The 67,034-nt window shown below is 37.6% G+C and overlaps 3 protein-coding genes, 1 long non-coding RNA gene and 1 pseudogene across 5 annotated transcripts; 4 read left to right on the top strand and 1 right to left on the bottom strand.

Moving 5' to 3' along the window:
* Nucleotides 1-23,885: 23,885 nt before the first annotated feature.
* LOC137715945 (homeobox-leucine zipper protein HAT22) lies at nucleotides 23,886-25,602 on the top strand. The gene is made up of 3 exons (XM_068455315.2): nucleotides 23,886-24,635; nucleotides 24,897-24,976; nucleotides 25,096-25,602. The coding sequence occupies exons 1-3, from the start codon at nucleotides 24,129-24,131 to the stop codon at nucleotides 25,376-25,378; spliced, it is 870 nt and encodes a 289-aa protein (XP_068311416.1). The 5' UTR covers nucleotides 23,886-24,128; the 3' UTR covers nucleotides 25,379-25,602.
* A 19,118-nt stretch (nucleotides 25,603-44,720) lies between these two features.
* LOC137724439 (uncharacterized) lies at nucleotides 44,721-47,676 on the top strand (annotated as a pseudogene). Its single transcript, XR_015956490.1, has 6 exons — nucleotides 44,721-45,962; nucleotides 46,038-46,095; nucleotides 46,181-46,252; nucleotides 46,613-46,734; nucleotides 46,806-46,927; nucleotides 47,277-47,676. The product of XR_015956490.1 is annotated as an uncharacterized LOC137724439 (transcript).
* A 1,339-nt stretch (nucleotides 47,677-49,015) lies between these two features.
* LOC148690667 (uncharacterized) lies at nucleotides 49,016-50,584 on the top strand. Its single transcript, XM_088684981.1, has 2 exons — nucleotides 49,016-49,581; nucleotides 49,877-50,584. Exons 1-2 carry the CDS (start codon nucleotides 49,300-49,302, stop codon nucleotides 50,582-50,584), a joined length of 990 nt encoding a protein of 329 aa, XP_088541107.1. The 5' UTR covers nucleotides 49,016-49,299.
* Nucleotides 50,585-60,164: 9,580 nt separating this feature from the next.
* Nucleotides 60,165-62,064, bottom strand: LOC137733267 (putative xyloglucan endotransglucosylase/hydrolase protein 6). Its single transcript, XM_068472415.2, has 4 exons — nucleotides 61,739-62,064; nucleotides 61,462-61,562; nucleotides 61,173-61,369; nucleotides 60,165-60,843 (listed from the first exon to the last, which is right to left on the bottom strand). The coding sequence occupies exons 1-4, from the start codon at nucleotides 61,932-61,934 to the stop codon at nucleotides 60,453-60,455; spliced, it is 885 nt and encodes a 294-aa protein (XP_068328516.2). The 5' UTR covers nucleotides 61,935-62,064; the 3' UTR covers nucleotides 60,165-60,452.
* Nucleotides 62,065-65,336: 3,272 nt separating this feature from the next.
* Nucleotides 65,337-66,639, top strand: LOC137718837 (uncharacterized). Its single transcript, XR_011065937.2, has 2 exons — nucleotides 65,337-65,864; nucleotides 65,961-66,639. It is a non-coding gene; the product is annotated as an uncharacterized LOC137718837 (long non-coding RNA).
* Nucleotides 66,640-67,034: the final 395 nt, after the last annotated feature.

Raw genomic sequence — 67,034 nt, 5'->3', positions numbered from 1 at the left:
TTTTTTTTTTTAACGAAAATGCACCTGTAAAATATTAACATCTAAGATTATGGTCAAGAATCTCACATGTTCACGATGAATAAGGGGCTTTGGTTGAAGAATCTCTGATGCCAAAATTAGAATTTTAGAGAGAAAGTGTTTAGGGGATTTTTGGGAGAGAATGAGCTTAGATTTTTGGAGAAATATGGGCTATATATAGGGGTGTGGCCAGCTCTATTTGGAGAAATAGAGACCGGCCACTTATGGTGTTTTGAATATTATTGCAAGGTATTATGTCAAATAATATCTTGCAATTAATTTGGTAATTAATTCCAATTTGAAAGGAATAATTAGGAGTTATCTTGTGGGTAAGGATTTGATGAGGACTGATGAGAGGGTTTTGAATAAATACCATTTTGATCACCTTTGACCTCGATTGAACCCTTATTGTCCGTTGTATGCACGTGAGAATCCTTGTGTGCTTCAAGGGTAATTTTGTCTTTTTCACCTGAAAGTCCACATGTCGCCTCCATAATTTTCTTGATTATTTTTTGCTCCACAAATGCCCCCACACATGTTGGGCTGCTCGCGGGAAAGGGCATCAGGTGTAGAGATCTTTTCTTGTTTCAGGAAACATAGAATTGTTTCCTACCTTGATGTAGATTATCTCTTTAATTGGAAATTAGATCATTCTGGGTAAGGGAAATAAATTACTTTTAAAGTCTATTTAAGTCTACCTTAAGTAGATGATTAAATCAACTTCAGAGAGCAATTCATTCTACCCTAAAAGAGAGAGAAAGTTAGAGGACATTTGTTCCCCTTCCCCTAGCAATCTTCTACACTTGTCTATGCAAAGGATCGTCTTTTGTTGCTTTCTTTGCCTTCATGCTGCACCAAGGTAAGAAAAAATTAATTTTTCCTTGTCTTTGTAATTTTTGGGAGCCTCGGGGCTTGAAATTTAGCTTGACGAGGGTCAAGAATGTGTGAAAAGGTTGTTGGAAAGACTTCGGCATGACTGCTGTCGGCTTGGTCAGCGGCGGCTTAGTGCGGGCAGAGGTTTTGGTGTAGCGACTTGGGCTGCGGGGCTTGGCTTGGCACGTGCCAGACGTGTGAGGCGCTGGGGTGCCGAGTTTGGGCCGCTGAGCTTAGGTCCGTGCGGGAGTGGTGAAAGAAAGAGGTGCGGGCCTCCTTCCTGGGTTGGATGGTTGGGTTTTGGCCTATGTGAGAAGTGAGGGAGGGAAGCGCGGGGATGCCAGCCTCCTCCAATTGAATTGGGTCGTGAGGCCTGCAGGCTGGAGAGAAAGGATTAGGCCATGGGGCCTGGCTCACTTGTTGGGCTCCTGCGGTCTAGGCTGTGGCTTGGATTTTGGGCCATGGGGCCTGATGCGCCGATTGCTTATTTATTTTATTTATTTTTTATTTTAATTTTAATTTTTGTGCAGCCATCTAACGAATTTTTTTCACGTCTTTGTAGAATTTCCTTAAGCATGTCTTCTTTAAGTCACAAGGGTGATGATGGAGTGCCGCGATTGTACCGTTAAGGCAGGTATTTGAGTAAGGTAGGCTACTTTAAGGCTGATCACTTTAAAATTAACTTCGATGACTCGTTTAGATACTTTCTTGAGGCATATAGGCACGCTATTCCGTCGGGGATGCGTGTGAAACGTGTCAAGGAAAGTAGCAGCTGTGAGCCATGTAGAGGGGCTCAGAGAACCATAAAGTTTCACCCCTACTACTTCGTGTTAGGATTTACTTTTCCCATGCTGTGTTTCTTCCAAGAAGTGCTTTACTCCATGAAGTATGCCCCCGCACAATGTTCTCCTAATGTGGTCCCTGTGATGGTAGGATTCCTCAATCTTAGCCAATTCTTCGACTTGGATTTGACCATCAACGAATTTTGGTACTTTTTGACATAGGCCACATTGAAGGTGTCGGGCAGCTGCTATCTCGTCATAGGCTCTTCGATCATTTGAGCAAGGGAGATCATGAATGGACCAAGGAAACTTTGGAGATAAATGGAGAGTGGGAGTCTGATTCTTCCCCTGAGTTGCGTGTTCCGACGACTTTCATCACCTGTAAGTAAACTGCCTAGTCTCTAGGCTGCTTTGTACTTTTGCTGAGCTGCTCTCTGATTTATTGATGGTCCCATTCTGCTTATGTAGATTCGAAATTCGGCTTGACTCCCAAGACTTCTCTAGATATGAAGAAGGGGCATGTTGCACTAGGTATCCTTTCTAAGTATCGTGAGTGGTGTTGGCTGCTTAGTCCTCTTTACCAGGAGAAAGATGGGTTACCCCCGAGAGAGGAGATAAAATGAATAAAGGCAGAGACATTGGCTTGTCCGATTGCCATCGTAGAGCTTGCTACAAATGAAGGTGGAACAAAGAGATATTCCTCACCTGCTTAAGAGATGTCGACTGAAAAAAAACCAAAGACTTCATCCACTGCTCATGAGGGTCCATCTGCCGCTAATAAGTTTGTGATTGACTTGACTTCTTCCAAGGGGAAGAAAGATAAGGCTGCTAGATCTGAGCCTGTGACGCCTGCCGTGCCAAAGGTGGCTAGTACGATTGCTGATAGGATTGCTTAGCGCAGAGGTTCCATCGTGCCCCCAGTACCAAAATTTATGCCAAAACGTCCGTCGGGGGCTAAGTATGGTTTACCTTTGGAGAGACTTGCTACTATGAAAAACGATAAGGTGGACTCTGCTGCTTGAGCGGCGCCAAAACTTACTCCCCTTGTTACTGAGATTGATTCGCCTGTTGAGAAAGAGAAGACTACTCACGTAGGCAGTTGTGAGAAATCTACCAAGCCTATTTCTGAGGAGGTTACTGAGATTTGTGCGCTCTTGAAATCGAATCTTCTTAAAGACATGGACGGGTGTGCCAAGCTTGTTGATGGGGTTAAAGGGATTGTCTGCCTGAGTTCCTTTGTGAAGCATATGACCGAATATAGGAGGACTGCTCTGCTTGCTATGATGCAGAAAACGACGATTCTAGTAGCCGAGTATGTACTTCTTGACCAAGATGATACTAAGGCTGCCAAGGGGGTGGTAAAGACTATGGCAGTCGAAGCTTATTCCTCGGCCGAGAAGATTAAGAGGTTGAAATCTGAGCTCGTTGCTTTGAATGGTTCTAATATCTCTGCCCCCACTTCTCTGCAGCTTGAGATTGCTTGCTAAGAGATCGTTGAATTAAAGACTAAGCTTGACGTGATCCAAGTTAAGAATGAAAGTGTAGAAAAGGAGATTAGTTGTTACATACCTCAGATTCAAGATCTTGGGCGTGCCCTCTCAGAATTTCGTTCCTCTGCTTATGTAAAGGATGAAGAGTTGATTGCTTCTTATAATCAAGTGATCCACTTTAAGAAGATCGTCGATATGCTTAAACCCCAAGTGTTGGAACTCTAAGGCGTATTGAAGATCAATAAAAGTTTGAAGAAGGAAGTGGATGAGCTGCAACGCGTCCTTGTTGGTCTGCTCGAGGAGAACGAGCAGCTGAAAGGTGAGATAGTTGGACTTGAGACTTCACTTGTTCAGAATCAAGCCGATTTCTACAAGCTGGGTTATGTAGATCATCTTTTTGGTAGGCCATCTGACTTTGAGTTTGCTAGAAAAGACTTCAAAACCTTCTTTATTTCCTTGGAAGACTTGCTTGCCTTTACTTTCGAGGCTTTCATGGTGAAGTAGTAAGAGAAGTTGGTGCCCAAGCTAGGGCAGTCGAGGGTGAAGCGTCGGATGATGCCGCTGCTGAAGGTGTGGCAACCGAGTAGTCATGGGATTTCCAAGCTACTGAAGAGTTGTTTTCTAGGTAGTCTTTAGGAATTTTTTTTGTTTTCCTTGTTGCTTTGCTTGAACTTCTTCGGCCTTTGCTAGTTGTTTATCAATTTTGCTAGAAAATTTAATAAATTTGCTTCATTTGTTTTTCTTTATCTTCGCTGTTTTTATTCACGCCCAACCTTTGACTTCTAGACTAGCGGCAAATGTGCTACTTTTCTATAAGCAGATAGCCCTGTGTAGCCTATGTAGCTGTGAGTGGGTGTTGTGAGCCATAGGGTCAGCAGCCGAACGTCTTACTTACAGAAGCAAACGAGTCCACGTGACCACTTGGCTGTTAACCTTGGCTTTCTTCAATCATTTGAGCTGTGTGGCCTACATCATAACATAGTAAAGATTTTTAGGTCATGAAATTCACTATCCTTCTGTATCAAAAGTAAGTAGTTGTATGCAATTTCTTAAGCAAAGGTCCAAGAAAACTCCTTGCTTTTTATGTAACCAATTTCGTGGTTTGCGTAGCAAGTATCATAACACTTTAGGAATTAATGTAGATCTAAGCGATCATTTTGTGCTTTGGTAGAGGTAAAGCTTATCGACTGTATAGCTTGTTAGCAGTGGATAAAGCTTTGTATTTGCACACTAACTTGTTTAACCTTTCATAAAAATGTGCGGTTGTATAAGTTTAGCACGTCTTACTGCTCAAAGGGCAAGCTGGAAGGAGTCTTCCATAAACTATAGGTTACCTTAGTGCACTTGGTAGCAGCTTTAAGGTTCCAGGACAGTCGTTTATAAGGTGTACTACGTAATGTATGTCTTCTGTCTCTGAGGCTCGGTTCCCCGTGGATTAAGCTAAGAGACCCAAAATCCTTCAGTTAGCTAAGCTTTGAAAAAGACCATTGTAGCTGCTTCTAGGAATCCGGGCATAAGCCATTGTGCATCTAGTTATGTTAGGGCAGCCCGACTCATCCACATCTGGATATTTGAAGTGCATAGTTTATCCTCCTGCATTGGAGAACAAACCCATGTGGGTGTCGGGAAATTGGTTTGCCCTATCGCGCTAGAGAGTATGGTTGGTCCCCAAGGGGGTGCAATTCTTTTGATAAGTTCCTAAGAAGGGCGTGGTCTTCTTTTGAAGTGTATGAGTGGTTAGTTGTTGTAAGCATGCAGTCGAGCCAAGTTGTAAATTACTTCTGAATTCCTCATTGAAAAACGAGTGAAATGAACGAAAACTTAGTTGTAAAGTAGGAATTGCATAACAATTGGATAATCCTTGACTTTGTAAGGTGGTGCTCGTCGAGCTGCTTTCGTCTTTGAGCTTTGATGTAGCGGGAGGTCATGCATGGTAGTTCCTCATATTGTAGGCATTCCATTATTTTTGGATCTCTTTGTCGTTTATGGTGGCGAGGGTGTAACTACCCTTGCCGCCTACTTTGCTGATCTTGTATAGACCTTCCCAGATATGATCCATCTTTCTAGAGCCTTTTCTGTGGGCAGTGATGAAGGCTTTTCTTAGAACTAGATCTCCAGGTTGGAATTACCGGATCTTGGCCCTTTTGTTATAGCTGGAGATGAGTTGTTGCTGGTTGGCAGTGATGAAGGCTGTTATCGCGTCCTCATCTGCCATATCTAAATTTATAGCTATTTCATTTCCATTATGCTTGATACTTAGCAGTAGAGTGTTGATACTTGGCATGATGATATTGGGATAAATGATTGCTTCTGAACCAAATGCCAAAGAGAAAGAAGTCTCACTGGTTACTCGTCGTTTGGTTGTGCGATATGCCCATAGACATCTGGGGAGTTCATCTGGCCATTTTCCTTTTTGTTGGAGAGGGATTTCTTGAGGTAGTCGAGAATAATCTTGTTTGATGCTTTAGCCTGCTCATTGCCTTAGGGATACTTTGGTGTGGACATATGTTGCTTGATGCCATATTTCTAAAAGAATTTCTCAAAATCTTTGCCCATGAATTGCGGGCCGTTATCCATGACGATGGATTAAGGCATGCCAAATCGAAAAATGATGTTCCTCTATATGAAGTGCTCTATGTTCGTCTGTGTTACGATTGTCATAGGCTTTACTTCCACCTACTTGGTGAAGTAGTCAGTCGCCATGATCATTATACCTTTACCCCCCAATAGCAGGCAACATTGGCCTTACCAAGTTGATTGCCCACTGCATGAACGGCCAATGACTCGTCTACGGGTGTAATTCGCTGGTAGACAGTGCTGGTACCGGCTTATAGCGTTGGCAGCTATCGCACTTTTGTTCCAATTCTTTAGCATCTTAATGCATAGTAGGCCAGTAGTAGTCTGCGTTAAGAGCTTTCTGTGCTAAGGATTGGCCTCCGAAGTGATTTCCACAGATATATTCATGGATTGAACTTAAAACCTTTAGGTCGTCGGGAGGCGCTAGGCAGCAGAGATATGGTCTAGTGTCAGATCTTCTAACGAGAATACTGTTCCATATGTAGTAGCGTGCTGCCTTTGTTTGGAACTTTCTAGACTTCAATATTTCCATGGGGAGCGTGCCATTGACCAGGTAGTTTATAATGGAATATTGCCAGTTTGGAGTTATACTAACCTGTGACACCTCAGCTGCTGGCTCCGCCTCTATGCTTGGTTTGTCTAGATAATCCATCGAAATAGAGCGTTTGAGTTGGTGGTCGAGGGTGGAGCCTAGGCTGGCTAGTGCATCCGTGTGGGCATTGTCTGCTTATGGAACTTGAATGAGGGTGTAAGTCTGAAATGCTTCAAGTTGTTTTCATACCTTTTCTAGGTATTACACCATCTTTGGATGTTTTTCTGTGTACTTCCCAGTAGTCTGGCTGGTGATTAGCTGGGAATCAAAATGAATTGTAAGCTTTTTTTTACAACCAAGTCTGTTGCCATTTGGAGGCCTGTTATTAGGGTTTCATACTGTACGTCATTGTTGGATGGTTTGAAGACTAAAGTGATTGCCTGCTCGAGCATTGAACCTTCTGGGTGACAAAGACCATGCCTGCTCTCGAGCCCTTGTAGTTAGATGCGTCATTGACATGAAAATGCTAGAAGTTTCCATCGGGTAGAGCTAGCGCAGCTAAGGTGTGCTCGGCTGCCTCCAGGGCGTTGTTAGGCCACTCTATTGAGTCACCTAGGCTAGGTGTGAATTCTGCTATGAAGTCCGCTAAGGCTTGGGCTTTTATTGCTGTACAGGGTCGGAAAACTATGTCGTATTGGCCAAATTCCAACGCCTATTTCATTACTCGTTGAGAAGCATCTGGAACATGTATGATTGATCGTAGAGGATATTGAGTAATGAAGATGACTGTATGAGCTTGAAAATGTGGTCTGAGCTTTCGAGCCACAATAACTAGTGCCAAAATTAATTTCTCGATCTTCAGATATCTAGTTTCCGTATCGAGAAGAGCTTTAGAAGTGTAGAATATTGGCAGTTGGGCTCCCAGCTCTTCTCGTATGAGGGCATAGTTCGTTGTTACTTCTGAGATTGCCAAGTAAATGTATAAGTCATCCGCTGCTTTCGGCTTGGATAGTAACGGAGGTGATATGAGATACTTTTTTAGGTTTTGGAAAGCTCTTTCACACTCATCATCCCATTTGTCTCATTGTGCCTTCTTGATACCCTTGAAAAAAGGCTTACATTGATCGGTAGATCACGAGAGAAAGCGGTTGAGTGCGACTGCTCGTTCAGTCAAGCTTTGGATCTCATTCAAGGAAGTTGGAGATTTCATCTCTAGGATTGCTCGGATCTGCTTCGATTCCTCATTGGGTTACTAGGTACCCTAAGAATCTGCCTGAAGATACTCTAAATGTGCACTTGGCGGGATTGAGCTTCATCTTGTACTTTCTAAAGATGTTGAAAATTTTCGCCAATTTGCCGATGTGGTCTTGAACATCAATTTGCTTCTTGAAAATCAATTTGCTTTTTGGGAAAATTTTCTAAGGAAATTACTCCAATTTACTTCTTGAACATAATGTTTACCAATCGTTGTTAAGTGGCTTTCACATTCTTGAGGCCAAAAGGCATAACCTTGTAGTAGTAAGTGCCTCGCTGGATCACGAACGTGATTTTCTCCTTGTCAGGCTCGTGCATAGCTATTTGGTTATAGCCAGAGTATGCGTCTAAGAAACTGAGCAGCTGGTTCCTAGAAGTTGAATATACTAGTAGATCGATTCGGGGAACTAGATAAGGATCTTTCGGGTATGCTTTGTTGAGGTCGGTGTAGTCTATGCAAACCCTCAATTTGCCTTTTTCTTTCTTCATTACTAGCATGATGTTGGCAAGCCATGCTGAGTATGCTACCTCTTCTATGAATTCGGCCTTCAATAACTTGTCGATTTCCGCTTCGATAATCGCCACTCGTTTGGGTGCAAAATGTCTTCTTTTTTGGATTACTGATTTGGTAGCGAGGTTGACGTGCATCTTGTGGCAAGCTATCTTGGGGTTGATGCCAGTCATGTCGGAAGGTGACCACGTGAAGACGTCATGATTTTTCCTAAAGAAAACCATGAGCCCCTCATTTTCCTTCGGGCTCAGACGTGAACCAATTCTAGCAGTCTTCTCTGGCTGTTGGGGATCAAGAACGATGTGTTCGGAATCTTTCTCGGGTTTTCATCTTGTCTCATTAGCTGGCTTGTTGATTTGGACACCATCTTCTTGATCTGTCTACCGTGATTGCTATTTGGTAGATTTGTCGTCCCTTTGGACCTTGGTCTACGGGGGTAAAGGTTTTTTTATTTACTCTTTCAATGCTTGCATAGTGTATCGTCGAGATATGACCTGGTCAGATTTGATTTCTTCGATTCTTTATTTCGGGAAACAGAATCAAATTTTTTGATACTTGACGGAGGTTACGGCTTCCAACTTTATCATCCAAGGTCGCCCTAGAATCCCGTTGTAGGGAGACGGGTCGCTTACTATCGTGAACGTTTGCTTTGAGACAGCTGGCTGTGTTCTCACGTCAAGTGTGATGTTGCCGATGACAGTTGAGGTGTGTCCATTAAATCCGGTGAGTACCTCCACTCGGCGTATGATTATGCTTTCCAAGCCCATCTTCTGAATACTGAGAGCTAAAGTAGGTTGACCGCACTTTCATTGTTAACCATCATTCTGTCGACTATGACATGAGCTAGTTGGATGGATACCACTGGTGTGTCATTGTGTGGGAAATCGAGCCAACGATGGGTCTAGGATAAGTGTTAACTGCCTGGACTTATAAAACCAGTACAGCTTGCTGGATCTTCCTCTTCTTAGAACTGTTGGTGGCCCCCAAGTGCTTGGCTTCAGCAAAGATGCCATTAATCTAAATCGTCTTAGTTGACGGTTATTCGTTGGCGTTTGCATTCTTTTTATGGCGTTTGCATTCTTTCTATGGCGTTTGCATTCTTTCTATGATGTGTAGTTGGCTTACCTAAGTATATGTTGACTTTGCTTTCTTTCACGAGTTTTTCTAGGTAATTTTTTTAAATGTAGCGATCGTCAATTGTGTGACGGAGACCTCGGTGGAATGCGCAGTACTTGGTGTGGTCCAACTTAGAAGTGTCTCCCCTTGATTGTTTCAGTAACTTGAACCATGGTTCGCTTTTGATGTCGTAAATAATTTAGTGGATCGGGATTGAGAACTAAGAGTAGTTCTTGGGTATTAGGCCACCTTTAGTCGGGATCGGTCCCTACGCTTGGCCTTCTACCTGTTTTTTATTATTGTATTGTTTCTCGTCCTCCTTCTTTTAAGCTACTGTCGATTCTTTTTTAGGCTGCTTGGGTGCCTTGTTTGCTAGCCGAGCCTCGTCCCAAAGTGCATGCTTCACTGCTAAAGAGAAAGAGTCTGCCAGAGTTAGATATTCTTTCATGATCAATTCTCCAAACAGTGGGTGGTCTGCTGGGAGTCTTTTTTGAAATGCTGCACTAGCTATCAAGTCATCACATCAGACTATCTTCACCTTCTTTGCTTTAAATCTTTTCATATAGTCGCGAAGCGATTCCTTTGGGTTTTTTTTGACGTTGAATGAATGGTTGAACTTTTTCTTGATCGAGCGGTAGGATGAATATTCTTTCGTAAAAACCAAAGAAAAATCATCGAAACTCCAGATAGATCGTTGCGGCAAGGTGTGGAACCAATCTTGCGCCTCAACTTGCAAAGTGGTGGCGAATATCTTGCACATAAGAGCATCGTTGTTCTAATAAAGGACCATTGTGCTTTGGTAGTGCTTTAAGTGTCTCTTCGGATCTCCATCTCCTCTGAAGGATGTGAAATGTTGCATGCTGAACTTATGAAGAGGCTTTATTTACTCAATCTCGTCCGTGAAGGGTGACCTAGTCCTGTTGGTCATGTCCCATTGTAATGCCTCATCGGTGACTTCGTTGCGTTGAAAATCATGCAATTGTTCGGTCAAGAACCTCTCTACTTCTTCCTGAATTTTCCTTTGTTGGGGTAGCAGATATCTCAGCTACCCCTGATATTGACTTGTTGGTCTAGGCTGCTCTTCTATGTGTTCAGCTTGTTTATGCGTGGTTGCGGTGCATATGGAAGGCGAGTGAATTCCTTATAGGCTGCCAGTCAAACTTGAGCCGGATTGAGTGATTGCTTATCTCCGTCCATCGTGCTACTTACTCCGATGTAACGTAGATTATGCTCCTTATAGACCTATGAACACTTTGCGTGGAAGGTTGCTAATGTTGATTATTGGAGTATGGCCCCAACCGTGAATGTATGCTCGTCCATGGGCCTACCCGAGAGTGCATGCTCCTCTGCATGCTAAGACGAGAGTATACGTTATCTCAGGGGCTCAGTCGGGAGTGTAAATTGCTAGAACACTCGGTTTGTGGTCGATCGAGTGGCTGCTTGCCTCAACGCTGCTGAAGAGTTTCTTAGTATGCCCTTATCCTACTTCGGGATACCTCGTCTAGGACACGTTTCATCTCGGTGCGCTATAAAAGCTGATTTACCATGGTCGTCTGCTGTGCAAGGACGCATGTTAACTCCATGACTTGTTGAGACAAGTGTGGTTTGTAATTTGGGTAGGAAGAGCTTGGACGGTAGACATCTTCTTGAGTAGTGGAAGTGTAATGAACTTTGGGCACAAGATTTGAGTTGGGAAATGTCAAATATGTGGATAAATGAGGTAAAAATGCCCCTGGTTCAATCTTTGGCCCAGAAATCTGAAGCCAAAAAGGTTGAACCGATCTTGGATCGGTTTGGGCTACTTGAGAGGCCATAAGAGTAGGTTGCCCTGCGTGTAACGCACGTGGGTGCTGGGTCTGGGCTTGGCTCGGGAGCACATTTGGCTAGCACCGGGCCGCGGCTTTGGCTGGCTCACTTTGGGCTTGCCCGTGAGATTTGGAGTGGCATGGCTTGGGCTTACGCTGGCTTTGGGCCTTCAAGGACTGGGTTGCTGCCTTGGCAACTGTAGCTACAGTTTAAGCCTCCTTGTTTTGGGCTGAGCTGGATTCCCTTGTAGCACGGGCTTGGGCTTGCTATAAGGTGGCATATGCCTAGGTTTGCGACTGCAAGGTGAGGCTTCCACCTTGGGCTTAAATCTCGCCATAAGCTACCACGGTGGTTGCCGTTGGCATAACCACGATGATGCCCCATGAGGGTGGTGTCGCTCCATTCATCATCTCATTAAGCCTAGTATATCATTGTGGTCCAAATCCTTGGACGCAGGGAGTTCCGTTCGTCATGGTTTCCGAATTTCTAGCCATTGTACCTTTCTTTTATGTTTTATTCAAAGAATTTTATAAAAAAATTCTAGGAACAAGAACGTACGAAAAATTTACGAATGAACATGAAATGAGAAACTTTTGAATGCGAGAGTTTTCTTCGAGTGTGTGAATCAAGACTCTCAATGAAAGCACCAATTTGTTGATGCAAATTTCTGCGTTCTTCTCCTTTGATGAAAATGCACTTACAAAATAATAACACCTAAGATTATGGCCAAGAGCCTTACTCACCAACGATGAATAGGGGGCTTTGGTTGAAGAATCTCCGATGCCAAAGTTAGAATTTTAGAGAGAAAGCGTTTAGGTGATTTTTGGGAGAGAATGAGCTTAGATTTTTAGAGAAATATGGGGCTATATATAGGGGTGTGGTCGACCCTATTTGGAGAGAAATTAATTTGGTAATTAATCCCAATTTGAAAGGAATAATTAGGAGTTACCTTGTGGGTGGCGATTTAATGAGGAGTGACGAGAGGGTTTTGAATAAATACCATTTTGATCACTTTTGACCTCGATTGAGCAGTTATTGTCTGTTGTATGCGTGTGGGAATCCCAGTGTGCTTCAAGGGTAATTTTATATTTTTCACCTGAAAGTCCACGTATCGTCTCCATAATTTTCTTGATTATTTTTTGCTCCACAAAGCACACACACATTCGTAGGTGTTTATTTGACTCCTAATGACACAATCCTTCTTTCTATTCTCTCTTGATCATAGCTTAGTAGTTAGTATTCGATTCAACAAAAGGAAAAAAAATCATGTTGAGAAAGATCTACATCGGGAAAAGAAGAAATTTTGCGTGTGCTTATAGAGAATTGACTTATTTCATATTGTCAATTGATTTTATGGTGGAAACCATAACTTTGTTCATGGTATCAAAGTAGGTAAGTCCATATGTGAAGCCCCAATAGCTACACGAGCTCCACGTCATCTAATATTTATTGTTCATGTGTTAGGTTTAAAAATTCGACACTTGATGCATAGTGTTGAGCGTAGAAATCCTACATCAGTAAAAAAAAAAAAGGACCTTACATATTCTTATAAAGACTTGACCTACTTTGAATAACCTTTCGATACATTAGATTTGCTTGATTTAAACATGTTAGTTAATATTTACCACTCATCCACATCAACAAGGATTAGGATTAGAGTATTCAATTTCAACATGCATCATCATTTAGCTCTATGGCTTAGATATTTGACACTGTTTCACACCTAAAGGAAGTGAGTTTGTAAAGTCTAGACTTAGTTAGGTTGGCTTTTCTTCATCAAACAATTTATTCACTATGATCCTATTATCACATAAAGCTCAAATTAAGATTAGAACAATGATATGATGGTGATGAAGCTTATGTGATAGTGAAGATTTAAGCTATCTCACTGAACAAGGTTTGGTTCAAGCATTTGCACCTCAAGACTGCATTTTTACAGTGCTTTAGCAGTGTTGTTTGCCTAGTCTAGTATGGGCACATGCATACTTAACATTGTCATGTGATTCTGCTCTAAATTGGATTGAGTCATTGTACACTTTTTTATTCATGTCTTATCAGAAGAGAATGCTTCCAAACTTAATTATATTCCTCCTCAAATGTACAATATATAGGAAAAACAAATACATGGATTAAATACAGATACACATCCCTTACTACTTTAAACAATGAAACTATGTAAGATTTAATGAGGCTAATTGTTCAATGAATCTAACACTTCCCTTAAGTTTCTGTAAAAGATGGCTCAAGCCACTTTTGTAAGAGAATTTCAACACAAGTCAACACTCCCCCTCAAGTTGGTGCATAGACATTACGCATGCCCAACTTGTCGAGAAACCTAAAATACTTAAGACTTGAAATAGCCTTTGAGATGATATATACCAATTGATTTTCTGTTCTTATTGTCGATACCTCAATTATTTTTCCATCCAATTTCTCTTTGATGAAGAATCGATCAACTTCAACATGCTTTGTTCTATCCTGCTGTACTAGATTATGTGCAATGTCACGAGCAACTTTATTATTACGAAATAATTTCATGGGAGGATCATGCTTTATACCCAAAACACTTAACAAAAGCTTAATCCACAAAACTTCACAAATCCCCAATGCCATACCTTTGTATTCAACTTCTGCATTGGAACGAGTAGCCACATGCTGGTTTTTACTCATCCGCGTAACCAAGTTACCCCCGATGAATGTAAAGTAAGCTAAAGTTGAGTGTCTATCGTCACCGAACCTGCCCAACCTTCATCTGTTCAAACAAAATTCCTTTGCCCAGACTTCCCTTCAAATATCACAAAATTCTCATTATTGCTTTAAATGTTGTTCTCTAGGGTCATGCCATGTACATTAAACAACCTACTAACATTTGGTATCTACCTTTGTCAACTAGTACTTGGTTAGGATTAACACTGAACTTCAACCATTCCTCTAATGGTGTAGCTACTGGCTGACAAGCTGACATGCCAGTTTTGTACATTAAATCAATAATATACTTCCTCTAACACAAGAAAATTCCAAACTGCTTCTCGATACCTCAATCCCTAGAAAATATTTCAGAGATCTAAGGTCATTCATCTCAAATTTTGTAGACATGTATCTTTGCAAAGTCGACGCTCTTCCGGATCACTCTTTGTTGCCACCATATAAGGCTCTAAAAGACTTTAGGCACTAGTCGGGCGGCCGGCTGGGGCCTAGGTCCTAGACGGCTAGGTTAGACCTAGGCGGATTTAAGTATATGTATAAAAGTTTAGGACTTTTTATGTTGATTTTGTAACATTTAGTCAACCCATTTGTTTCAATCATTGTTGGGCTTTGTTTTTCATTAAAAAAAGAATTACACCTTGTTTTCTTATTAAAAAAAAAGTTTATTCCCTATTTTTTTAAAGAAATGCCACCAAAGTTCCTAATTAAAAAAAAAAAAAACCCTAACTCTACTTACCCGAGCTCAGCCCTCCATTTGGCTCTCTGCAATTGCAAATACCTTTATCTCTTTCTCTTTGTCTCTCTCTATTTTCCTAGCCAAGCCATCCCTCTTCTTTAACTCTGCAATTGCAGATCCATTCTTCCATCCCACTTCTTTTACTTTGCAATTGTAGATCATTGTCTATCACTCTCATCATAACCAAGGCGTCCTACTTCTTTACTCTGCAATTCCAGATCAAAACTATTGAGACAATCCTTTAGCCGTCTAGCGCCCATCTAGGTGCCGCCTAATACCCTTTCCAATTTCTTCAATGATTTTGGTTTAATTGCGGCGACAAATCGCTGCCCAATGCCTATGCGCTACTTAGGCCAATTTTAGAACACTGTCACCATATCATCTACATACACAATTAGTGCAGTAAGCTTCTAATTTTGTCTTTTTGGGAATAGGGTAAGATTAGAGTTACTTTGTCTGTAACCAAATGCTCTCATAAATTTTGTGAATCTTCCAAATCATGCCCGAAAGGACTATTTCAAACCATACAAGGATTTATTCAACCTGCACACCTTTCTTTTGTATTTATCTAGAGCACTACATCCTGGGGGAAGATCCATATAAGTCTCTTATGTTAAATCTCCATATAAGAAGGCATTCTTCACATCAAACTGTTGTAAGGGCCAATTAGATTTGCAGCCAAAGACAACAAAACATGGACTGTGTTGATCTTGGTCATAGAGGAAAATATATATGTATAGTCAATTCCATATTTTTTTTAGTGTACCCTTTTGCTACCAGTCCTGCCTTGAAGTGATGCATCATCCCACCAAGCATGTATTTCATAGTGTAAACATATTTGCATCCTACAGGTTTCTTGCTAAATGGCAAGTTTTTAATCTCCTAAGTAGCATTCTTCTTCAAAGATTTAAATTCTTCATTCATTGCTGCTTGCCAACAAGGATAAGCTAAAGCTTCCTAAGTAGTTTAGGAATACCTCGGTTAACACGGTCAGGTAAATGACGTGGTGATGGTGCATCCAGAATCAATGATGATTGATTATGGTTATTAGGGCTCAAAGGTGGAAGGACTGACTATGAGATAGTTGGAGGCATTGAGTTGTGTAGCGGTGTGGACGGCAATGAGTTATTCCGTGTCAGCTCATTCATTTAAAGGTTTTAAACACTGTTTTCATGCGAATGATCACCACTTGTCTCCAAGATATTACCACTTGATTCCAAGTCATTCACAACACTATTTTCTCGTGAATTATCAACATTAGTTTCCAAAATAACACCACATAAATCTAAATCATTCACAATACCTATATCTGGAAGAGTATAATTAAGAGTTTGGACTTTTGTCCGATTCTCCCCCTGAAGTGAAGACTCGGGATTGGCAAAGTACATATCATTATGATGAAATGTAATATCCATAGTGACAAACAACTTTTTCGTCGGAGAGTGATAACATTAATATCCTTTTATTTATTTGAGGCATATCCTACAAACAAATATCCTACAAACAAATATATTTGGTCACCCTTTGCTCAGAAGGAAGTCGAAAATCCTATATTAAAAATAAAATTTAAAATATCAAAATTCTTCCAAAATATTAATTAAAATATACTAAGAATATGACTAAATATATAATATAAAATCTACTCGTCAACAGCCTTTCAATAAACCCTGATATCTGTTATCTGTGTTGCATTTTTGGTATGACAAGGAACTTGTGATTAGTCAAACATGTGTTTATAATGTGAATAGTCGACTATTGGTTGTTATCCACTTGTGTTTATATTGGGGTTGTCTTGGATAGAAAAAGGTATTGTATTTCTTGTTATTGCATATTTTTGTTGACAATTTCGCCTAGCACTAATTTCAAAGTTCCGTCTGCATTCTAGAATCTCATTAAATTTAAGATATAATTATTGGTTTACATTGGATTCAAATCCTCTTCGGATCTAAGGATCATGAGTTTAGGGATCAATTGATCCGACCCGTTGAAATTTAATCAAACGGCTATAATTATTATGATTTTTAGTAAGATTCTCTGTTTATAACCGTTGAATCAAATTTCAACAGGCTGAATCAAGTGATCCCTAGGCTCAAGATCCTTAGATCCAGAGAGGATCTGGATCAGTATATTTTATACAGATTACGTTGTTCGCTCATTAAAGCAATCCATTATCGGACACTGACTACATTATGGCCAACTTAGCAAGCCCCATTGCTAAAGCTCAGATCCTACTTACCGAGTGATAGCATGCATTATAGATAGGGCACCTTTTTGGAAGCATGCGGTCACATAATCAACTAGCTTCCATGCAATGTTTCGTATCTTTGGATCGATGATCATGGCATGCTGATGACCAAATAACCATGCCCATGTGCCTTGCTGGCTTGGAACATGAGTGCTCACACAAACACAGGCAAGCTGAGGATGCTCCTCCACCAACATCAATAACTTCATACATACCAATGCGACTCCTTCCTGTTTGTATAAGAACCCTACAATAGTCGGACCCCATTGCCTTTATTAACTTTGTGCCCCAGTACAGCCGGCATATCAAATCCTTCCAACCGTTTTTCCCCTTACCCCAACCCCCTAGTCAATTTGGCTATGCCTCCCCCACGCCCAAGTGTCCCTTGTGGGGACCTTTCCCCGTGATTACTTTCTAAATTACTCAGTACTATCATAATGAAAGGAGATTGCTTCTGAATATATTAGAACAGTTTTTCTAACAGTCATAAACGTTTTTTAGCAACCAAAAACACTTCTAGTTATGTTTGGTTGAAAAACTTAGAAGTGATTCTATAGTAACGCTTTTAGAGTAACTCATGCCAATGCTTCTTCAGACACTCTCAAGTGCTTTTTTAAGTTAACTTGGATTTTTTATTTTTTATAGTTGATATATAATAAAAGCATTTATAGCATAAGTGTTTATGAGCAGAGATAATCACACACCATTAACATTTTAACTTTCGTATAATAATAATGTTAAACCCAAAATGCAGCATTATCATTGTATGCAAGTCTTTCTTCCAAATTAGATAGAATTCCACTTATCGATAATTGCACTCCATATCTTTTGACAGTATGGTAACTTAAATAGGTATTTTACTTGAGCAATAATTCAAACACGACAAACCATGTTATCAAACAAGTCATAAACCATGCTAACTGACTCAACACTCTAGGTGATTGAAAGCAAAGGTAGTCACCATTAGTGAGGGATGACATGGTTCTATGCTTTCACAACTTTTCAACTTAAGCCGGATGGCTATGTGGGAAAAGGCTTCACCCAGTATGTCATGTACAAGAGAGTTCTAGTGGGGCAAGCAAAAGCTTTTGGCTTTAATTTGCTTTATCAAAAGTCGGTGCGGTTGTTGATACGACCTCCTCCAGAACTATACTATAAAAATACAGTTTACTCCAAAAGATTATCCTTTATATCCCCTTGAGTGTTCAACTTTTTTTGTCATGGTAATGTATTCATCTCAACTCACTTTTTGTGAGTCATGGCACACCTGCTGGCTAGGCACAAAGACATGGTTTTCCTTTACCACCACACTTTATGCACTTGTTATTATAAACAAATACATACATATACACAATCCACAATTCAAGTTTCCATCAATTTATATACTTTCTTTATTGTTTTCTTTTTGGTTGGGGTGCTAAAGGTGAAGAGAACTTGTCACACAAGTTAGTACAAATATAAATTCAAATTCAAAACCACCGATTGACTGGGAATGAGAATATTAACCCATTATATAACCCCAAAAATAGATCACATTTCAAATTCTCACACTCTCTCTCATTATATCACAGTCGAAGACTATTGTAGTCGCAATTAGATGGTCAAAGAAGAAATAATAAATAGTAGAACTAGGAGAAAATTATAGTGTGAGCTTATGATTGTTGCACAAATTTAGAAATATGTCAAGTTGTCGTATATATAATGGTATGTTGTAGATACATTTTGCAGATAGCGTGCAACTCATGCATATTGTTTTTCATGGTAAACTAAACAATGCACGGCATGTTCGTGTAAGTAGCTAGTGTAACATTTTTGCTTAAAAAATTATCGTACGAGTGGTATAATTTTTTGCTTAAAAAATTATCGTAGGTGCGGTACTGTTCGGCCGGAGATCTTTCTCAAGGCAACGGAGTGGAAGAACAAGAGGGGCGGAGAGGGAAAGAGAAGAAGTAGAAGAACAAATCGAATGATATTTCTCGACCCAACTAAAAATCAAACTATCTATTCTCAAATGATGATTCTCGTCCCAACTGAAAATGTCAAGTTGAAGAAAGGAAGGCAAGGATTTGGACTAAGGAGGGATCACTGTTTCTAGAAGATAGTTGAAAATTAGAGTACACATAACAATGAACAAATAAACAAGTTACACAACTATGAATGTTATTGAAAACAAAGAAACATTACAAGATTTGCCAAGAAGACTACAAAACTCGTAAGACTACATTGTGACGGACTTTTTTCTTCATATCCATCAGCCAATGCCAGAGTTTAAACCTCCCTTGTTTTGGCCTGTGTGTATAATAAGAATTTTAGTACACATTTTTTTTTAATTTATTATTATCACCAAAGAGAGGAATGGTTTTCGGATATGTGAATTAGCTTGTTTTCTTAAGAAGCGTATGTTTTTTTTATTGTATGTAATTGTTTTCTATTACATATTACGAGATTATCAACTCGTATATGTAAATTAACCCCTTTTTTAAAGAACGTATGTTGCTTTATTGTGTAATCACTAAGATATACATAGGCTTACAGCCTCCCCCGTAAGCACGCACAAACAGAAAATAACAACATGGTCGGCTGGGCTTTAAAGGGAGAGGAAGAGGAGACATCTCACAAAAACCTTATCCCAAATTCTCTCCCTCCATCATTGCCAACTTCTACGCTCCACAATCATCAACCCTTGCCCTCCATGGAATCAAATGCCCTATCATACCAAATCATTGGTGGGCCCTCCATGTCCTAACCCTTATACCCATCCACGTGTCACCCTCTGCGCTTCTCATTTCTTATTATTATTTATTATGTTATACAACGATATCACACAGGAACGAATCTAATGAAGATGATGATTGAGTTAAGTAACTTAACGAGTCAGACGATAACCAGGTATTAATTTTTTTCTTTTTAACAAATAATATCTACATTAAGGGGGAGGCCGAGGGTGGACTTTGTTTTACAATATGCTAGTAATGATGTGGTTTAAAATAATATCTACATTAAGTAACATTTCACGTATAAATAAAGAGAAATATTACTAGACTGTAGTATTAAATGGTAACTAGATATCAAACTCAATATCAATATGTTATGTAGTTGTTATTTGTTTAAAAGAGTAAAAAGAAAAAAAAATGAGGGAGGGGAGGCGGGATAGGGTGGTGATGACACATGATCGACAACCGCCTCTAGTTTATTTGGTTTTATGTCAATTCGTTTTGGTGTACGAATTATTTAACTAATTCATCAATTCAAAGTTTGTTTTATGTTAATTTGTGAATGTGCCCCCAATCATGCTATTAAAGTGAAAGTTGCAAGATACACACGTACATTTTACTTATATTATTGGACCCGTATAAATTAGTTTGATATTCTCACAATATGTCAAAGTCAATGGCTATCAACTTGTGGTCCAAAAATATTGGCTGTAAATCATTTTCATATTAAGCCACTCGATTGATGACGAAAGCTTTGGCCTTTCGATAATCATTTAAATAATTTTAGGAAGACAAATTTTTAAGTTAAATTTGTAAATAAAATAATGTGTCACAAATAAGAAACAAGTACGATAATTAGTTAATTGTGGCTTGCTACCAGTTATTCCCCTTTTTCTTAAATAAAAGAATTAAAAAATAATAATTCAATCATCTACAACCACGTCAATTGATTTACAAATATGATTTAAAAAATTTGGTATCCCTACATTACCCTTTCCTAAATATCCATCCTTACTTTTCTCAAGCACAATAATAATAATAATAATATTTTGAAAATGAGAAAACGAACATGCTACTCAATTATAAGTTTCTTTTCGAGAAAAAAGTTATATATATATATATATATATATATATATATATATATAATTAAGGGAGAAGTTGAAACATTTCAAAGACATCACTCACGAGTCATGACCAATCTTTACACACGCATGAGCCATGGTGTAATCTAATTACAAACACGTAATGGATTCATTATTTTTTTTTTCATTTAATAAAAGACTCCTTATATCCTATTTTTAGGTCACATATTTTATGGCATTACTAATAGAGATGATGCCATGTATGTAGGAGGAATGAGTTGTGGAGAATTATTATACAGTACAAATAGTTTTATCAGACCAAAAATGTGATGTAGTCTTAAGTTTAGTAAGATGGCTAAAGCAGTGTCTTTCACCATATGCATATACATTTGAAGTTTTATTTCCGTTTAGATGAATTTGGAATAAATAATCGTTTGCAAAAAAGAGAAGGAAAAAAAAAAAGTAATTCCTCTAGGACTAGGATTACTTTTAATTATAATACTAAATAATTTTCTTGAACTCTAATCATTTTATCGATCTTTCTTCAGTCTAATAATTATTAGTTATTTGTATATAAAATTATAAAGTGACCCTTGAATGCTATGGGTCAAAAGTGGAAAATAAAGAACCTTATACGTTCTTTGAAAGTTTAGGTTCAACCATATATTCTTTATAACATTTTTGTTTTCTCAAATGAACCATATGTAGTCAATATTTCTCCACTGTCTAAGATGTTATTATTCTTTAGCCGAAATATAAAGAATAAGTTTAACCACGTTTTCAATCCATGTTTGATATTTTGAGCAAGTAGAATAATGAATATAGCACCACAATAATGCATGTGTGAATCATATATTGCTAATCAAATGTCTCGAGCGAATTCGACAGGTTAAGAAATGTATATGATTCCAATAATCTTAGGGTCTCTAAAATGCACTTTTATTCAAAAGCGATTTCAACAAAAAACGCTTGTATCATAATAAGATTAATATTTAAATGAAAATGCAAGTGTTTCTTTAAAAAGTACTTGAAAAAGTTTCTTAAAAAAACACATCATAGATGCCTTTTCTAGAAATCATTTCAAGTATTTTTTTTGTAATCCAAATGCATTTTAATTTTTTTTTTTTTTTGGGTCAAATATTTCATAAGTATCTTTGATAATCTGAAGCGCATTAAATTCTTTATTATTTGGATCTAAATTTTGAAGTTCTTATAGAATTAGGAGCATATGCACCATTGAATATATAGAATTGCATGCATGGCATTTCAAAACAAAATCATGTGATAATGCAAGTGTTTAATAATTAAATCCCCTTTGAATTCTTGATGAGAAAGTACTACTTTGTATCATTTTTCAAACTTGAACAACTAAAGAATTAATCCCACATATATATATATATATATATATAATTGTGGACTTTATATTTCAATGGAGCAGTACTAATGCCACCACACTATTCTCGTCAATGAATGTCTAAGCTTAATAATTAAACAGTGATCCTCCTTCTCTCAAACCCTAATTATTTTTCCTTAAATTAACATTGTAATTGGAGTTAATAAGCATAGAAGCTTGTATTGCTGTTGTCTTGCGTTGCATTATTTTAGAGTTATCATGTTTTATAGGTGACCTAACAACTCAGCTCTCCTCATCAGCATCGATCGTTCGCCGACAAAGCAATAATATTATTGAGAGAGTGCTTAATTACTATTATTTGTATTTGTATTTGTATTTGTATGAACAGAGAGGAGTAGGTCCCACACACTCCATATCAACTTTCTAGTTAAGCAAGAATCCGGATTCTTGTTGATGAATCATATTCTCGTGGCACAATTATAACTTTTTTAATTGAATTGTATTAGCAGTAGTACTCCTCCAATGGGATGTTTTCGACCAACTTTTCTTTTTTCCCTTTCTCTTTATTTTTCTCACAAAACAAACAAAGAAAACAAAGGAAATTACTGCTAATCCAACACTAATTATATATGCAATGCTAGATATATATTTGTGTGTACACATTTATATTAGTGGACATCTCTTTTGAATCTCTCTCAATTAAAATCATAATTAACCAAGAAAACATTAAAAACCACCCACCTCTCTAAAATATCGACCCATCCCCATTAAATAAAAAGTTGGAATGCAATATTCAAGGAGGTGACACATATGTGATGCATGTCCATCTCTCTAGCCAGTTGAACGAAGCAAGCATATAGTGGGAGACAGTTCAAGTGGGCTGTTACAACTAAAAACAACTTCTTAATATCCAATCATGATCTTCTCAATATTTATTTATTTCCTTTTCCAATCAGATAAAGCAATCTTTGAATGAGCAAATCCCACACTAGTTAATTGGGCATAAATATTAGAGTCACGTTTCCTAATCTAGTAATTAAGAATATATGATCACTCACAGTTGAATTTGATATCATAAGTTGAGATGATGACATTAAAAACATATTTGTTTAATATACACTTTCAATATCAAATCTAAAAGCGCAAATGACCATACATTTTTTAGTGCACAACATTTTTGTTTTTCTGATGAAAATATGTCACGAACTACTTTTGCTAGGACACACTTGTTTTATAAATCCTCACTTAATGTTGTTTAGGCGTTAGGCTACTAGCTACCACCCTAATTAATTTCTAGACATTTGAAAATTAAGGAAGATCGTCTACACCTACTTAGGTGCCTGTCCAAACCCACCTAGGCGCCCACTTCAGTCGCAACTCTCACTTAAACAGAAAATAGATAACTTTTCTTTGGCAATTTTTTTTCTTTTCAATATATTATAAGAGACTTATTAAATACTTAGTTGAACACATATTATATGATTGTTCCCATGTTTTCATTATGTTCCAATACTTTATAATCTATATGTCATTCTATTTGCAATTTACGTATCCTAGTGAAATTATGTAATTTTAAGTATAAGCATACACTTGTTTATACAATATATAACACATTTACTTAAGTCTGCCGAGGCCCTGCCTAGTCTCTTAGGCACTATAGAGGCCTCAATATGCCGTCCAACTAGCACCTAGCATGTTTAACATCTTTTAGAACCTTACAAGTAAGAAAACAAACAGAAAAAGTGTGCCCAATAATTGATATACATGTAAAGTGAGAACCTACAAACGCAAGAGGAAGCATACATGAAAAGAAAATTAAAGTAGTAGCTAGCAATAGTTAGAATTGGTACGTTAATGGGTGGCGAAGCACAAGCGAATCATCCTCCTTGATGTGTTTCCCACTGCCATGGGATTCTAGCAGCAAGCAATAGCATATATATGAGTTCGAGAGAGAGAGAGAGAGAGAGAAAGGGGGGATATAATAGTGGAATGGAGATTTATGTAATGTTATGTATAATATTATATGGTAGTGGGACTCAAATGGTCAACCTATGTATAGATAAGGGAGGTACCTTCATAATTTCCCAATGCCCCAGATTCGTTTCTCTACTCATTCCTTCGTTTGATTAATAATCATAGCCACCCACCCACACCCGCCCAACGCCCCCACAAAAGTCTCATTCCTAATTCTCTCTCTCTCTCTCTCAAACTCATAACGCACACCCTTCTGCTCCCATAACTTTAACCATATATATTATCTCTCCCAACCCCCCACTTCACATAACAAACCACCAATTACATCTCCTCCTCCTTCCTTCTTCTCTTCTGCCAAATGGGTTTTGATGATCATGCTTGTAACACAGGCCTTGTATTAGGCTTATGTCTCACATCGTCTGCTTCTCAGGAGAGTTCTAACCCTACAAAGTTTGCAAAGAATAATATTAAGCCTTCCCTAAATTCTGCTCCAACAAGTGGTGATTTTGAGCCATCTTTAACTTTAGGTCTTTTTGGTGAGCCGTATCATCAACAAATGGTAGCCTCCAATATTTACAAGGTTGGTAATTCTTCTCAGGAGGAAACAGTTGATTTGTACAGGCAAGCTGCAGCAGCGTCCTCTCCTCACAGTCATAGCGCAGTCTCTAACTCCTTCTCTAGTGGAAGAGTGGTCAAGAGGGAGAGAGACATCAGCAGTGAAGAGGTTGAGGTCGATGAGAAAGTCTCCTCAAGAGTGAGTGATGAAGATGAAGACGGTTCTAATCCTAGAAAGAAGCTTAGGCTCACCAAGGAACAATCTGCTCTCTTAGAGGAAAGCTTCAAACAACATAGCACTCTAAATCCTGTAATTTCTCTCTCTCCCTCCCTCCTCTCTCTCTCTCTCTCTCTCTCTAATCATCATTTAGTTGGCTATTTGATCAGAGAAAGAGTTTGCAGGTCGCTGTTTATTTTTGTATCTTGATTTTCTTTTTACTTTATTCAATTCAAAAGTCAGAAATAAAACAAATGTGCACGAGAAAGGAAACATGTCTGAAAATCATTTATCTTTTATTACTAATATTGTCTCCAGGAAAACATATATTAATTTCATTGGCTTTATTTACAGAAGCAAAAGCAAGCTTTAGCCAGGCAGTTAAACTTGAGGCCAAGACAAGTGGAAGTATGGTTCCAAAATAGGAGAGCCAGGTATCTATTAAAAATTAATTTCAGGCCAAATAAAAGTTTCTGGGTTATTGTCCAATGGGTCCAGAAAGTAATAAATACACAGAAATTGATTATGTTGGCTTTGATCGGTTAATTCGCAGGACAAAGCTTAAGCAAACTGAGGTAGACTGTGAGTTCTTGAAGAAGTGCTGTGAAACACTAACAGATGAGAACAGGAGGCTACAAAAAGAGCTGATAGAACTCAAGGCACTGAAATTAAGCCAACCTTTGTACATGCACATGCCAGCAGCCACCCTCACTATGTGTCCATCTTGTGAAAGAATCGGAGGTGTGGGTAGCGAGGGATCATCCAAGAGCCCATTTTCTATGGCTCCAAAACCTCACTTTTACAATCACTTTACCAATCCCTCAGCAGCTTGTTGATTGGGATATTAATTATTGTTGTGTTAGGCATGGATTTAAGAGAAATCAAACCCTCATGATCCCTATATTTTTGGTTAAGGGCTTTGTAGTGGAACGAAGGACTAGTGTAATTAATATGTAGAAAATAGTTATTACTGATCAATTACTTTTACTTTTTGCTTTTAATTATATATGTTTGTAAATCGTCAAGAAATATATATCTATGAAGGGATTACTATTGCTTATTTATTTGTTGATTAATCGATGCTAAAAAAAAAGTTTCTTGGAGGAGTTGATTTTTGTACCAAGTGTGCATAGCTTACGTAAGGAAGCATGAAAATATCTGATAATCTATGAAAATTTAAACAAACCACAATCTTCATGCATGACTTAGTGAAAGAGGTTGGCATTGATGTATGAAATATCAGATAGGATTGAAATCTCGAACCACTCAACCAAACAAAGGTTTTGGAACAATCGTAATTATCGGAATAATTACAATATCCACCACAAAATTCTTTTCCTTTTGTATCTTTAAGACACCAAAAATAAGAAGAAGAAAAACAGTGCATATGACAGAAGTATCAATTCTTAGGATAAAAGTGGTTTAGAAGAAAATAGCAATCACTCACAATAAGTTTGAAGTAAACATGCATGTATATTCTTGTATCATTTGAGAAAATTTGAATTTGCTGTAAACTCATTAATTCGAGTTAACTATATATTGTGGGCTCATTTGGAAAATGTCTTTAAATTTTAAACATTTTTTTGAGTTCTAAAAATATTTAAAGTGTTTCATGCATATACTTTTTGCATATAACGCACTTTAGATGATTTTTCATCTAATATTACAATGTTCAAAAAATAAGGTATGAGTTTGTTATGTGATTCAAAATTGAAGGGTGCAAAATATTATTTACTCAACATATAAAAATTAATAATTTTAATGAAGGATTATGGTCACGTGACATGCTATGGTTTTACCAAGGACCAATGGGGTCACAACCCACGTGATATACCAATGGCTCTCTTAATCTTATTTCTTTCATAAAATCTTATCAAGAGATTTTGTATCAAAGTCAGAATCTACTTCCCCATTTGATGCATGGACCCCAACCCTAACAAGGATCCAATCCACCTTCCCCTCCTATGGAATAAAATTCCTAAATCCTTTTAAAAAATTTCAGTTCCGTTTATTTACCCTATAATTTGGTAGATCCCTCGATCGGCCTTAACCCAGAGAAGCCATGAGAGAACTCGAATAGAGAGAATGACAAAAAGAACATGGATAATATTTCATAAACTGTTTTCTGTTTCTTACAACTCCAACTATATAGCAACTTTCCCAACTACTTTTACCTAATTACAGTTATACTAACAACTTTATTACAAGTATTATAGCTTCATCACTCAGATGATGACATCTGGCACAATCACAATTGCTTTATAACCACTAATAGCTAGTAGAAATCCCATCAGAATCCTAACATTACTCCCCCCCTTTGAAATCAGCCTTGTCCTCAAGGCTTAAAGTCAGGAAACTTCGACTATAGAGTATCCAAGCTTTCCCAAGATGCATCTGCAGCATGGTGATTTTTCCAATGCACCAACACTTCTGTGATTGAAGTTGTTCCTGTGTTAACCACTCTGCAGTCTAAAATAGCTTCTGGTACAGGTTCATCAGTCATTAAGCCAGCATCTTGAACTGTTGGTAAAGGAATAGTAGTGATTGTAGTTCCTAGCTTATTTTTTAGACATGAAACATGAAAAATTGGGTGGATTTTGGAATGACTTGGGAGTTTCAATCTATACGCCATAGGCCCCACTTGATCAAGAATCTCAAAGGGACCATAAAATCTAGGATGCAGCTTATGGAAGGGATGCAAGGCTAGGGACTTCTGCTAGTAGGGAACCAATCTGAGATAGACAAAGTCACCAATTGCAAATGATCTCTTAGTCCGATGTTTGTTTGCTTGAGTTGTCATTCGTTCCTGAGCAGCTGCTAAATTGGTCTTTAACAGAGATAAAATTCGTCCTGTCTTTCAAGCATTGATCCACCATATCAATTTTTGTTGTACCAAGTTCATAGAGTGGAACATGTTGTGGTGGTTGTCCATACACTATTTCATAAGGTGTCATTTTAGCTGCAGAATGGTATGAGGTGTTATAGCTCCATTCTGCCCAAGGAAGCCATGTCAACCATTGCTTTGGGTTGCAAGCTGCAGAAACACCTCAAATATGTTTCCAGACATCTATTTAGAACTTTAGTTTGTCCATCAATTTGAGGATGGAAACCTGAACTGAGACAAAGCTTGGATCCTTGAAGTTTAAAAAATTCCTTCCAAAATGAGCTGATGGATATTAGGTCTCTATCAAATACAATGGAAGTAGGCATTCCATGCAATTTAAACATCTGATCAATAAAGACTTGTGTCACTGAATGTACAGTATATGGATGAGATAAAGGTAAAAAATGTGCAGCTTTTGAGAATTTGTCAACAATGACAAATATAACTGATTTACCCTTGCAGAGAGGGAGTCCAGTGACAAAATCCATGGCTATATCAGACCAAATTCTTTGAGGGATTGGTAATGGATTAAAAAGTCCAGCAGGTGCAAATATCCCATACTTATTCTTTTGACAAACATCACATCCAGCAATCAGTTCTTTGATATTGTTCTTCATACCTTCCCAATAGAAAGATCTAGATATCCTTTTATAGGTTTTAAGAAAACCTTCATGGCATGCAGATGGTGTACAATGGTGTTCTTCAAGTATCCTTGATCTCGATGGACTTGTAGGACTAATAACAATCTTAGTCTTATACTTCAAGAATCTATTATCAAGCTGATATTTGAGCAAATTTAATAGAGTCCAATATAGGTGTGTGTGTGTGTAAAATAGCTTAAGCCTTCTATAAAATCCAATCATCTTTTTCAACATGCCTCCGCAGATCATCGAGCCAAGACATATAAGCATATGATAAGGCAACTAAATCATTGTCAAAGTCTGTGCATTCCAAAGTAGTTGAAGCAATATTGCTATGATCATTACTCCCAACCATGCTTGAAGCCATAGCAAGTTCATTACCTGAATCAATAGCTGAATTAACTTGAGAAGTGAACATTCTAGATAATGCATCAGCTGCCTTATTGTCACTGCCCTTTCTATACTGGATTTCATAATCAAATCCAAGTAACTTGGAAACCCATCTTTGCTGGAAAGGAGAATTAGCTCGATTTTGGAGAAAATATTTGAGGCTATGATGGTCTATCTTTATAATGAAATGGTTTCCCAGTAAATAGGACTGCCACTTTTTAACTGCATGAATCACAACTAACATTTCTCTTTCATATGCAGATAGTGCTTGATTTTTTGGTCCCAAAGCTTGACTGGTAAATGCAATAGGTCTACCTTGTTGTTGCAGAACTGCCCCTATCCCAGTGCCTGAAGCATCACTTTCAATAACAAATGGTTTTGAAAAATCTGGTAGTGCTAGAACCTGAGGAGACAACATTGTATTTTTCAATTCCTGAAATGCATCAATGGATGTAGAACTCCATTTAAACCCATCCTTCTTAGTGAGTTGAGTCAAGGGTCCACTAATTCTTCCAAATTGAGGAATGAACTTCCTATAATAACCAGTTAAGCCTAAAAAACCCCGTAAAGCTTTCACAGAAATAGGGAGAGGCCAATCTGCAATGGCTTTTAGTTTGGAAGGGTCAGCAGATACTCCATTCTGAGAAACAAATGGCTTAAATATTCAATTCATTGTTTCACACTTAGACAGTTTCACAAACAGGTGATGATTTTGGAGTAAATTGATAGCAAGGCTAAAATGTTGCAGGTGTAATTCCCAAGAAGCACTATACATCAGAATATTATCAAAGAAAACTAAAATGAATTTCCTGAAATAAGGCCTAAAAATCTCATTCATAAGGCTTTGGAAAGATGCAGAGACGTTTGTTAAGCCAAGGGGCATAACTAGGAACTCATAATGTCCCTCATGAGTTCTAAAGGCAGTTTTTTCAATATCTTTAGGGTGCATACGAATTTGATGATAACCGGATCTAAGATCCAGTTTTGAAAAATATTTTGCACCAAATAACTCATCCAATAACTCATCAATCAATGGTATATGGTACTTATCTTTGATTGTGAGTATATTAAGTGCCCTATAATCCATGCACATCCTTCAAGTACCATCTTTCTTTTTCACTAAAAGCACTGGAGAAGAGAATAGACTATGGCTTGGCCTGATGAAACCTGATTCCAGTAGCTCCTTGACACATTTCTCTATTTCTGTTTTTTGAAATGGACCATACTTATAAGGTTGAGCACTAGGTGGTTTGCATCCTTCCAACAACGGTATTCTGTGATCATGGAGCCTGGATGGAGGTAATCCAGATGGACTTTGAAAAATAGATTGATACCTTGCTGAAAGAACTTGCAAAATCATTATCTTGGTGAGAATCCAACTGAGAATGAGTATATAGAGTTTTGTTGTCTGCACTAACTTGCAAAACAAATAAAGTAGCTCCTAAACATTGTTCATGATTGAGCAACTTATCCATTTGTAAGGAAAAAATGGATTGAGGTGCTTGGGACTGAGGACTTAAGATGGAAAAAAGTCGTGTTGCCAACTACAAACTACATAATCATCTTGTTAAAGTCCCATAGTACTGGTCCCAATGTTCTTAACCATTGTATGCCCAAAACAATATCACATCCACCTAAGGGAAGAGCATAGAAATCAAGCACAGTGGCATAATCTTGTATTCGAATAGAAACTTGAGCTAAACATCCAGTACTAATAAGGGATCCCCCATTTGCAATTTTCACAGTGAATGGGTGTGTGGTATCTAGATGACCCTTTAGTTGTTTGACTAATGAAATATCAATGAAATTATGCGAGCTACCTGAATCTACCAGAAAAATAGCAGGACAAGTTAGTACTAACCCACTGACTTTCATTGTCTTGATGGATTTTGGAGCAAACGTTCCATGAACTGCACAAGCTGTAACCTCAGGCTCTTCATTATTATCAGGATGATGCTCAATAAGGTATCCATCTTCGTACACATCCATGAGTAACACTTGACGTTTTGGACCCGTACACACATGCTCTCTGGAAAAAAATTCATCACAGTTAAAACACAGCCTGTTCTTCCTTCGAAATTCAATTTATACTATTGTTAAGCACCTAAAATTCTCAATTATTGAAGAATTCTCAGTCTTTGGTGTGTTGGTGATATCAGATAACTATGTTGGCCTGAACTGAAATGCAGAGGAAGTGTTTCTTGACAAAGATCGAATCTTCAATTCTGCCAGTTTGGCATCCACTTGTTGGGAGTGAGCAATGGCTTTATGAGCATCAAATGGTCGCAGGATCTTGACATCATGGCGAATTTCTGGTTTCAAACCCTAGATAAAGCAGTTTTTCAAGAGTCCAGGGGTCATTTCCACTGTGCGATTTGCCAACCTCCTGAATTCCACGATATAGTCCTTGAGCAATCCAGATTGGCGAAGTTTCACCAAATTTTCAATGCAGTCCATAAGGTCAGATGAACCAAATTCCTTGCAAAAGATCTTTGTAAAATCTTCCTATTTGGGGTAGTTCTTGACACAGTTCACCCATTGAAACCATTGAAGGGCTTCACTTTCCATATGAAAGGAAGCCATTCGAACTGTCTTGCCTGCTGGGATATCAAAGTAATCAAAGTAATGCTCTGCCTTGTAAATCCATCTAAGAGGATCGTCCCCTTCTTGGAAGCGAGGAAAATCCAATTTTACCAAAGGTGGTCTTGGTTGAAATCCAGAATCATGACGGTTGAGATTCTGGGTTCTTGAATCGTCACGCAGATTGGGGTCAGAGCGAGTTGCATCTGATGAATCTCCTGGACAACCCATTTCACATTTGTCCAGAAAATCGCGATGAAGCTTATCAATTCGAGCATCCAAGGAATCTTGACGCCCTTCCATGGCGTCAAACCTTTGGAGTAGTGTGTTGAGAGTGCTGTTTATCGCAGCAAGATGATTCAGCAATTCCATAGCTTTCTTTGTTGATGTACAAGTCATACGGCAACAGAGAAATGATGGAGAAATCAGTACTAGCTCGATACCAATGGTAGATCCCTCGATCGACCTTAACTCAGAGAAGCCATGAGAGAACTCGAATAAAGAGAATCACAAAAAGAACTTGGATAATATTTCATAAACTGTTTTCTGTTTCTTACAACTCCAACTATATAGCAACTTTCCCAACTACTTTTACCTAATTACAGCTATACTAACAAATTTATTACAAGTATTACATGTGACATCCCACATCGCCCAAGGGAGTGATCCTTATATGTATATTCTCATCCTTACCTAGTACGAGGCCTTTTGGGAGCTCACTGGCATCGAATTCCGTAGGAACTCCGAAGTTAAGCGAGAAGGGGGCTAGAGCAATCCCATGATGGGTGACCCACTGGGAAGTTGCTCGTGAGTTCCCAAAAACAAAACCGTGAGGGAATGGTAAGCCCAAAGCGGACAATATCGTGCTACGGTGGTGGAGCGGACCCAGGAAGTTGTTCCCCCCGGGCCGGGATGTGACAATTTGGTATCAGAGCCTAACCCTGGCCGCGTGTGTGCCGACGAGGACATCGGACCCCTAAGGGGGGTGGATTGTGACATCCCACATCGCCCAAGGGAGTGATCCTTATATGCATATTCCCATCCTTACCTAGTACGAGGCCTTTTGAGAGCTCACTGGCTTCAGATTCCGTAGGAACTCTGAAGTTAAGCGAGAAGGGGGCTAGAGCAATCCCATGATGGGTGACCCACTGGGAAGTTGCTCGTGAGTTTCCAAAAATAAAACCGTGAGGGAATGGTAAGCCCAAAGCGGACAATATCGTGCTACGGTGGTGGAGTGGGCCCGGGAAGTGATCCATCCCGGGCCGGGATGTGACATTACAACTTCATCACTCAGATGATGACATCTGGCACAATCACAATTGCTTTATAACCACTAATAGCTACTAGAAATCCCATCAGAATCCTAACATAATTCAAGAAAAAAATATGGTTACCTATCATTCGATCTAATGTAGCAGTGGAAAAGAAAATAAAATTTAAGTTAAGGGACCTCATCATCTGTTAGATTAGATCAAACGTTAAGTAACTATTGTTTCTTGAGACCATATAGTCCACGAGAAGAAATAACGTATGGTCTACCTTTACAATAATGGAACACACAAACGCAATAAGTTGAGAGTAGCTTAAGCTATATACTCAAATAAGTGGAGGGTCCAGATAGATTAGGAAAAAGAAAAATTACTACATGTTTACGTTATAGGCACGCTATGATGAACGATGAGAAAGGTTTGTTCTGAATACAAGTCCGCACATCAATCATAATAGATGGTGTAGAGTGTGGACCAAATAAATCATGAGGGGAACTTTCTAGGAAAAGAGTACACTTTCCGGGAAAACCTCTTTGTCTTGTGGTCTCATCATCACTTTCTGTCACGATCATAATTTTATGCGAACCCTTCAACTCCCTTTAAATTCCAAGTTTGAAATAATTAATATTTTGATTGCTAAAGAGTGTGAAAGCTGTGCCAAGCTATATGGGTGGCGGTTTTGCACTAGTTAGTTTTTGCCGGTTTTGCCTTTTCGGGAGATTTTGGGTTGTTAAATGCTATTTTAAAGGGATTACTTGTTGTCTACCGTGTGGGGATGGTAAGGGGACAAAAGTTTTAGATTAAGAAAATCATAATCAAATTATTTGAAGGCAAAAACCAGTAGGGTCATATGCTTTATAAAAAGCATCCCATGTCTACGTGTGCGCATACGTAAGTAAATAAAGAAATGGACCAGAAAACACATGTCTTCCATTGGATGAATCGCCGGTCCGTCGACTTGTATGTAAGGAATTGTTTGGGGAATTATTATTAACATTTTAAAATTTTTATTTTACACTTCTTATAAGTATATTTTTTTTTCTTCTAATTATAAAAAGTTTGAAATGTTAAATAAGATTTTTGAAGTACTAATAACAATTCTCAATATTTGATATTATTTTCTCCTTCAAAAAGTGATTAGTTGGTGATTCGCGATGACAGTCTATCCTTCTAAGTGTTGGGAAGGTTCACAAAGATATTTTAACCTCCTATAACCACCATCATGTAATTCATCAATGTTGGGAATCGAACTCATAACGTGCCGTACGGAATACAAACTTGGAATTCGTTCCCAACTACTAAACCACTCTATTGTGGTTAATTGGTCGATATTATTTCGAAAATTACCAAATCACACAAAATTCTGCATCACTTTACGCAGGAATTATATTACACTAATGTTTGAAAGTGTGTTTATTAGGTTGGTTTAGTGACCAGCTACCAACCAGCTCTAGAACTTTACTAATGATGGGTTTTGAACCAGTTGAGTAAAAAAAGTGGTGACCCGTTGTATATTGTTTTCCCTCTTAGATGTTTGCTTGCGAACTTTTATCTGAAAATACATTTATCATGCGACTTTAATGAAAAGTTTAAACACATCACTTATTTAGTACTATGATAAAATGATATTTTATTTATATTTATAAGTAAAAAATTTTATGTTCAATACGCATCTCACAAAAGGCAAGTTCAATAATAATTTATGAGTGGTGTCTACACACTCATTTTTAACTCTCACATCCACTCCTCTCAACATTCAACCATCAGATCAAAAGAATTGAAATGGATTAATGAACAAAAATTAATAAAAGTGTTTGAGAGAAAAAAAATCGTGTATAAATAATACTACCCTAATTTATAAAAAAATAATTAAACTTTTAAACACGCTATTTTTTTTTTCTTTCTATTTTTTTAATGATGCTGATTTTTTCCTTGATTATGATGATAATCAATTGTTCTGTTTTACTTTTCTTGTCTGTCTTCCTAAAGAACTAAATATATATTACTTGACTATACTTTTACTTGTATCAGGAAAGGAAGATTGAAATTTAGTCTTGAGTTAAAAGTAAATTTTCACTAATTGAGTTTAAAGTACTCATTTTTTCTTATGACATAAATAATGTGTTTATGAATATGTTAGGTTAAAAATTCGATTTGCTCCAACTTTTAATCTAAAAAAAAAAGTTTGAAGACGCAACTTCATGTCTGTGCACTAAAGACTCACATGCCTACATATAATTCTATATCACAAAAGTCTTTTTCAACTCAAAACAAAGATAAAATTCTTTGTAAAAAAAAACGTTTTCTAATGATTCTACAACGTTAAAGAGTTGAACTAACCAATTTCAAAGACTAATGTGTCCATTAGGATGAAATGTTGAATCACGGGAGGCCTTAGTTTACAATTTATTTTACAGTGTAAAATTATAGGGATGATTTTTCTATTTTAAATATGATCTAAGTTGGGACTCGCATCAAATGAGAAACGTATGCAAGAAGAAAATAAGAGAGGGGGACGAGGATGTGTGGAGGCAAATACGTGCATCTAAACACTCACTCTAGAATGTTGTATTTCCCAAATTGGGTTTAGGGATCGAAATGGAGAGGGAAAATCTGATCATACCCTGTCCCATTGCCATCTCTACGTGAACTATGTCAACTTGTATTTTGTGTAATATTATTTCAACATTGTAGCTTTTAGAATGTAAAGAGGGAGAGAACCGAGAAAAACACGAAACTACGCATTTTATATTTAGGGTTTTGTTTGATAGTTAATGCATGAATATGACATAACACAAATACAACTAAAGACGATGTTCCCACGGTTCTAATTATTTAGAATTAATACTTCCAATTAAATAATTTAGCCACTCGAAAGCAACTAAGCTGAATTCAAACTTGAGCGTGGCTGCGTCATGGGGTATAAAGCAACACGAAATACGTATGCTATGGTGCCCATCATACATGAGTCAGCAGTAAGAAAAAAGAAAAAGCAAATAAACATGGCTATCAATCATGAGTCATGGGCTCGGAAGCTTGTGACTAGTTCGTACACGCGTGAAGAAATACAACATGTCTCATTAACAATTAGCCAAATTTCAAACAGATAATTTAAACTTCCTTTTGACTAGTGGGTAGTGGATACTATCAAATAATTTTTCCATTTCAGAAGTTATTTTGTGGTACCGAACTATAATGTATTTGTGTTTGCGTTTTACAACGTGAATTGATTATCAATATTGTACTCTAAAATATAAACTCGTTGACTATTCATATATTATTACTTGTGAATTTGTTATAAGGTAACATAACAATATATTCCAATATTATATATTAATTTTTTATTTTGACTTCTAAAAATTCTGTACTAGGGCATTGACATTTCCTAAGTAGAGACTTTGGTTTTTGCTCCTCAGTCTGAAGACAAAAATATGTAGGGTTTGTTTGACTAGGACTGCTTGTCATCTGAGTTTGGCAAATGTTTCGTCTTTGGATAACCAGAATGGGCACTTGTTATAGATGGGGAAGCCGACCTAGTCGTCATTTGATCTTAAATAATTTTTTTTTTTTTGGACAAACTAAGTTACTTTTTCATTAAACAAAATGACTAATACAAGGAAAAGAGAGCCCAAAAGGCATCTCACAACCTAAATACAAGCCCATCAATAAAATGTAAATACAACACAAAGCCCAAAAGGCATAACTAAAAAACAACAAAAACCCTAAAATTAAAGAGGAAACCAGCAGCCACCACCAAATCTGACGCGCCACCATTGGAAGGCCACCACCACCAAAAAATTAACCAAACAGAGCAACAGGATCAACGGAAAATGGGGGTGAGTGAGCCACCAACGCAGTGAACGCTCCCATAGTCATACCAAATAATGCAAAAAGCACTTTAATAGCCACCTAAAACCCAAGCGCGTCATCGAGGAGAAGCACCCGGGGCCTGGTAGCAGTGGTTAGTAGTTGTGGACACTCAACGGAAGGAAGCATCGGAGCAAAAGAGGTGTCTAAAGGTTCCGATCTGAGACAAGCTCATGGAATTAAGACAAAACTCAAGAAAATTGAGACAAAGCTCAAAGAAGGCCAAAAGGAAAACAGAAATAAAGCACCACAGGAGAAAACTAAAGGAGGGAAAGCTTGACAGGGGAAGGATGAGGACTTGAGGGTGTGGGTAACGGGTTGGGTTCCAGCAAGAGGGAAAATGGCGGAAGGGGAAGGAGGAGGACTTGAGGGCAAAGGTAACAGTCTAAAGAGTAGGAAAAAAAAAGGGTAGCAACAAGAGAAAGTCGGCTGACTCCAACTAGAGGAAGGAGTTGGCGGCGAAGGCTGGGATTTTGGGGGTTTCTTGCGAGAGAGAAAAGCTGGAGCGGTTAGGGTTGGCAATATTTGATCTTAAATAATTGAATCTAAATATCACATAGTTTCGGGATGCAATTAAAAATCGTGCCTGTGTTTGGTGCCATGCGCTTTATCCCTGTGGAGTGCATAAAGTTGTATTTATATGCCTTCTTTTACTTAGGTTTTTGACTTAAAATCTCTATGCATCACAAGGCATTTTGCTGTTTGTATTTTATTTCAGGATGAAAGTAAGGGCTTGAAGAAATCATCTTATTTTGAATATTGTAACAAGTGGCCCAAGATCCGCAAAAAAAGACCCGTGAAGAATAGCCAACTTGTGAGCTTTGCCCCGAAGTGCTCAGAACGAATTAGAAAATGGGTCATATATGGTTGGAAAACCCTGGAAGTCTTCCTTCTGATGGTCTTTACAACTTATGATTTGGAGGTTTTGGACAGGAAATTATAACAGAATAAAGAGGAGCTGTTCAGTTACAAATTCTGATAACAACTAGTTTTCAGTTACTCCAATACTAAAAGCTGGTTATTATGAGTTATAAATGAGAGTCAATTCAAGGATGTAAATGTGTCAGATGTTAGATAAGTCCTAAGCCTTTTAATAGGAGAATACTTAACAGAAGGAGGAAAATCTGGAGAGAGAGCAGGAGTCTTCGGCCTTAAGCAGTTTCTAGGTTCTAGCTTTCCTGACTTTTTATGTATTTTGTTTTTATGGATACTTAGGGTTGCTTTGAAGCCCTAGACATGATTGAATTAATGTTATGATGCAATTTTAGTTTATCAATTTCATTTGAAAAGCTTGAATCAGTTTTTTGTCTCAATTATTTCAAGCACATATTTTCAAGCTTAGCTACCTTGTTTATGTTTGCTTTTTGTTGAGAATGATAAGGATGACTGTCATATCTTCTTTCATTCATTAGCAACATGTGGTTAGGTTCAGAACTAATCATGTAAATTGATTTCATGAAGTTCTAGGATAAATGACATGTTCTAGGGTTCATGTGATGTTCATAATCCTCTTTGTTCTTAATGAGTTTCTAGGTGCTAAATCTGAGTATATGCCATGCTACGTTGCACCTACAAATATAAGTTTTATGTATATGCCATGCATCTAACATGCAAAGTAAGAGAGGATTCATACAATCTAGTTATATGCCATGCTAGATATGTGAACATCTTAGTTGTGCATTTGAAATGGATAAGTTAAAAGATCATATCACTGATTCAGGAATGTTTAGAGGAAGGCCTTTGTTTATTTGAAGTCAAATTTATGTCCTAAAAACGTTTCTAACCTATTCCATGTCTTAGTTTTGTTTTTAAATAGTTCTAATTTTTCCCTTTTCTTTATGTCTTTATTTCTTTTCCAAAATTAGTCAAACCCCCCATTTTAAGTCATAGGAGTCTTTAACTAATGCTAATTTGTAAGAGTCAAAGGTTTTACTAAGTTGTTTCTCAGTCCTTGTGGTTCGACGCCCTTACTTGTGCTGCTATACTATCCCTATATTTGTACTCGAAAGGAACTTCAACAATCCCATGCACGTTGCTCAAACACTTGCTCACTTTAGGCTCGTGACTTGAATTCCTTTTAATTAAATAAAGGTCAAAACCTATTTAATTAAAATTATGTCTAATAGGACCAAATAATTAATCCATTTAACTAACAATTAATTATCTTATCATCATCCACAAAATGTTACTAAAACTTATCATAGGTGATTGATCATTTAGGTTCTAACTAAAGCAAACAGAGAAATTAATTAAATTTATTTAAGTTCATAAACCATGAGTGACACCATATTCCGATCAAGATTTATGTTAGTCACATGTAGTCATCTATGATCACTATGATCTATCTCATGTTGAAGCCCCCTTCTTACAAACGTATTTTGATCAACAATTACTCTACGTAGATATTTCCGAGATGGATCTTCACGTGGCTTTGAGGGATGTCTCCTTCTATGAAAATTTACTAGAAGTTCATAGATTCCATATTGCAAATTCATGTATTTTCATGCTCATACATATGAAACCGATTGTCACACTGTTGGGCCTGCGAAACAATGAAGGCTTTGAGGTGATGAAACCAAAATTCATATCTATAAAAACAAGGTACCTATGATGCCTCAGGTCTAAGAACTATTTGCATACTACAACAAGAAGCTTTGTAGCGTTTGACATGTGGTAAGAATCTATACGTTCAAGCTTCTTGAGTGGTCAGTGTTCAGTAAACTTGTTCAACAAACAAGCACCTGTATATCCAGCACATGTCCAACACGTGCAGGCACTAGACCATGCTAGCCTTAATGGGATATACACCAGCCTTTCTAGATAGTCAATGCCCAGTTGACATTCCAAACAGCTAGGAACTTTGTTTAAGGACTAAGTGACTATGGAATACAAGTCTTCATGCCCTAACCTCATTTAAGAGTTAGGACATTACTTCCATACCTTAAGTCCTATAGACTCTTTCTTTAGTCTATTATCTTTTTAATATAAAACCAACTCATGAATGGATTTTCGCCAAATGCGAATTTGAACTACATTATTGCTAACCCATTGTGAGGCTAAACCCAACCCCTCCTCTTTAGTGTAGATAATATCGTTTATTTAAAAAAAAAATAAACCTATGAATGAACAAAACATGCTCTTTTATTAATTAATTAATTAATATGAAATTATACATAATATCCAATATTACAAAAATTGACTTTTAAGACACAACCCCAATAGTTTTCAACTCATGAAAACCATCTTGCTCGTTCTTTTTCTTTTCTCTCACACTCAAGGATAGAGAGAGACTTATATTTCTCTCACTCGGATTTTTTTTTTTTTTTTTGATACCAAGGTAAAATTGATTACCAAGAAAAGTTACAAAGCAAAGGCCCAAAATAAATACACAAAGGAAAAGTGGAATTTGAAAACAACTGTTGGGGCCCAAAAATGTTACACACCAACCCAACCAAGTCTCAAGGCCCAATTGTCATGCAAAGCCTACATTCATGCCCAAACACATGCCAAGGTGCAGGATTGATGAAGAATATATTTACAAACATGTCATGCCAGTCCACGGTAATTAAGTCAGATATTCATATAAATCATGCCATGTTCATGCCTAGGCATCACGCAAAGCTTCCTCATGCTAGTCATTATTCATGCTAAGCCCAAGTCACACACTCGAGGCTTGTCAAGTGGATTGTGATGTGTATGGTTACAAAAGGTTATTGGGCGCCTACGTGGAATCGGGGTTATGGAAGACTTTGGGCTGCTTGGGGGCCTAAAGATCCAAGGCCATACCCTTTCCATTTCACGCTGGCAACATTGAGAGATAACTAACCTAGTTTATCCCTTTCTCTAGCAAACCAACCCCTTAGTTAGGACTAAACTAGATTCCTGCATTTAATGTATGCTAAACCTAGCAAGTCAGGCATTTAATGCTGACTTTCCATTCCCAACTTGCACAGACAACCAACACAAAAGCCATAAAGAGCGCTACCAGAAGTATCACCAGCGGAAGGTTGGCCTAGGAAAGCCGTGCCTCGAGAAGAAGCAAACTGCAAGTCTCAACAGTGCAATTATCTTACACCAAAAGGGGAATGATAGGAAGGCTAGGGAGAAAAGAAGGGGAAGACCAAGCCATAAGGGGAAATTCATTTAAAGCCTAGAGAAGAACCCTTCACTTACATAATGAGGGAGAAACCATTTGAGCAAGGGGAAAATATTGGAGGTAACACAAAGATAGATAGAAGAAATGCAGGAAAAGAGAACCATCCAGGAAATAAGCTCAGAGAGTTTCATTTAGCCCTGAAACATACTTCAAGCCTTAAGCATCATCATCCATTCAACCTTAGTAACTTCCACAACCTTCTATCAAATGTCTCAGCCATTAGAAGCCTTGCTATCACCCTAGGAAAGCCCAAACCATCCAGTCAACAATGCCATGCAGCCATGCAAATCCCTTCTCTCTCATGTTAAACCGATAATCTTTTGGCTTCCACACCAAGCTTCACTTGAACAAGTCATTATCATGATCAATCATGTTATCTTCGAGCCCTTGATGTTATCGAGATATGTCCTAAGACAAACTAACTCTTTTGAAATATTCTAGGACTTGGTACAAATCCACACCAATGGAGACAAGAGGACGTTCTCAAAGCCCAAGTCCACCTCGACCTAAAAGTCCCTGAATAACAACAAAACAAGCAACACACCAAAAGCCAAAGCAAAAGATTAGGCCCACAAACAAATAGAAAACCGATGAAAACCCTAGGTTTCTGCTATAACTGGTGCCGTAACACCTCAAGATCAGCTTGAATAGCAACCCAACGAACGCCAAAAAAGGAACCAAACAGCGCCTCAGAAAATGGAAGGAAGGAATACTCCATTATTCAATAAAGAAATCCTCTCCAATCGTAGCCACTAGGTAGATGGAAACAATGAAGCTAGTGGGATTCTCACAAGTAACACTGCCAACAAAAGCAGACCGTGAGAAGATGGTGATACGAATACCTAAGTCGGTGTGAACACCGAAACTCTACGCATCTTCTCGATAAGCCGCAACAAAAGGGGTTAAAAGTGATTTAGATTGAACTTGGACCAAAATTGAGGAAACACGGAGCCAAGTCAGAGAGATCAATTTAGGTGAAGAGAGAGATCGGAATTGTAGAGGGATGAGGGACGTGAAGATGAAGGGATAGTAAGGAATATAGAAAAGAAAAGTATGGAGACATAGTTCACTAGGATCTACCTCTTGTGGGATGCAAAGACCACGTTGGTCAGGAAAGAAAGCAGGGGAGAAAACGTAACAGAAAGGAAGGAAGGGAAATTAGAAATAAAAAGAAGAGGACTGCCACCGACTTTGATCGTAGCTAGGGCCGACGGCTAAAACATTAAACCAAAAACTAATAACCTTCACACAAACGGTGAAAAAAGCTCTCAATGAGACCGAAATACTCTCACCAACACGGGAGGGAAGTGTGTTGATTATAAAGACAAGATTGTCTAATAGAATAATACCCCTCACTCTGCCACTTGCCAAAACTCAATGTTTGGGCCTTTGTCAATTAATAAACCCAAAGTGATTAAGGCGACATGGCCTACATGGGCTCGGTCCAAACCCAGTATATATTTTCGAAACAGTTTTCGAGTCCCATCTTTGAGTTTGTCACATTTGAATAATCAATTATCATAATTAATTTATTAAAATACTGCTAACCAATGCTTTGATTAATCTATCACTTCGACATATTTCTCTTAACCTTTGGGTTGAGAGTGTCATATGTTAGGTTTTAATTGGTGAGGTAATGAGACTAATCTAAACACATTTTAGTTTTACATTGAATGATAATTAGAGAATGGTGTCTCACCAACTTTGAGTTGCGCCTACGTAGCCCCCAAGTCAATATAGCACAAATATAAAGAACCTAATTTGTTAGAATTGCAACGAAATACAATCCTTTTCTATAACAATACTTTTATACCATTAATAGGGTAGGGCTAATAACTTCAAACCTCTAATGTGAAAACTTTACATTATTCTCTGAATTTAAGTCTCTTAGTAACAAAAACACTTAACACTTTAATTGAAGAATTTTAGGATCATTAACAAAGCATTTAAATGTTTCATATCGGATGTTTAGAGACTTATTGTTGAACATTCACATGTCACTACATAAACCTGAGTGATACACTCGATAACCTTGCCCTTGTGATGTAGTGTAGAATTACAGAAGTCAAAAGCCAATACACATGACAACAATGACTGTTCTCAAGTCTAAGTATTAATTTATAAGGAAAACTAATGAAAATGGCTTGAAAACTTTGAGTTTTAACGATAAGGACAAAATAAATGGTAAAGTGAATAGTACCATGATTGACTTTTTAGTGTAAAAATGTGGCTTTTGGTTAAAGTAAACAGTACAGTGAATTTTTCGTTAAAACTCCCTAATTTATATTATAGCAACTAATGAGTCACTCGATTGACATGTCGATATAACTCCATGCAAAAACTCATTGACTGCGTTCAGTGTTATTAATTTCATGACCATCTATATATTTATCTTAGTGTCATAACACTTATGGCAAGAGACACCATTCGCTGTCTAAAACAATATTAGTATATACCGATTTCCCCAGATTATATATATATCCACTCACATAATCACATTATCCGGAATCGCCCGTCACAAACTCCAACTACACGAAGAAATGAACCTCGTCAAAAGCCTGGTTATCAAAATGCAGAGAGTGAACCTCGTCTGTTACATGGCAACCCGTTTTGAAGAGAATGGTTCTCTTCTTACCACAAACCCTGTGGAGAAGGAGGAGGTGAGTGCCATTCTGGCCAGCAAGATTGCCTCTTCGGGTGAGATGAACGCTAAAAAAGCTTCGGTTTATGATCATGGACCTCCATGTCTTGCACACTGAGGTGCATTTGACCAGAGACGTAGCAGGTAGCCTAATGAGGATCTCGTGGACGATTTCCGGAGGAAAATCCCGAGGACAAGAGGGTATCATCCCTTCCAATTTCAGCTCTTGCATTTCTTGTATGATATCCATGTCTTGCACATCCAAATATTTATATACCAATTGAGAATAACAATATAAACAAAATAAAAAAATATCACCAAAAAATATACAAATAAATCCAACAGTAGTCAGCAATAAAAAACCCTAGACAATCAGATTTTTCAGATGAAACCCTTTTTCCACTCAATAAATACAAAATCGAAAACCCATCAGAGAAAATCAAACGCTAAATCCAAACCCTGGAGAAATTTTTCCATGTGCCGGGAACACCATGACACATGGTGTTCCCTCACACATTAGGATTTAGTTTTATATATTTATTGAAATATAAAATTGAAGAATATCCAAGATATCAAATCCTAATGTGTGAGGGAACATCATGTGTCATGGTGTTCCCGGCACATGGAAAAATTTCTCCAAACCCTGCATTCTCATCGGAAAAATAAAAAAAGTACAAAAAAGGCCTCTATCACCTGAATTTCTAAGGCTTCTCCTCCTAACTAATTTGGGCTATCTCTATCTATGTGTGCTGTTATGCATGGACCCACTATTCCATATTAATTTCTTAATCTACATTTAGTTCTTGGTTAGCCTGAAAATTTCAACAATACATCAATTTGGTTGATGGGAACGCTTGGGCTATCGCTCTCCGAACCAAATGGTACTTCTTCTCCATTTAGCTTACAAAAATGTATTTTAAAAAAAATGAAAGAATATGCTCACCAAGTGCTTGCTAAAATTCCCCAATGATAATGTTAAGAAATCCGAATTTAAGATAAATTATTCATCCGTTGAAGCCAATGTCCAGTATAATAAGGATGCTGTACTGTATTTGTATATGGGTTTATTTGTCTATATATAAATGGATGTATCCCAAATGTTATTGAGCGCAGGAATGTGCTCGGAGGTGAGTATGCTCCCTTTATTCTTGCAGGTCATTTAGAAATTCCTTGAACGAAGAATATTTTATTTGCAGGATTATCACATCTTTTGCTAGACTTTTTTTTTAAGTAATTATGTTTTAAATGTTTGGAATTTCTAAAATATGTACTTTCTAAGGACCAAAAGTAAATTTAAAATGTTATTGGTGTTTGTGACTTAGGAAATGATTTTCGCATCTTATTATTCTAGCTGCGTTCACATTGTTTATTTCTATCTATTGATTTATTCAATTTGAAAGCAATAAATAACGAGGAGAGGTCAGGGTGTGCGGAAATCACCTTTTTAACCCCAATTTAGAGGACAAACCTCTCCTTTTGGAGTAAAGGCTGGTTTCAGAGAGGCCAGGCACACACATTTCAGTTAATTTTTTTTTTCATTGCTTCAACTTTTATTTCCTTTTATAAAAGTTTAATTTAATTTCCCATTGAAACTAGGAAAACATCAGCATTACGCATAAGAATCTGCTTGAAGTTTTGATTGCAGCAGTTAATAATTATTATTTCTTCACATGAACCTGTATCTTGATGTTCTAACACTAGCAGCTATGTGAAAGCCATTGATGTTTTAAATTTGGTTACATATGAACTTTTGCTGCTTCATTGATATTCAGTGGCAGAATGGGTTTGTCACTATAATGTTGTTTGGTTACGATCCTTGACTTGATGATGATCCTATAAATGCAGATAGAGGAGGTTGGATGGGAGAACCTGACGAGGTTCGGTGGAGATCTAACATCTCTCAGCTTTTGGATATTGTAAGATATTCTTATTCACATTCATTATCCACAAACTTGTTTACTTGATTCATTTTGCTTATGCCAAAGTGGAAAAAGAATGTGTCGGCAGCACTTAAAAATTTCTAGTTCGGATATGTTGAGAACTTATATACAAGGGTCAGGGCTATTTGGTTTCTAGTATTCCAGATAAATTATAGTGATTTGAATATAAGAAGGAAGTGGAGATGCGTAGTTGTCCGAACGAATTAGTGCTAGCAAACATGTTTGTGTTATGTCTCAATAAATTGTTTACGCTATAAACACGTTACGGAATCCTATATTTATCAAAAGTTTGAAGATTGTATGTATCCATGGACTAGAAAGCTGTAAAGAATAGTAAACGTGCTTTATCTAAAGAGAAGTGTTGGATACTATTTCCAGGCTACCGAGTTCAGAACTGTGTTAATCTTCATCCACAAGCCATTTCTTCTTGATTTTGTCTCAACCTTTTTCCTTTCGTGATATCAAGGAAATTATAAAAGGAATATGCTAGGGAGACCATGTTTTTTTAGACCGTTTTGAAGTATCAAAGCAATTATAAAACGTTACCTGGGTGTTTGTGAAGTTTCAAATCCCAAAGTTTATCAGAATAAAAGTTCAATTTGCCATGAATCATACTTAAAATTCTAATACTTTTCAGAGTACATACCTTTTAATTCTAACGCAGTAGTGTTATCCTAGTTCATATTTACTCCTCAGTTGTTGCTTTAGTATGACGTTGTTTAGGGAAAAATCGCCTTATTTACTTTGTTGAAAGTTCAAGGGCAGCATGCATGTTATGGAAATTTGTTTGGATAAAACACATCCCAAATGTCCTCCTCCAATTTCAGCAGTACGTCTTCAAATTTTTGGATGGTTAACATTTTTCCATTTGAGGGACAAATAATATTTGAGTTTCTTCTTCAGAATGTACCAGATTTGTTTAATTTAAAATGGTCATCAAACTCCAGGTTGGAAGACGTGGTGCAGCAGTTTAAAAAGGTGTTTGCTGTTTCCTTTGGGTTGTTGATCCTAAACAAGCATCCCCTGATGTATCTTCTCGCCAAATCATTATAGGTGAGTTCATACGTACTGATAATTTTTCTCCCTTTTGTTTCTTGTGTTAAATCTGTTGAGGTTTTTGTTTCTCAGGAAATGATTTCTGCATCGTGTTGTCCATTAATTCCATTGATCCTAGAACTTTACCAGAGTGAGATTGCACCTCAATCAGTTACTAGAACTCCTACTTTCTATCATTTTCTTTTCATTCAATTGTGAGTATGAAGTTGTGTTAGATGTTGTTTTATTGGTTCAGGTCCATTTGTGAACTTGTTGAGAAACAGATGGCGAAGAAATAGCAAAAGATGGTAAATCATTGCATCCCTTCCTTGTCCTTGAATCTGTATTCTGGCTTTAATACTTGTTTTGAAGGTAGCCCAAATATGAATTTTGTGGTGGTGTTAACTTTTGAATCATCCTTTTTGACAAATCTACGTATCTGTTTGTACACTAAAATTTGTATAACATCCCCTCTGCTTTTCTTCACCAGTGAACTCTACATTAGCCTTAGACCAAAGGATGGGAATCAAAAATAACTTTGCTATAATGGGAATATTGTTATAACACTGCTGTCTTTCAAATTTACAAGGAGAACACTGAAGAAAATAAAAGACGAACTGATAATGTATTTATCTATCAATTATGAATTATCTACTCTAATTACATAGGATTCAAGACAAACCATTTCTTGAATGTCTTCTGGAGACTCAACTGCCAACGCCCCCTGATGTCGAGAAGAATGACCACCAAGTTGAATGTGGAATTTGTTATGCTCAGAGTCTTCCCATCGGTAATTCTATGTATACATTCTTTGGTATTTACCGAGCTTTTTCAGTCATTGACTTGGCAGTTCTAATGTAGATGATGAGCTTAGAGGTAAGAGTAGAACTAGAACTGACTACATGTGATAATACCAGCTGCAACAAGGCTTTCCACAGCATATGTCTTGTGGACTGGTTGCGTTCTATCACCACAAGAAGGCAGTATGTTTAAGTTTCTTGCATCATGGTTAATCTGTTTCTTTATGCATGAGTGTTGCTTTACTTGCCATTTACAATATTTGATAATATAAATTTTCGGTTGACATTCTATATGGCATGTGCAAACATTTTCACTATCAGATGATCAAAGAAATTACATGCACTTCCAGATTGAAATCATCCCATTAAAACGTTCTGTTATGAGGACAATAGCAATTATTTTAATCATCGCAACGTTTTGGAATTCAGAATTATTTGGGTTGTATCTGTCAGTCGTTAACTCTTTAGTGGCAAACGCGGCTTCCTTTTATGGTTCCTTGATTTATAATATCTGTGTATACTTGCATAACAGGTTATTTGATGTCTTATTTGGAAGCTGTCCATACTGTTCAGAACCAGTTGTGGTGAAAATCCACAGCGTTAAGAAGTAACCTGCGTTTTCTAGTCCTCCTAATCAAAGATCTGTTGACTCTCAATTTCCCGGAGTGTTCTTCAAATCTGATGTTCTCACCGGAAGAGCACAAATTTTGGATTAATGTTCATAGTAAATTTTGTAGCAGTGTGGAAATGTGAGTACTAACACACAGAAAGCTGTACCGTAAGCAACATCCGAATGCGTTTGAGTCATATCATTTCAGAATAGAATGTTTGAATGATATACGTATTCTTCTCAAAGAGAGGCATTTATATGTATACAACCCTAATGTAAATAGAAAGAAAAAACTATTTACACAGGATTACGTGGGATTACATGGGATTGATATCAATCAAGGATCCTACCTAAAATACAAAGTCAACACTCCCCCGCAAGTTAGTGCATATATGTCGCACATGCCTAACTTGTGTAAGAAACCTGAAAACTTATGACTTGAAACAGCCTTTGTGAGAATATCTGCTAACTGATCTTCCGTTCTTATTGTCGGTAACTCAATTATTTTTGCTTCCAATTTTTCTTTGATAAAGAATCGATCAACTTCAACATGCTTTGTTCTATCATGTTGTGCCGGATTATGTGCAATATCATGGGCAACTTTATTATCACAAAACAATTTCCTGGAATGATCATGCTTTATACCCAAATCACTTAATAGAAGCTTAAGCCACAAAATTTCACAAATCCCCAATGTTGTACCTCTATATTCAGCTTCTGCAATGGAACGGGCAACCACATTCTGCTTTTTACTCCTCCACATAACCAAGTCCCTATGAATATAAAGTAACCTGATGTTGAGCGCCTATCGTCAACCAAGCCTGCCCAATCTGCATCAATATAACCTTCAACTCTAAGATGGTTATTCCTTTTAAACAAAATTCCTTTGCCCGGACTTCCCTTCAAATATCAGAAAATCCTCATTACTACATTCATATGTTGCTCTCCAGGGTCATGCATATATTGACTTATGATGAGTCAATTTCATATTATATATTTTAAGGAAAACTAATGAAAATGGCTTGAAAACTTTGAGTTTTAATGATAAGGACAAAATAAAGGGTAAAATGAATAGTACCAGGTTTGACTTTTTAGTGTAAAAATGTGGTTTTTTATTAAAGTGAATAGTACCGTGGGCTTTTCGTTAAAACTCCCTATATTTTACCCTATTCTTAGAGCATTCCCACCGTAGCAAATTGCTCGGGGGACAGTCTCCAGAACAAAGGCCCGAGGGCCGGTGGATGGCCTCCAGCGTGAGGCAGGCCGGGGGATGGGGGAGGCCCGAGGGCCAGGCCCGTGAGGGATTGCCAGGCCTTGAGCCCGAGGTGGGTGTGACGCAATGCTGACGCCAGGGTGGCGTCAGCGCATTATTTTATTTTTTTTGTGTCAGGCGCGTGCACCCCACCCGCGCGTGGGGGCGCGTCGCCGACACAAAAAAAATTTAAAAAATAAATTTTCAGTTACCGTTGGGAACTTAATGTGGACCGTTAGATCCTAACGGTCACTTAATGTGGACCGTTAGATCTCAACGGTAAAAAAAAAAAAAAAAGTCAGATTTAATATCCACCGTTCGATCTGAGATCAACGGTGGATATTAAAATGCTTTATAAATTAAAAAATAAATGAAAAAATAGTTTTAAAATTTTGAAAAGTTACCGTTGTGACACGTGGCACAATCTGGAGCGTTGGAATTCAAATTTTTTTATATCTAACGGCAGAGATTAATTAATTGAATAAAAATTTAAAAAAAATTGTAAAAAATTCAAAAAAATTCAAAAAAAAATCTGAAAAATCTGAAAAAAATTGTAAAAAAAATTGTTTTTACTTTTCTATAAATACCTTCTCATTATCATCTACCTTACACAACAATTTCATATTTTCTCAACTACTTTCAATCACATTCCTTTCTTTGTCTCAAAGTTTGAATCCATTTTTTTTCAACAAAATGACCACTGGTGCAGGTACGAATTGGTCGCTTATTGAAGATGTTGCGTTGTGTACTAGCTGGGTTGAAGTTACTCATAGTTCGCTTACGGGTAATGAGATGCAGTTGCGAGAAATGTGGAGTCTTATTCATACCAATTTTCTTGAGAAAATTGGTGGGAAAAGAACCAAAGAATCGATGTCCAGTCGTTGGAAATTACTTAGCCAATCGTTTAGTACGTGGAGAGACGCTTTGGCACAAGCTAGTAGTAATATTCGAAGTGGGGAAAATTACTCGGATCAGGTAACAATATATTATTTATTTGATACCCAAATTTACATTATAATTATTTGTTGCTTATATATATATATATATATTTGTTACTTATATATATATATATATATATATGTATATATTTGCTAGTTACTTATTTTCATTAAAATTATTTATTTGTTACTTATTTTCATTATTTACTAAACTTGAAGCCTTCTTACTTATTTTCATTATATTTGTTACTTATATATATATATATGTATATATTTGCTAGTTACTTATTTTCATTATAATTATTTATTTGTTACTTAATTTTATTGTGTAGGAACTTCAAGCACAAGCTTGGTACGCTGCCAAAACCAAAAGCAAAAATAAATCATTCAACCGGTGGGAATGTTGGAATATTGTCAAAGATTGTCCTAAATTTAGAGTTGTGCCAGTCGGTCCAGAAGTGCACATGAACAGCACCCCTCTACACTCTACACCCGATCATGTTCATGAAGATGATGCAGAAGAAGTGCCCGAAACGCCCCTCCCTGAACGCGCGTCGGGTTCGACCCGTTTTCCAATTAGGCCTGAAGGTAAGAAGGCTTCAAAGAGAAAAGGGAGTGCTTCGAAGAACGATTATGCAAAGTTCATGGAAGAACTTACTCGCCAAGGTGAATTGACTTTGGCGAGGGACCTGGCGAAAGATGAGGCTGATAAGGCTAGAGAGGCATCAAAACAAGCAGCTGTTGAGAGAGAATTTTATGCTAATGAGAGAGAAAGAGAGCTACTTAGGCAAGAAAGGGAACATGTTAGAGAAGAAAGACGGGCTCAACAAGATCGTGAGATTATGAACATGTCTTTAGAAGGGAAGTCTCCAAATTCTAAATTTTTTTGGAAGTCAGAGAAAGCGGACGTTGTGCGAAGGAGGCGTGCAAGAGAAGCAATAGCAAGCCAAGGTGGTTCTAGCACCGCAAGAGAAGATCATCCTAGCACCGCAAGAGAAGATCATCCTAGCACCACAAATTGGTTAAGTGATGATGAATAGAGTAATTTTTGTAATCGGAGCCCATAATTTTCCAATCACTTTGGGTTGTAATTTATTATTTATTGGTAAGTTATTTATTAAAAGTCCATCGTTCTAATTAAAAGTCCTTTACATAAACATAAACATAAAAAAATTACATATACTAAGAATTACATAAACATAAACATAAAAAAAATACATAAACATAAACATACTAAGAATTACATAAACATAAACATAAAAAAAATACATAAACATAAACATACTAAGAATTACATATACTAAGAATTACATAAACATAAACATAAGAAAATTACATAAACATACCAAATAAGAAAACACACCAAATAAAATAACATAAACATACCAAATTCAAAAAAACACACTAAATGAACTTAATTATCTTCAGCTTGTTTCAATGCCCACTGGTGCTCTATCAAGTCAATTTGTCGGGCATTGTGCATGTCTGGCATTTGAAATGCAGTATATCGTTGAATGAGCCTTTCGTTGTAACGTCCATCCCTTTGTAATGGCTCATGTTGCACGGGGTCATCGGTGGCGTCATGAGCACAATATATACGTGTTCTTGAATTGTTCATCGGGTCTGGCTCATATTCATCAACAGCTTCATAATCGTACTCATCTTCCACAATCATGTTGTGAAGAATAATGCACGTCATCATGATGGATCGAAGCGACTCTACATCAAACAATCTGGCAGCACCCCTTACGATCGCCCAGCGAGCTTGGAGGATACCGAAACAACGCTCCACATCCTTCCTGCACCCCTCTTGACAGCTTGCAAAGTGTTTTTCCTTTGCACTCCGCGGACGTGGCACTGTTTTGACAAAGGTTGACCAGCGCGGGTAGATGCCGTCAGCTAGGTAGTATGGCCCGTCGTACATACGTCCGTTGACCTCATACGTAACTTTTGGTGCCTTTCCTTGCAGGACATCGTTGAACACTGGGGATTGGGCAAGGACGTTGATGTCATTTTGAGCTCCCGGGACCCCGAAAAAGGCGTGCCAAATCCATGTATCAAAAGATGCCACCGCCTCCAGAATGATACTTTTTGCTCCTTTTCTGTCCCCGTAAGCGCCTTGCCATGCACTTGGACAGTTTTTCCACGTCCAGTGCATACAATCAATGCTTCCAATCATCCCAGGAAAGCCACGCATCTCCGCCTTCTTCAACAGCCGCTCCAAGTCCATGCGTGTAGGTTTGCGGAGGTACTCAGCGGTGTAGATAGATTCGATTGCTCCGCAAAACCTCATCAGGGACTCAAGAATGGTTGATTGCCCCATCCTCGTTATCTCATCCACTTGGTCTGCAGATGCTCCATATGCAAGCATCCGCAAAGCAGCAGTAATTTTTTGCTCAGGCAGTAGACCCATATCACCAAAAGCATCTTTTTTTTGCACAAAATAAGAATCATGGTTGCAAACAGCATTCATGATTTTGTTGAACAAATGTCATTCCATTCTAAAACGACGTCTAAAGTACGTATCAGGGAATGCACTATTAGGAACAAAATAATCATCCAAGAGTTCCATACCTCGTCGTTGCCTGCTTCTATCAAGGTTTCCAGAACGGCTGGGCCTGCAGATCTGAGCCGCAGCTTGGATGACTCGACGGGAATGTGAGGCTCTGCCCCTTCTTACTTCGTCATTTCTCATTTGACGCTCCTCATCCTCTTCCCTCTCATTTCTTACCCTCTGGTGATTGAAGATTGCTTCAGATTCGTTAAACAATTCTTCCTCTTCCTGATTGTATTCCCACATCATCCTTGAGGAAGAAGAAGACGACATTGAAAAAAAGAAACAGAAACTATGAATAATGATACAAATTTTTGTGAATAAGGAAGCAGAAACTATGAATAATGATAGAGATCTTGAGAATTTTGGTGTGAGATTTGTGAGGATGGATGGTGGATTATATAGAGGATTCAGAAAGGATTAGGTTCTGCATAATGCCACGTGGCATGCCGTCATTCGTTACAAATCTGATGGAAATCTATCCTCAAAGATTGTAAACAGATTATGACACGTGGCATGCCGTCATTCGTTAAAAATCTGATGGAAATCTATCCTCAAAGATTGTGAACCGATTATGACACGTGGCGCGACGTGATTGGTTAATAATCTTATCAGAAATCCATCACCAATAATTGTATTATTTTGTATTATTTTGTATTATTTAATAATACTTCGGATAATGACACGTGGCGCAACGAGAACGATTAAAAATCTTATCCGATATTACAATTAAAATTATTTTGTATTATTTTATATAAAAAAAAAATAATAATATTTTATTGCCTATTGCCAGGGCTATTGAAGTGTAACGGTGGAGATGCAAATTCTATTGCCAGGGCTACTTACTGTTCATTAAGGGCAGTTACTGTTCATTAGGTGGATTGAATAGTGTATTGCCAGAGGGGAGGGCTCCAACGCTGGAGTTGCTCTTAGTATACTTTGGTTAATATTTTAGAAGAATTTTGATACTTTGAATTGTATTTCTAATATAGGACTTTCAACTTCATCTGAAGCAAAACATGGTCAAATGGATGAATTTTGGAGTAATTCCAATTGGAGGACGTTCGTGAGTCACTTGGCTTGATTGTAGCAAAATATCAGATTTTTCTACCAAGCAGTTATTTTCTGGCAATAAAATAACGGAGCAATGTGCAGTGCTGGAATAGTGCGTTTTGGGCTCGACTTGCGTTTTTGGAGCCCAAGATGACCTCGGATGGGTTCGTGGCCTTCTGAAGATATGTTCAGAACGTTCTAATCCTTAGAAAAAGCTATTATGGGCCTGATTTGGAGAAGATTTGAGACTAAAACGTGGCTGGACAAGTACTTGGCAGATTCTCCTAGTTTAATTAGGGTTTTATTTTCTAAGATATTTTATAATTATTTAGTTTCCTATTTGGAATAAGAGCGCTATGTCTCAGGGTTTGTCCAATGGCTTAGCAAAATATATTGCTTGGCTGTTCTTAATCTCAGAGACGCTTTATTTTTATGCTACTTTGGAGACAGAGAACTTGGCTAGGGTTCTTGGAGAATTTCTACTTTAAGGTGTTTTCATTCCTTTTATTCTTAATAATATTTTCTATGATTCAAATTATAAATATGCGTAACTAATTCCTTTTACTAGGGTGAAGCCTTAAGCCTTAGCATGAATATGTGATTTTTATTTAATTGCTTATAATTGATTGCATGTATACTTTGAATTATTGATCACTGTGATTGAAACTATCTAATTGTCTTAATGCCTAATCACCATTAGGATCTTTAGAAAAGTAATTTGATGCAATTTTGGTCGGAAGGTTCCCTAAAATTGACGCTGGCTTCTTGTGATTAATAATTGTAATTTCACTTAAGATGAACACCACGTCTTAAGGGTTGCATGGTTTTTCAAAGGGTTTTCATAAAGCATAATGAGTCTTTCATGTTCAGATTCGATCCGAACATCCAGACGGGTTGCATGTTAGATATACGTTCTATGTTGGAGGTTCCAAGTAGAATATAAATTAGTAAAACCTAACCTTCAAAGTGGCATGTGTAGATCATAAGTAATTGGTAAAAATACATTGGATTGCTAGGTGATGGTGGAACCCTAGTGCTTTTATAAATTGGTATTTAAAATTCTTTTCTTTTGTCATATTAGTTTTTAAAATTCTTTTCTTTTCTCAATTTTTAATTTTAAATATTTAATTAGGAATTGTTTCTACATAAATTATCCAAATAGTCTTTGAGGAGAACGACCTTGCATGAGCATCTATACTACAATAGTCTTGTATTCTTGCAAGTATTTCATGTGTTTTTATCCCTACTTTTGTAGATGGTAAAAATCATATCAACTTACTACACTCAAGGCATAAGCAAAGTCTGGTCTTGTGTGTGTGCCAAATACATTAAACGACCTACTAAACCTTTGGTATCTCCCTTTGTCAACTGGTACTTGATTAGGATCAACACTAAGCTTTAATCTTTCCTCTAATGGTGTAGCTACTGACTAACATGTTGACATGCCAATTTCGTGCAGTAAATCAATAATATACTTCCTTTGAGACAAGAAAATTCCAGAATTGCTTCTTGATACCACTATCCCTAGAAAATATTTCAGGGATCCAAGGTCTTTCATCTTAAATTCTATAGACAGGTAACTTTGCAAGGCCGCATGCTCTTCCGGATCATTCCCTGTCACCACCATATCATCTACGTTCACACTTAGTGTAGTCAGCTTCCCATTTTGTCTTTTTAAGAACAGAGTATGATCAGAATTACTTTGTCTGTAACTAAATGCTTTCATAGATTTTATGAATCTTCCAACCCATGCTCGAGGGGACTGCTTCAAACCATACAAGGATTTCTTCAATCTGCACAGCTTTCTCTTGTATTTATCTGGAGCATTACATCTTTGCTGAAGATCCATATAAATCTCTTCTGTCAAATCTCCATGCAAGAATGCGTTCTTCACATCGAACTGTTGTAAAGGCTAATTAAGGTTTGCCGCCAATGACAACAAAGCACAGACTGTGTTGTCTTGGCTACTGGGGCAAATGTATATGTATAGTCGATTCCATAGTTTTGAGTGTACCCTTTCGCTACTAGTTTTTCCTTCAAGCGGTCTACCGTCCCATCAACTTTGTACTATACAGTGTACACGGCAAGTCTGTGATCTCCCAAGTAGCATTCTTCTTCAAAGACTTCAATTCTTCATTCATTGCAACTTGCCAACGTGGATCATGTAAAGCCTCATGCACACTGTTAGCAATAGATACAGTAGATAATTGATGCACGAATGACTTATTTGATTTTGACAAGTGATTGGTAGACACATAATTGCTTAATGGGTATAATACATTAGACTCGAGGTTGGGTTTATTAACTGGATATCTATTTTTTCATTTAGGGTCAACTTCGTAAGCAACTTTAGGAATACCTCCGTTGACACGATCAAGGAGATGACATGGTGGTGCATCCGAGATCAAAGATGATTGATTATGGTTATTGGGGCTCAATTGTGATGAGACTGACTATGAGACAGTTGGCGACACTGAGTTGTCTAGCAATGCTGATAGTGAGTTGTCTGGTGTCCGCTTGTCTCTTTCAAGGTTTTCAACATTGTTTTCTTGCGAATGATCACCACTTGTCTCCAAGATATTACCACTTAACTCCAAGTCATTCACAACATTATTTTCTTGTGAATGATCATCACTTCTTTCCAAGATATCACCACTTAAATCCATATCATTCACAATATCTGTATTTGGAATAATATAATTAAGAGTTTGAACTTCTATATGATTTTCCTCTTAAAGTGAAGACTCAGGATTAGCAAAGTACATATCATTCTCATGAAATGCAACATCCATAGTGACAAACCGTCGGAGGGTGATAACATCGATATCCTTTTTTATTTGAAGAATATCCTACAAACACACACCGTAAGGCTCGCGGTTTGAGCTTACTCATCTGTTGTTTGTGGAGAGGAATGAAGGCCACATATCCACACACGTGAGGTGGAAGATTGGGGACTGTAAGGGCATCAATATGCGAGGACAGAGCTTGAAGTGGTGTTTGAAAGTCAATTGATCTATATGGAACACGATTAATGAGATATACTGCTGAGGTGAGAGCTTCTCCCTAATAAGATAGGGGAAGACACGCCTCAAGCAAGGAAGCATAAACAACCTCCAGAAGCTGACGGTTCTTGCATTCTGCAACTCCATTTTGTTGTGGAGTAGACGGACATGTAGTTTGATGAACAATACCATGATGATCAAGAAAGGCACGAAGTTCAGAATTCACATACTCACCGCCATTATCACTTCTAAGAACTTGTATTTGTGACTTATACTGTACTTGCACCATTTTGTGAAATTGCTGAAACAAAGAAGGAATTTCACTTTTGGACTTCATCAAACAAACCCAAGTCATACATGTGTAATCATCAATAAAAGTAACAAACCAATGAGCACCACCAAATGTAACAGTTTTAGAGGGTCCCCAAACATCAGAATGAATTATTATAAATGAAGCTGAACTTTTATTCAAACTCGATGGAAACGAAGTACGATGACTTTTAACCAGTTCACAAACATCACATTTAAAGTTAGAAACATTGTGCTTGACAAATAGGCTAGGAAACAACCTTTGTAAATACCCGAAAGAAGCATGTCCAAGGAGGCGATGCCATAACCAAACCTCCGAATCTTTATTCATCTCCTCATGAGACCCTTCCACGACAAGAGCTTGAGTCAAAATCCGGGTACTGTCTGATGCCAACTCCAAGTTGTAGAGCTTCCTTTTTTAATACCATTACCAATCATCTTGCGATTCCGAATGTCCTTAAAGACACAAAAGGAAGGCCAAAAAATCACAAGACAATGAAGGGCAACAGTTATTTGAGCAACAAATAACAAATTATAATCAATGGTAGGGACAACAAGTACAATATCAAGATTAACGGTATTAGAAAGGGAGACAGTGCCTTCCCCAATAATGGGGGCAACATTACCATTGGCAACACTTACAAAAGTTTTGGTGGACGGTTTTAGGGTCTGTATCTGTCTAGAATCACAAGTCATATGTTTAGTAGCACCAGAATCAATTATCCATGTATTATTCATAATACATGCAGAAACCTGTAAATCCTTACCATCGTTACCTGTATCGGTAAGCAAAGCAGACAATTTCTCGGCCATAAGTTTAGAATCGGCCTTAGCTCTGACTATCGAGGCCATAATGTGAGTCCATGATTGATGAAGCCTAAACTCCAAGCAAACCGAGCTATGCAAATAATCAGTATGAGCCTAACAAAGTAGCCCAACGACAAAACAAAAAAGCCTAGTGAAAAACAAAGCTGATTGTTTTTTTTTGCCTTTTTCCTTTTTCTTCTTTTCTTTTTTTCTTTTTTCTTTTTATAAAACAAAACACAATTAAAAAAGAGACACTGTAGGTCTGCAAACTTTGAAGCAGCAGTAGGGGCTGGTCTGGATTGTTAATTGCAGGGGTGAGCTGAGACGAGTTTGCAGGTTTGGCTCTTCGGTGTGATGTGGACGACTCAACGAATTTCTTCAGGCGGGTTCAACGGATTTCGGGCAGCAATAGGTCGAGAATTTATGGTTTTCAGTCGAATACAGATTGAAGAGGCAGAGATGCGGGTACGGTATTGATCAGGTGTGGCCGTTTGCAGGGGTGGGTTAGCAGTCGAGGTGATTCGAGATCCTGGTCTGCTATGAGATCATGCAATTTGGTATTCAGCCTGCGAGTCAGGCAGCCAGAGGGAATGGAGATCAGGGTTCACGAGAAACAGAATGGAGCGAACAAAACGAGACGAACGGAATGGAGTGGGTTCAGTCCAACAACGACGGCGACACTTGCTGGTTGGACGGTGCCCAACACAACTTGTGGCGCGACTAGCGGTCGGACAACGCGCTGCACAACTGGCGGCGCGGCTGGTAGTTCTAGCGCTGGGTTATGCGCACAGCAGAGCGATTTTTCTAATTTTTTTAAGAAAAATTAATGAAAGGGGTTTGAAAACTTTGAGTTTTAACGATAAGGACAAAATAAAGGATAAAATGAATAGTAATAGATTTGACTTTTTAATGTAAAAATGTGAATTTTCGTTAAAGTGAACAGTACCGTGATTTTTTTGTTAAAACTCTTATTTGTTTTTCTAAACCTAGCTCTAGTGCCAAGAAAAGAATGCTTGAATGATATATGTATTCTTCTCATTGAGAGGCATTTATATGTATACAACCCTAACGTTAATAGAAAGAAAAAACTAATTACACAGGATTACGTGTGATTACATGGGATTGATATCAATCAAGATCCTACCAAGTCAACAATTTCTAGTACCATCCTTATCCCACCAGAGCTCAACACTCAATCATTTGTACTACCCATCAATTGTTGGAAATTAGCTTCTTATCCATTATGCTCTGTCTAACCCTTATCCATTGGCATGTTCACTTAATAACTACGCGCCTGCTTGGTAACTTTTTGGATTTTAGTTTTTTTAATATTTTATTTTTGTTAAAGATAAAGAAGAAATACGTGAAGTAAAATAGAAATGAATGCATGACTGAATGAGAGTGAAAGATAATGAATAAAACCAAACCTTAAATTCAAAAACTTAAAAATTATTTTCAATTATAGGTTTTAATTTCTTCCGCCTCTCTTGCTCCACCCTTCATCCCTCACTTTCTCCTATATATTTTCTAGTTTTTAATTTTCTTCCTTCACCCAACAAAGTTGAGTTACTGTGCAAACTCAACGTCTATAAAAAGTTTAAAAACTAATTAAGCGGAAGATTTTATTGAACCGTCGTGGAATGCAATGCAACCACGTCCTGCTTTTAGGTACTTTGTTTGGCACTATACTTGTGGACCTAAAATGCATAGTAACTAAAACAAAGGAGATGTGCCATGCCCCAAGCAAAAACATCATTTTACACCATGAATTCTGGACTCTCTTGCTTGGTTCATCATAGCAATGGTCCCTCTTTTTAATAGCTTAAGTTCAACGGGTCCCTTTTTTAATGCCCTCTTGTCGATCCGGTCAAGATCAGGCTTGCCTGTGTGACTAGGATAACACATCCAACTAACCATTTCGTCTAATAACATTCAGTTCTACTTTGTTGAATTCATTGAAGGGTTTCTTCTCTATGCATTCCAACCTAAAAATTCGATGCAATTTGAAGTTTTGACATAATCTCTTAATTTGTCAAATTTCTATGTTCATATTGGACTTTAAAATTTGTTTTAGTTTACCAAAGAGTGACTATCGAAATGGCTAGTTCAGTTCTACTTAGTTGAATTTGCTGAAGGGTTTATTCTCTGAGCTTTCTAACATAAAAATTCGAGTTTCGTCTTATCACTTTAATTTGTCAATTTTCTGTTTTAATAATGGACTTCAAAATTTGTTTTAGTTTATTGACCAAAGAGAGACCATCCAAATGGCTAGTTGGGATTATCATTTGCGAGTGTAAAGTGATTGAGCTGCTTGTATATTCAGAAAGTAGACAACATTTCTCACAGTCTGCAACCCTACATCTACATGGATCATAAATCTGACGTCCCAATGGTTACAATGATCGTAATCAAGACATGTTTCAGGGCCATACGTGCAACAACTGATTGTGACTCTGCTGATTAACCTGGGACCATCTCTGTGGTAGGTACTTATGGCTTATGCTAGCTAAGACCAAGGTGCATTACCCCACCTGAGACATTTCAGTCGAAGTCAGATCATACACTTACTGTCCTTAAACGTTAAAACGTTAAACACGTTCTTGGGCGGTAAGATACATGCACTCAGAAGTTAAGTGAAACTGGACGAGGGTAGTATAAGGATGGCTGAACACCCGTTGCAAAAGTTCTCAGTGTTACATATATTCGATTCAGTCGGACGACTTGAAAACAGTAGTGCTCAACGAAATCGACCGATCATTTTGTTTGCTTCCATTTTTTTTCTTTGTTATATCGTGTCAGTATGTACCAATTGCTTCTTTCAACAGTACAAAACAAGGGAAGACTTTTTCTTCAAAATTTCGAAAACTGATAGAGTTTAAATTAAACACATATCCCTTTCACAATAACGCAGGAGCTTTATTGATACAATAATGCGAGCTGGATACACACACATACAGCCACTAATAGATATCGGCATTTGCTCACTTCTAAAACAGACTCGGTCTTCCATCCACATATATACACTTACATTTGCACAAGAATTTCCCATATTTCCCAATATACCCTTTACTGTCCATGGCTCTTATTACACGTTAATTAATGTACAAGGGCACGTTGGTGATAACAAGTATGATATATGGATGTACGTACAAACAAGCATTGTTTTTGGCCATTGGAGGCCACTTAGAAGCCGGCGGTGCACTCTGGTGGGGCTACTGGGTACCGGGATCTGTCGGTGCAGTAATCGTAGATCATGTGGTTGATACGAACCCACCTGTATCTTCGATACTCAAGGGCGTTGAGGGCTTGGTATGAAGCGCCTTCCCACCAGTTGTTGGTGCTTGAGGCACATGAGGCTGGTCCTGGCACAGGGCATCCCTCAATGTCAAAATCTTTGTAATATGAATAGAAAGGGGCTTTGCTCCAGTCGATCTTCTCAAGTCCTCCTCTGGTAGCCCAATCGTCGGCCTCCCACAATGTCGAAAACACCCCCATTGGTTGGAGCTTTGGGTATGGGATTCCTTTGGCTTCATTGTTCTTGTACACCCTTATAGGCACATCATCCACATAGAAGCTGCACTACCAACAATATAGACATTCACACCAAATTCTGACCACACATTTAAATAAAGTAAAAATAATGTTTAATGTAGTGAAATATCTTCGAAGGAAAATGATAAACACACACCCGTTTTAGCTTTATACGCATTCATGTTTGAGAGACTGAAATGGGTGTGTGAAAAATCATCTTCCCTTCTCGAATAATATTATGTTGTCAGATGACTGTGAATCAAAACTGGTCAAATATATATGTGACCTATTCTTGTTTAACACAAGTAAAACTATCTAACATCATAACATGTTAGATATCTGGTGAGACAGACTATGAACTTGTTAGCTTACACAATATGGTGATGGTTCCAGAGGATAGTGTAAGTGTGGAAGTCTGCAGCAGGGTCAAACCAGAGGTTAACCCTTTGCTCCCTATCGCCCTTCCCATGAGCATAGATATTGGTTTGGACTGTATAAGGCTGTCCAGTCCGGTTCCCCAAGAATTCAAAATCTAGCTCGTCACGAACTGTATTGGTGTCGGAGTTCATCTGCCAAAGAATTTCAATGCAAATCAGATTAACATTTCATAGAAATCAAGAAACCCAGAAATCTATTCAGGGTTTTGAAGCCGTAAAGTTACATAAAAAGCGGTGACAGTTCCAGCAGAGTCTCCAGGGATGAGTTTGATCTTCATGCTCACACGCCCAAACAAGTACTTGTGCTTGGAGGCAAACCCACAACCTGAAAAAATAATGCATCAAATTTAGCAAGCACTCATTACTTCGTCATATTTTGTGAAGACAAACAATACTCGGATTGAATCGAACCTTTTTTTTTGTTCTTTTTATATAAAAATAATTATATTATTAGTACTAAAAATACCAAAGTTGACCCCACGATCGAATAACTATATTTACCAGAATTTTGGTCAAGAACGAGTTGGATGGCCCTCCCTCCATCGATTTGCCTGATATGAGAATCGGACCATGTGACTTGGAAGTCCTGAAGAAAAGTGGCTGGTCGTCCAAAAGCAGAGAGAGAAAATAAAGAAAGAAAACAAAAGCAGAAAGAAGCAACGACAACCCTCCATCTCCAACTAAGGTAAAGGGCCATGATTTTGTCACACAAAAATATGATAGGTTATGGAATTAATAATTTGAATGTGATTTGGATGATGAGAAGATGTGGCCTATTTATACATATTTAGTTAGGGAAGGGAAAGAAGACTGGCTTCCCAATGGAAATTCCATCACAACTTTGCTTTCCATCCAGCTAATGGCAAGCTTTCAGTTAGGTCCTACCCAACAGTTTGTATTCTTCTTTCGCGCTTCTTCTTTCTTAGTTAATCCGCACGACGTAATTAAATACCATCACTTTCTTTATGAGATATTTTTTAAAATGTCATATGAACTTATACACAATTTTTAATTTTTAATTTTTCATATTAATTAAAATTTTAAACAATTTGTCATATCAACTACGTTAGGTTCTCCATAAAAAATAAGTGCACATGACTTATATTAAGGGTTATTGCAGACTTTTGACCTCCTTTCCACAAATTCTTTACTTCTCTTTAGTACAAACTCTTTAATTTTGGTTAGTTAAAAGCATGTTGTGTTCGTTTAAAAAGTTTAGTTATTGTGGACTACTTAAAAAGTACATTAAGCTCACTAATATAGAGTTGTGGCTAATTGCAAGCTTTTAAGGTCCACAACATTTTCTTGATCCCAAAAACAATACATTGGAGGACCTCAATGACTATCTTTAAGGAATTCTAGGATTTTTTTTTTTTTTTTTTTTTTGGTGGAAGGCAACTTTAGAAAGGGAGTGAGGTGTTGACATGCCGAAAACAAACCTAAACTTAAGTTATGTACGAGACACATGACTTATTTTGAATGGAAAATTTAACAAAGTTAGGATAAGCTGACAGGTTAATGATTTTGAAAGTTGACATGATTATTCGCTTAAAATTTTAGTTCATATGGCAAATTGAAAATTGTGTATAGGTTCATATGACATTTCAAACATCTTTCCTTTTCTTCATCTTAATTTTCCACTATGCTAGTCACCATTGGCCTCCCTTTTGAGTGGGATGAAATAAATTTTTTTTTTATGAAGCTAAAAATATTTCAAAAATTTTTGGAACTGACACATGGATTATTCTCAAGCATCATTATGATATTTCAACATCTTAAAGATATTTTTCTAATGCATCCAACAAATGACACACTTTGGCCAATCTGCCCCCAACATGTAGCGTGAGCTTCCCTACACCCCATGGCCGGCTACTAGCTCATACAAATACCCAATCACATGTTTATTCTTTGGTAAGTTGTTTCTATACAATTCAATTCAAAATCTCCCTCTCTTCTCAAAGAAACTGATTTAGACATCCGAGGTTCATTGTTCAAACCCCACCCCTCTTACTAGGCAAGTGTCTTCGATGGTAACTAAAGATGTTTAATTTGTTTTGTAAGTACAATTTCGTCAAATCTGTAGCGGCATAATTTTGCTACCATAAATTGGTGCTTTCATTGAGAGCTTGATTCAAATCTCAAAGAAGCTCTTGCAATTCTTTTCGAATTTATACCTCTTTGAATTTTTCTAACACACCCAGTTTGAGAATTTTTTTAATTCTTTGATTCACATGCCCTAGATAAAAGAAAACATGATTGGAAATTCTAAAACCACGACGAAAGGCACTCCCTACGTGCCCGAATTTGGACCAAAGAATGGAACTAACGGGGAGGTCCCGGCTCTGGCCTCACACTCTTCCGCTCCTTATGGTGGAACACAGAGCCTGGGCGATTGCTTGGTACTGGTTCGATCCCACCCCATCTCCTTGTCCATTAACGATTAACAATTTAACTCACTAGCGGTATCATTTGTCATTAAAAAAAAAAAAAATCATTAGGGTCGATATGGAGATCCACAAGTGAAGCTGCATTTTGATTATGCAAAACGTGTTATTTATGTGTATTTCCCACATAATAGTAACAAGTAAAGCTTAGAAGTTACAAGGAGAGTAAATTACACAAAACGACCTCAACTATGGGTTAAACCACAACCTCATACCTCATGTTTTAAAAATTACAATGTCATACCTCATCTTATAAATTTGTTACAATATCAGACCTCTGTCAGTTTTTCTGTTAAATTTTATGTTAAATGCTCCAGCCCAACTCAATTAAAAACTTAATTAAATATTAAAAAATAAAGGCCAAATTTTTTTTGTGGTCCCTTTGGTGACACGACACTTTCAATGTAACCCACATGGTGAAAAAGTTGTTAATTAAATCCTCGTAGTGAGCCTTGTTAGCAATTGAGGTCCAATCCAAACTTTTGTTAGTCTTCTGTTAAATAAACTCATGTGACTATTACATGGAAGGGTCAAATTCATCATTTCAATCCAAATTACATTGTATGTGGTGGACATCTAGTATGACTTAAAAAAAAAAAAAAAAAAAAAAAAGAACTTAAACGCAGTGAAAGTAAATCTATAAAACCATGTCAATAGCTAGGAGAAGAGGTGAATGGGAAGTCACGCCTAATTTCTTAGGTATGACTTTGTTTGGAAATCCTAATACTTTTAATAAACTATTATTATTTTTTTTTTTAATGCCAACACGTCTTTGATCATGAGTTAGAGACTTAGTCTTATTTGAATTTTAATTCTTGTATCAATTTGTACCAGTCTGCATATGTGCCTTTCAATTTTGTCTTTAATTGGTAGTGTGGTTTGATGCAAGCTGTAGTCTTGCAGTACACAACCTTTCAATGCACCTTGGAGACCTCCTGAAATGACCTCTGCAATATCATCAAAATGCTAAAAATCCTTGGAGACCTTCTGGAATGGCCCCAATGCAGAATATGCAAAATCAACAGATGAAAAAGCACAATACCTTGCAAAAAAATAAAAATAAAAATGATGAAGCGAAGGGAATTTATTTTGATTTGTGAAAAACTAGATTATTTGTTTATTTTGTGGAAAACATTTTTAATGACTTTTTGTTATGATGAGCCACAATATATTGTGGAAGACATACTTCTATCTTTTTCTTTTTTTTTTTCTTTTTTCTTTTTGGGTTGGATATATGCTTTTGTCATTAGTGTGCAAAATACATTATGGTATGAGAAATGATGAAGTTATTTTTTCTTTCGTCAATGGTTAATGTAAATTATCTCCACTTTGTTTCAATTTGCTTTGTGCACTGGAATCAGATGCCAACTCACCAGAGAAACAAGTGTATGTCATAGCTCGCCTAGAAAGAACACACATATACGGTATACAAGTCATGCTAGATGTCCATGGAATAGGATGTAGTTTGGATTGAAATGATGAATTTGATTCATCCACGTGATAGTCACATGAGTTTATTCACCACAAGGATCACATTGAAAGTGTCGTGTCACAACATAGACCAAGAAAAAAAATGGCCAAAAATAAATATTATATTATTTAAACATTTTCCCCAATAAATGTAGGACCCACCCCTACAAACCCACCACCCTCACCCTTCTTCCCCTGTCCCCCTGTCTCCCCCAGTCCACCGTTCTCCCCTAACCTTTTTTCCTTCACCACCAAAACCAAAGCCCCTCCCAAACCTCCGCCCTCGTCCACCAATCACTACCTTCTCTCCCTGGACCACCCAGCTCGAATGGAGTCTCAGTGGACCACCCAGCTCAAACTCCTCTCTTACCTCCAATCACAAATCGTCCCCTCCACCTTTCTTGGACCCCAAACTCAACCCCACAAACCCGATTGAACTCATTCTCCCTTTGACCCCAGAACACTAGTGTAGCCGCCTCCTGTCCCCTGAGGAAGACGAACATGAAAAAAACGAAGAAGCCTTAAAGCCTTCCCGAGCTTCTCGCCACTCTAAGTCCCTGTGGGAATTCATTTCCTACTCTAAAATAGTAGCCCAAGAAACCTTCATCGATTTCAAGATCTCCAAAGCCTTGCAGCAATAATCAATCCCCAGTGTCGTTGCCTAAGATGATGCTAGCTCTGAATTCGAATCTAAACCGGAATCCGACACACAGGTATGTTGCTTGTTGATTTTATTGAACTTTTTCATTAAATCAGCTCAATTTATACAAATTTATTTAAATTAATCATTGTCGGTGTTGGGAATTTAGGAAGATTAGGAAGATTGTTGTCGTTGCCTAAGACTTCCGCAATGTCGTTGCCCAAGATGATGCTAGCATGATTGTATGCGCAAAGATTGACAAACACACCACCGCGTGTTCGAAATATAAGGGAAATAAAAAGATGGATGCACGTCGATTTGCTTGTGGTGGTGGCAAAGGAGTCAAAGGGGCGTAGCAACAGAGCCCATCCAGTTTGCAAAATTTCAGTATTTGATTTGTTTGAGTAAATTAACAATATTGGGGACCAAAATGGTAAAGTAATAGGTAGTCAATAATTTGGGTTGAAGAGCAGCAGGGAGAGAGGGTGGTGATTGGCAGGTGAGGTAGGCGACGGGGGAGTGAGTTCTGGTTTTGGTGGTGAAGGAAGGAAGGTTCAGCAAAGACAGATAGATTGAGGAAGAAGGGTGAGTTTGTAGTGGTGGGCTCCGCATTTTTTAATAAAAATATAAAAATATTAAAATGATTTAACTTTTAATTTGTTAATATTTAATTAATTTTTTGATCTAATTGTGCTAGGAAGTGGGTCCTGTCTCAAGTCACGTCAGCATTTAACAGAAAAATTAACAGAAAAATTAAAAGAAGTTTGACATTGCAACAAATTCGTAAGATGATGTATGACATTGTAATTTTTTAAATATAAGGTATGAAATTGTGTTTTGACTCATAATTGAAGTAATTTTATGTAATTTACCCTTACAAGTATTATCTTTTATGTGAATGCAAATGCTGCCCAACTCACCCGGTTGTATCCATACATCCCATGAGATTCTAAAAGCTTAGTAAGGTACTAAGGTTGGTGAGTGTGATTTTACAAGAGTGGAATATTGATAAGATTTTCCTTGCACCTAACTCCATGCCCTAAGATATCAGTGTTGTGTATAAAAAGACCACATAGCAGCCTCTCTCTCTCTCTCTCTCTCTCACTCTCTCTCTCTCTGAGTCAAGTGCTGCCCCTGAAGTGAAAGCCGTCCAATGAAAATTCGGCCTTCCAAAACCCAAAAATCAAGTAATATGGGTTTTTGAAATTTGATCCAACGGTTAAAAACAGAGAAGTTAGTAAAA

Source organism: Pyrus communis, chromosome 15, assembly GCF_041283825.1.
Source record: "Pyrus communis isolate YQ-2024b chromosome 15, ASM4128382v1, whole genome shotgun sequence".
In the NCBI taxonomy this organism is placed as follows: domain Eukaryota; kingdom Viridiplantae; phylum Streptophyta; class Magnoliopsida; order Rosales; family Rosaceae; genus Pyrus; species Pyrus communis.
The sequence above is the reverse complement of the archived record's forward strand: the minus strand, read 5'-3'. Positions and strand labels throughout refer to the sequence as shown.

Coding starts and splice junctions, on each gene's coding strand:
- LOC137733267 (XM_068472415.2), bottom strand. CDS start 61,934: ATGGCCCTTTACCTTAGTTGGAGATGGAGGGTTGTCGTTGCTTCTTTC. Junction 61,563..61,738: donor CGTTCTTGACCAAAATTCTG/GTAAATATAGTT, acceptor TTATTTTTTCAG/GTTGTGGGTTTGCCTCCAAG. Junction 60,844..61,172: donor TGGAACCATCACCATATTGT/GTAAGCTAACAA, acceptor TTGGTAGTGCAG/CTTCTATGTGGATGATGTGC.
- LOC148690667 (XM_088684981.1), top strand. CDS start 49,300: ATGACCACTGGTGCAGGTACGAATTGGTCGCTTATTGAAGATGTTGCG. Junction 49,582..49,876: donor GGGAAAATTACTCGGATCAG/GTAACAATATAT, acceptor TTTATTGTGTAG/GAACTTCAAGCACAAGCTTG.
- LOC137715945 (XM_068455315.2), top strand. CDS start 24,129: ATGGGTTTTGATGATCATGCTTGTAACACAGGCCTTGTATTAGGCTTA. Junction 24,636..24,896: donor AACATAGCACTCTAAATCCT/GTAATTTCTCTC, acceptor CTTTATTTACAG/AAGCAAAAGCAAGCTTTAGC. Junction 24,977..25,095: donor TTCCAAAATAGGAGAGCCAG/GTATCTATTAAA, acceptor GTTAATTCGCAG/GACAAAGCTTAAGCAAACTG.